At 32.1% G+C, this 57,789-nt stretch overlaps 2 protein-coding genes across 3 annotated transcripts; one reads left to right on the top strand and one right to left on the bottom strand.

Moving 5' to 3' along the window:
- Positions 1 to 16,947: 16,947 nt before the first annotated feature.
- On the top strand, positions 16,948 to 28,734 carry LOC139523605 (uncharacterized). The gene is made up of 6 exons (XM_071317747.1): positions 16,948 to 17,177; positions 20,125 to 20,644; positions 21,722 to 21,787; positions 24,336 to 24,422; positions 25,962 to 26,090; positions 26,849 to 28,734. The coding sequence occupies exons 2-6, from the start codon at positions 20,132 to 20,134 to the stop codon at positions 27,065 to 27,067; spliced, it is 1,014 nt and encodes a 337-aa protein (XP_071173848.1). The 5' UTR covers positions 16,948 to 17,177; positions 20,125 to 20,131; the 3' UTR covers positions 27,068 to 28,734.
- Positions 28,735 to 32,941: 4,207 nt separating this feature from the next.
- LOC139523604 (uncharacterized) lies at positions 32,942 to 42,108 on the bottom strand. 2 transcript variants are annotated; one of them, XM_071317745.1, is made up of 6 exons: positions 42,027 to 42,108; positions 40,437 to 40,730; positions 39,426 to 39,491; positions 38,619 to 38,705; positions 34,350 to 34,478; positions 32,942 to 33,385 (listed from the first exon to the last, which is right to left on the bottom strand). In XM_071317745.1, the coding sequence occupies exons 2-6, from the start codon at positions 40,728 to 40,730 to the stop codon at positions 33,050 to 33,052; spliced, it is 912 nt and encodes a 303-aa protein (XP_071173846.1). In that variant the 5' UTR covers positions 42,027 to 42,108; the 3' UTR covers positions 32,942 to 33,049. The 2 variants fall into 2 exon arrangements, with proteins under 2 accessions (XP_071173846.1, XP_071173847.1); XM_071317746.1 differs by lacking the exon at positions 38,619 to 38,705.
- Positions 42,109 to 57,789: the final 15,681 nt, after the last annotated feature.

The following is a 57,789-nucleotide window of genomic DNA, read 5'->3' as shown; positions in this document are numbered from 1 at the left end:
AAAATATTACATATTTAACACTCTACGTTTAAGGTAGATCATCGGTATATATGTTCGCAGATAGAGTTTTTTTATACCTTGCCAAATGAAGAGTTTACTATGTTTTTTTCAATAACATAATGAAAAGTTTGATTCATGGTGCTATTTTCCAAATTACGAGTCGTTCAAATTGCCAACATTTGCTTAGATTGATCATGAAAAAACATATCTTGTGCATTAAAAGAAATCTATGATATTCTTTTGAAATAAAATATGAGATGATAGGTTATTAGTATGTTTTAAGAAAATAAAAATAAAGAATGGTTTCACCGAACTTGTTTGCATGCTTCAAGTTGGCGGCATTAATTAAGGGCACTACAATTTCCTCCACATCACTCTCAAAATCAGACATAACCACAGTGTATTAACGTTTGGGCGAAGCGTTGTACAGGAGGAACACATAGCCCTTTGATAATTGATAATGGAATTTGAAACGTATACATTATCTCGTCCTCACACCGCAAGGTCAACATGTGCATTAAATGCAGCTAGACCATTCCCACAAACGGAACCCCTCTACATGAACTGATCGTTTCTGAGCTTTTTGTGTTTGTGCAATGGCCGTGTTTATGTTTCCAATTTTCTACATATAGGCGAGTGACTTATTTCAAAAAGACGCTTAGTTAACGACTTTAATGCACCCACCTAACACACGGCTGTATTATATATCATTCGAAAGCTGTTAATCTGTACTTTCTGTTTTGCCCGGTCGTAAAAAAATCGTACGGTGCAACTTTTGTTAAATCAAGGTCAAAGGTCATGAAAAAACATTCCAATTTTTGCGATTACTAAATAAAACGCCATTTTTTAATTCTTGTACCATAAAATTTTCCAAAAGATCATATGAACTTTATGGAACATGATACATAATTTCAAAATCAAACAGAAAATAAGAGATTCGATGCTAAAAATTTCCCGAAAAATTGAAATTTATCACAAATCCTAAAAAAATGAAAAATTATTCAAAAAGCAAAATATATCTTTGGGAATCGATATTTGTATGCTAAAAAAATAGATAATTGTATATGTTTTAGGTCAAGGAATATTGTGTTGTAATTTTAAGATGCAATTATTAATTATTTTTCATGGAACAGCCTTCTATTGAAGTATTTGCAGTTGCCCAAAAATCTGCCATCTGCAAATAGCGATCATTTTGTTAATCTATGTTAAAATAGCACATCGCTAATTGTGAATATCAGGGAGGAAAATGATTTTCCATAATAAAAGAAGGGGTATTTTAAGTAAGAAAAGAATATATGCGAGGTAATTGAGGTTAAAATATGTTTTTTACGAAGTCAAACTTTTTTACTTTTTGTAATCATGTTTAAATGCAAACAATACTTTGCGACTAAATCGTAGGCAACATTGAAATAAGTAACCTTGTTCAGAAACACTTGGTTGTTTAAAGCGGGATGTAAACGAACTAAATAAAATGCGGCTGCTTCTTGTTTAGTTTAAAATCGTGTTATAGTAAGTCAAATTAAATGTGTTTAGAAGTTTAATCGCTTTCATTATTTGAATAAAAGATGCTTTGAGTATTTTCTACATAAGCTTTAAAAATACAAAATCATGTCATTGTGTATGTAAAACACTATAAGCAGTTGTGAAATTACAAAATGAAAAAGTTAAATACCCATCCTGACCTCATAAGATCATTCGCTGTTGTAGGAGTGTTCGTTTTCATGGTATGCTGTCTTTTTTGGACTGTTGTTCGTCTCTTGGACTTTAATTTTATTTTGTTCATGGTTTTAATTAACTTTATTTGATTCATGGTTTGAGATGTTGATTGTCCCTTTGGTATTATTTTACTTTAAAAACATTAACTTGCAGTAATGAAAATCGGCCAAAAAATCCCCTCAAAGTAAAGTGAAGAAGATTACCGCAATGAGACAAATATCCGCGAAAATGACTTAATTTGCTCACGGTCATATATATATAGAACCAAATCGTTATCATGATACATTTAGCTACACTGATCTGTAATTTTTGAACCTTTTACTACTTGAATAGTGACGAAATATATCAAAGGGACATCAAACTCATAATTAAAAACGAACTGACAAAGCCGAGCAAAAAACGAACAAGACAAGCAAAAGTATACAAAACATAACATATAAAACTACAGATTGAGTAACACAACCCCCCCCCGCCCCCCCCCCCCCAAAAAAAAATATTGAGTGAACTCAGGGGCTCCCAAAGGGTAGGCAGATCATGTTCCACATGTGACACCCGTCTTAGTTTAAATATATTTATTTATAGTGGATTGGGAAACAAGTTTTGCAATTTAAATTAATCGCTTTCCACTTTGCGGGTGCGAGTGCTGCCTTGTAGCGGCATTAGCTTGCTCTTTTTCGAAATCTACAAAGGTGTGCTTAACGTGCAAGAGATATGGCTCTCTCTTAACACGGGTCAGACCATACTCACAAATGGTGTCAAGGAAGAGCCGAAAATTCAGTCCCTGAAATTTTCATCACGGAACGGGAATCGAACCAGGAACCTTTGTGTTAGTAGTCCGATGCACTAACCACCACACCACGGCTCTCATTAACCCGTCTCGTGGCTCATGTATTTCCTAACTCGGTGCCAAGCCTTATTCGGTTGGTGACATTCACGGCAGAAATGACGGCAATTTGGTTACGTCGATGGAACTTATTAGTCGTCATCTGGCGAAACAGACAGCTCATAATTGTCAACCAACTCGTAGTGGCGTCCATGAAATTTTCAAAGGGATGATTTCAACTTTGCATTTGAACTCTGGTTTCAAACATGTTTAAACCACCTTTTTTCTTCAAATGTCTTGTACCAAGTCAGGCATATGGCAATTGGTATCGAATAATCTGTTTCTTTGGATTTTGGCGTTTGTTTTTGAAGCAGTTCTGTTTTTCTGTTATATCGTTGTGTTCCTCTTATAGTTGATGCGTTTTCCTAGTTTTTGCTTTGTGACCTGGATTTATTTCAGTTACTAGTAAATCGATTGATGACTATTGAATAGCGGTATACTATAGTTGCCTTTATTTCAGAGGAGTTGAGGCTCAATGAAATCGGTCTCCTTCTTTAATAGTATAGATATGCAGGCGTTGCTATAATGTTGTTACATAGAAATGAAAAGTTTATAATTTGATAGTAAGGGGTGTTTTTATGGGTTGTGTTATGCTCATCTCTTTTGTCGTAAAACTTGTTCTCAACCAACCCTCATCATCGATTTCAAGATACGTGATAGAGTAAACTATATCTGTTGAGTCTTTTATTTCAATTTCAATGGAAAATACGAGTCCAACATTGTCACAAATTTTGCACTATTCAGTGAGATGAAATCATCTGTATAATGGAAAGTGAAGTTTCAAGATAATGATAGCTTCTTTTCAGTCGTCATCAGAAACTCTTGCATGAAGTCATCCTCGTATGAAAAATGAACTAGTCATTCAAGCTATTCAGGAAGTCTAGTTGTAACTAGAATCGTTGCGTATTAATAGATATTTTTTCTTCAAAATTATTCTTATTTGATGAATTAATGCATGTTAACAACGAACAACGCAATTTAAGCAATGAAGTAGTCAAGTTTTTCAATGTGTCTACTAGTTTTTGAAATTCTTTGAAATTTCAATTTTCATCAATTTATTTTCTATTTATTTTGGTCTAAATTTTCAATTCACATTAAATAAATAAAAGGTCTTTTCACTACATCAATATTTATAATGAAGCTACAAATCAAACAATTAGAAAATTCGAAATATGTTTATTTCAGTCTGGTAGTTACACAATGCAGATTGCAATCTCTTATTTTCACCCCCTTTATTTCAAGCAATAAGATGATTCGCGCACATATTTTTTCACTCTCAATTTTTCAGATTCTTAAGAATTTGTTTATTAAATCTTATATTGACCACATACAATGTTTAAATAGGAAGAAATGCTTAAAAGCTGTTTTTTCGCAGATGGCGGTATTTTGGGCAACTGTATGTGTTGTTATGATTTGCTGTTTGATTAGAAGTAAGCATAATTTTAGGAAATTTTATGATTTCAAAAACTTCTTTGATAGTCATTACAGGGTTTTACTTAGTTTTAATTGATTAGCATTTGCACGAGAATGAAAAATTTGGGTTTTCACACATTTTGTTCACTTTTACTCGAATTTCAGGAAACATGTGCTCTCTGTCAAAAAAACACTTTAAATATTAAAAACTGCATTTGAATAATGACTGTTAATCTCTCTGCTAGAAATTTAAATGGTTTGCATATGTGAATTTAGTATATAAAAGTCATATTATGCAATCAGGCTGAAATCTTAGAAAATATGTAATTATTCGTCCTTGGCCTTTGATCTTGATTTGACGGAAATTGCACCGTACGATTTTTTTACGACCGGGCAAAACAGATAGTACTGTTGTGTAGCTTTCAAATGATATATAATGTAGCCGTGTGTTAGGTAGGTGCATTAAAAATTTAATTTTATGGTTAAAGTCACTCGCCTAATAATGAGTATAAAGCTAGCTGTAGTTAATGATTTAATAATGTCCATCACTGTATACAAACAATGACCCCTTCGTACTTGCTTGTGAAAGTGGCGTATTCGGTGGGCTTGAATTGATTACAAACTATCCCATTTTACCAAATATACAACGCAAGTCATGTAATGTTATTGTCTTCTTTAAATGAAAGGCTTAATGCAATTACTTTTGAATCAAAAGGATCTACAGAGAAACTAAATAGGAAAAAAAAACAATAACTTCATCCACTTTTTTTAGTTATCCCAACTACAATCTGACGTGAACATATGTCTTTGTCAACTTATTTCTTAAAGACTCTTTAAATACTGTTCTCCATACAGTATTGTAATTCCAACTCACAGGTATATATTGGAATACATTTTATTAGATTTGGGAATTTTATTTAACATTAAAACTAAGGGTGTGCTCTGTACACAAAAACTGTTACGACCGAATAAAAAGTGTATTCGTTTCACGGTCATCATTAGTAATAAGATTTAGTAATACGACGGGTCCTTGTCTCAACACCCAAGCGATATGTTGTTTACTTTTTTCTTCATTCCGGTTATGTACCAAAAAAAAGTATCAACCCTTCGTCAAAAACATGTAGCATTTCATTTTTGTTGGTATCAAGCATTTAAAGAATGCACACAAGAGGCAGTACGTCACCAAAAAAATCAATCATTACATATACAATCCTGCGTGTCATGTAGGATAATCTGTTAATCTATGTGGTCTATTATCTAGGATCTATCGCATTTTCTAAAAATCAGAACAATATTTGCATTCTTCTATTTTCTAACAAATAATCAATTTACGGTGCCTTTTATTTTCCTTGTAAGGCAGGCGAATATTTATGTGGAGGGGTTCAAGTAGTTTATTTAAGATATCCACCCCGATAAAATCAGCATTAGTTTTAAAAGAAGAACGAAATGAACAATAATACAAAAACCATAATGAAAAATAACCGCTGACGATGAAGAATCGAAGCACGCTCTAATCGATTATACTCAAACTGACAAAGGTGTAAGCTTTGTGTACGATTTCAATAAAATAAAAACTTGATGCAAAATTAGGATTTTTGATAAATCCTAAAATTGATGAATTAGGCTGATTTTTTTATGTTAAAGTTGTTAACATTTTTTGGTTATAAAATCACGTTCTTCAAAACCAGAGTAGTCACTGCAAAACTGTGCATATTAAACCTCATGCCACATGTACACTTTCTTAGATTAACAAAGTTGAACGTGACATCACAATCAATAATTGAAAATTTGACAATAAGAATGGAAATGATTCAAAAGTACTTAAATACAGCAAGTTACATACATTGAAAATGACTAACTATTACGACGAATCAGATTGACATCTAAGTCGGTATTGAAAGGTGAGCAGTTACTACTCCATATGTGATTCCCGTCGGCATACTTCATGTAAAATTTTATAACATGACGCTAATTCGATGATATGTTCCAAACAATAACAAAGCACAAACAATGAAAAAAAAAAACATGGTATAATTTTTATGCGTCCAAAGCGATTTTCTGGATTATCCTTAAACAGGAACACTCAAACACGAATGTTTGAAAGCCCAGGATGTCCAAGAACTTAAACAGATGAAGAGCTATATAACCAAAAAGGACCTTACATATAGACAAAGCAAACAAGCAAAAATGAAAGACAAGAATACAAAATGCATCTGTCGATACCTGTATCTGGGCATTGCATAAGGTCATGTGTTTCTCTATATAAAAAGAAGATGTGATTTGATTGCCAATGAGACAACTCTTCACAAGGGACTGTAAGGTTTATGACGTCTTTACACTAAATTCATTTGATGTTGGATGTGTACTGATTTATATTTTAGTCTTAGATTCATGATTGTTTTATAAGTTGTTATTGACTTTGAAATAGCTGTCAGTAACTTCGAGCACTCTCAGATCTGTACTTAGTGTCTTTTTGTTTTGGGGATGTATAAGTACCCGTCCACATCCACAGTTTTACTCGTTTGAATTGTTTTACCTTTGTCATTTCGTGGCCTTTTTATATATGACTATGCGGTATGAGGTCTGCTTATTGTTGAAGGCAGTCTGGTGACATATAATTATTAACTTCTTAGTCTTTTGTGGATAGTTGTCTCATTTTCAATCATACTACATGTACTAGATCTTCTTATTTTCATTGCTCAAAAACATACCGAGCAACGCCAAAAAGAATTGGACAAAACAGTAAAGGTTGAAAATATACAAAGACAAATAAAAAGAGCACTATTCCAAGTTACCCCTTTCGGTACCTCGAATGTATAAGATAGCGCGGCCACCACTCTTGGTCTCATCATCACTCAATTGGAGGTCATACTATTGTGCAGTCGTATAATGGATCTCCTTAAGATAATTAAAATATACAGATCAGACATTTATCCAAAGCTTCAGCAGTTTGATGGGAAATGCTTAAGTACTTTTAGCAAGGAAGATTTGTTACAAGTAGCCACCAAAACAAAGATACAATTAAATGACATTTTAGTGCTCCTAGACGTGGATGACACGAGAGAAAACTTGTGCAAAGTTGTTAGTTTTGCATTAGAGCAAGAATACGCATTGAAAGAGGATAAGGTTGAAGAACCTCCAAAGAAGAAAAATAAAACTACAGAAAACAAGTCGTCAGGGGTAAGTTTCTAAGTTTATTTGACAAATAGAGTATGAATAATATAACAAAGGGTTATGAGGAAAGTTTGAGAAAACGATGAGTGTAATAGATAATTATACAGAAATGAACATGTCATAAAGGTCATCGTATACCAGTATATATATATATATATGTGTATGAATAATGTTTAAATAATAAGTTCAAAATGCAAATTAGTACGCACGTGTTAATGAAACTTTATTGTTATATATTTATTTAGATATTTTGTTTCATATTGAACGAGCACAGATATTTTAAAGTTAAGAATATTTGTTTAGAAAAGTGACAACGGAAGAATGCAAGTAAACAAAATATGTTTTGTCGGGTGTTCTATTTAAACGTGAGACAAAGAATGTCTAATGATATTATCATGTGTATATAAATGTTGAAACTCAATTATTTGAATATTGTTCGGGCAAGATGCTCGAAAGTGAATAGAGGTACATAGAAAAATAATAATAATGATGCGGCGAGTATTACGCTCGGTCGTGGAAAAAAGTAAATAAAAAAAAAAAATTGTTCAAGTTTTTGAACGTGTAAAAATTTTGTTGGTTAAAATATAATAGAAAAAAAAAGAATAGTTTTGGATATTTTAATTTTGACATATCAAATTATTATTGTTCGGGTTTTATGCTCGAACGTGAATAGAGAGAGAAAATATAAATAAATAAAACAAATCGTATTTCATTTAAATTTGTTTGGGCATGATGCTCGGATGTGAATCAAATAAAGTAAAGAAGAGAAGGATGAAGATGATGTTAGCAATTTGTTCAAGATTGTTTCTTGAACGTGTACGCATTAAGTGGCTAGGATTAACGTGATGGGGAATGTGATAAAAGGGAAAAGAGAAAATTGCTTAGGAGACAAAACGCTTTTATGGGGGTTGCGGTTTTGTGTTTGATCGTGATAAGGAAGAATTTACTTGGTGGTATTATTATGTATATTAAAGTATGTCTCAAAAGAAATTACAAAACATATTTGTTTTAGCATCATGCTCGAACGTGAACAAAGAATATGATTTTTACTATTTATGAGGTCATTCAGAAAGGGAAATATAGATACGATTATCAATATTAGTGGCTAAATGGAGTTTGCACACTCATAGGCAAACAGCAGAAGTTTATAATTTAAAAAAAATAACTTACTGTATATAAACATAAAAGAGGGATACTTAAAGAAAACTTGAACGTGTGTTGAAAGGTGGTATTTCAAAAGATGTATTCTTGAGCTCGTAGCAAATAGGTTAAATACAATTTTGAGCTAGAATGTCAAATAACCAGAAGAGTTGTTTTACGTGTTATAGGGTGGTATTTAAGAGAAAGTGAGAAGGAAAGAACACCTTATGAAATACGAGTGAAAAGGGAAACCGTAGAAGCACATTTTTTCTGGTTTTTAAAATCAAACTCTGCAAATTAGAATCGGTGTCAAATTGATTAATTGGCTGTTTAATATAAAGCATGCATATAAATGACACATTATAATTGTTCTTTTACTTACATTAAATATGACCTTGTACACGGTTTTGTAATAAGCTTAAAGGGGACCGTTACTATTTGGGTATAGCGATATATCAAGTTTAAAAAGTTCGAACGGCGTTACAAAAAAAAAAATAAAAAAAATAATAATTTAAGAGTGCATAAATTTAAGAAATGTAAATTTATAACAGTCGATAGAAAAGTATATTCAGTTTATTTAAATATATTTTACATTTAACTTAATATTTGATCTTAAAAGAAAGAAAGAAAAAATGTAACATTATTCGCGTATAGATACAAAGCATGTTATTTATTAATACACAAGATTTGCTAATTGACCATGTTGTTTGTTAAAGCGAGAACATAATTTATTGTGTACAAAGTAAACTTTTATGGGTTAGACACTAATTGGATCTTGTTTGATGATTAGTTTTGAATTAACAATCTGAACAGAATAGAAGTCCACATCAGCGGGGTGTATTTTTATAACAGGCGGTCAAACATAGACACTTGACAGCTACGCGTCTTCAAAGATATCAATATTTATTTAAGAGCAGATTTCAGCAACATGAGTGTGATAAAACTAATAAGATGAAGCCCTTGGCATGGGTTACATCAGAGGTTAATTTGCTTGGGAAGGTGGCATCTATGAATTTGTTCCACGTGAAGTTTTACATGAATAGTACTTACGTTTAATTATTAAAAACGATAGAAAAATTAAAATAAAATAAATAAAACAAATATGTATAAAATATAAACAGATATCTTACATATTTATAATAATAATAATAATTTACATGATAGTACATACACTAATGTATGTATACATGTTTCATTAACTTAATTCATTGCCTTAATACTAATTAACAGGCATGTACAATTTTAAAGTTTTATTAGATAAATTGATGTCATTAAACGATTAATGTAAAAGATTTTATTCAAATGTGGTATTTGTCTTTTTTCAAAGACAAGGGATAATGAATGGGCGTGAAAGTATTGTATTTATATTATCTCTGTACTACGGATTTTGGTTTATGAGAAAAAGAGATGTATGAAAATAACGGATCTAATTAAGATACTTGCTAACTATTTTGCATATATGTGAATTATACGTGTAAATTAGTGTATACATAGAGCATGTGTAGAAGAAGTGGTAGGGAGGAATTCGTAAGGTGTTGTAGCCAGAATGTATGAAATATTCAATACAATATTTAAGGACAATATTTGCAATGACTTACATGTGATTTGGAGTGTATTTTATAAGACAATAATCTGGATTAATGCTTGAAATTAAGACATAGTACTTTGCTTCATTTGTATAGATGAAGACATTAGAAGAGAAAATAGCAGAGCTTGAGAAAAAGTTAGAGAAAAAACAAGTTGAGGACGAGTTATCGGAATTTGAGAGGGCCAAGAGAGACGTTAAAGATGAGGCTGCAAAAGGAAAGGTGGATATTGATGTTTTACATGAAAGATTGATATTACTAGACAATTTGGCGAGAAAGCAAAATCATGACTTAAAGGACAAAATAAACTTAATACTAAGTAGATTTCATATACACAAAAGTAGACTAAATTTTGCTGCAGCTTTAGTGTTGAAACTTGTTTGCAACAAAGAGGAGGAAGCGATACTTGACAAAGAACAGAAGTTACTTAAGACATTTGGTTTCACTGATGATGACAATTATAATATGCAATCTCATAATTTGTACATGCATGGGCCAGGTTTTATGGGAAATTCTTTTGGTCAGGCACAAGGTCAATCTTACGGAATGCCTCCTCGCTTTCCAGTTCCACCCCGTCGCGGTAGGGGGCGTGGTAATAGTCATAATCTATGTTTTAAATGTAACAAGCCGGGTCATTTTGTTAGGGATTGTCCAGCTAACCAAAATTCTGCAAGTTCAAATTAAATTATTTACATAATTTTAAAACAAGTAAAATACATCTTCCATTCCGTTAGTTAAATTCATACTTATTTCGTTTCAGGATGCATTTCGGTTAAAACCATGGGAATTAAAAATTAATTTGGGAACAGATCCTACTTCAGTAACAGTTAGACGCCCGACGTTTGTTAAATTTGAAAACAAAATTATTGATAATAGTAGGGAGGTTGTTTCAGCAGAGGAGGTTTATTCAAAAGCAATGGATGATGTATCTCCAGATATACAAAATGTGAATTTTTTGAATCCGAAGAATTTTGTTGCTGGACAAATTCAAACAAGGTTAAAGCAATGGGAGAAAATATTAGCTTGTTCGTATTCTTCAGATGAAATTTTAGATTGACTAGTTCTTGGTGTAAATATTAATAATTACATGGTACATTTTAAAGGAGATTTCTGGGGACACCATTATGATGATAAGTTCCCACCTAGCAGAACATTCAATAATTCAAATAAATGCAAAAAGTTTTCTACGTTTATAACAGAAACCGTTGTGGATAGACTTAGAAATGGTTCAATTGAATGCTTAGGAAAAGTAGTTTTAGCTAAACCACCCCACATTGTAGCACCTTTAACCGTCGAGCCAACAAAACCTAGATTATGCATTTATCTAATGTATTTGAACAATTGGATCAAAGATATACCGTTTAGTTTAGACACTCTCAAAAATGTACCTCGAGCCGTTAGAGAAAATGCATATTGTACCTCAATAGATGATAAATCAGGTTTTGATAATGTTATGTTATCCGAGGATTCCCGTGGACTAGTGGGTTTTCAGTGGGGTGGATTTTATTTCATTTTCAAAACATTACCGTTTGGTTTTAAACTTTCGAGCTACATTTATCACACATTAAATCTGCAAGCAACATCGTATATTAGGAGAAAGTTTTTGATTCTTGTACATTTGTATATAGATGATCGTCTTGTCGAGGAAGTAAGAAAACCTGGTTTAAAAGCAGGTGTCAGTTCCGCTTTATTGGCAAATTACATTGTTTGTGAAGTTATAACTAGATTAGGGTATTGCATTAATTTAGACAAGACCGTGTTTATCCCGTCCCAATCAGTAGTATTTTTGGGATTTGTTGTTGATTCCGTAGCTAGATGTTTCAGAATAACTGAGTCCAAAAAACAAAAAATTATTAATTTACGCGAGGATTGTTTAACGAAAAGTGCTATTACGATGCTAGATTTACAAAAATTAGTGGGTCGTTGTATTTCTTTTATGTTAGCTGTTCCGGCAGCAAAACTTTACACTCGGGAGATGAATAATGCAATTTCATTAGGAATCCGCAATCAAACAAGCATTCCAATGACAAAAGATTTAAAGGACGAACTTAATAATTGGCGGTTTTTGGATTCATGGACAGGAAAGTTAGAATGGAAAAAAGAAAGACATTTAGTTGTAAACATTTATACAGATGCTTCTATGTTCAAATGGGGTGGATATTTTAAAATAAATGATACAGAGCACAAAGTGGGCGATTCGTGGGCACATGAAATGTTATCGCTTCCTATTATGGTACTAGAGGCTAAAAGCTTTGTTATATGTTTTAAGATATATACGGGAAGACATAAAGGGTAGTCGGGTGGACGCAAACGTAGACAATCAGGCCTTGATAGGTGCTTGGAATAACGAAGGTTCCAAATCTATGATGCTCAATTCCACTCTTAAAGAAATGTTTCAATTAACTTTGGATTTAGACGTAATGTTAAATTTACATTTTGTACCATCTAAATTGAATTTAGCAGATGAGCCATCGAGAAAACTTAGTAAATCGGATGCGAAAATAAATAGCGATATATGGAGTACCTTACAAGAGTATTTTGGTGACAATACAGGACGCACGATCGACTTGATGGCTTTAGATTCTAATAGCATGATAGACAGAAAGGTAGAATTCTAAAACATTTCACTCCAACTGTTTCTCCGTTGTCGTCAGGTGTAAATTTATTTGCCCAAGCCGTGGATAAAAGTGGAAACTGTTACGTATTTCCTCCTTTTGCATTATTATTACCGGTGTTGTCTTTCATCAGGGAGAATATGTTAAATTATACCGTGATATTACGTGCAGAAGGAGTAATAGCCACATGGGTTCCAACATTTTATGAATTGATACACGATGCTTTTATTGTTGGTAACAAGGGACAAAAGGGTGTTTTGAAATATCCTACAAAGAAAGGTTATGATCCAGATGGTATAGGGTTATCTGGAAATCTGTGGGCAGTTCACATAAGTTCAAAGCAATCTCTGTGTTTTAATTATGGAAAATTATTATTTCTTAATAAAACACTTATTTCTACTAAATTTCACTTGTTATGTATTGGTGATTCAATAATAAGATTTTTACAGTGGCGAAAAGATTTTAAAAACCCAATGGTAAATGACTGTGTTTTCACAAGGAGGTGCTCTTGTGAGTGAAATAACACCCCAAATTGAGAGACTAACTAGAATGCATCCGCCTAGACTTTTGTTTATTCATGTAGGTGCCAATAATGTAAGCAAATCCTTTCTGTTTGAAAGCGAGTTCAGCCAGTTATCAATTACAACTCAACAATTAGAACATTTAGCACATATACTTCAGTGCACGCGTACGAGTGATAGGCACGTATCTATTGTATTATCATCAATAATTAGGTGTAAAGATGAAGCTATAAACGCAAGATCGGCTATCATTAATGAAAAGATAGAAAGTTTATGCAAGCGTAATTGTTGGATGTTCATGGACAATTCAAACATTAATTGTAGACATTTGAGAGATTGTGTGCACTTGAACGAAGAAGGTCAATTAATTTTTCTTAACAATTTGTATGGTGTATTAAAAAATATTTGGTGATTTTTCTTGTGTAAATATATATATATATGTATGTGATATAAAAATTTGAGTCAACACTTAACAATGTATTTTGGTTTTTATTATCAGGTTTTATATATTTTGTTTTAGGAGTATCTCATGAAAAAAATTTGGTGCCCCTACATAACGTGTTCAAGATGTGCAGTAACAAATGACATTGACTTTAAGTACTGCAAAGCGTGTGGTTTTGCTAGGGAAAATAAAGCTACTAATTACCAGGACGAGATAAAAAAGGAGGAAGTTTTAGATAAAATAAACAATAGAATTAGTCAGCTAGATGCTCTGCTAGACCCGGCTAGCTATTCTAAACAGAAATGTAGTTTGAAAAAAGAGATTGAAAATTTTTTCATCTTTTTAGATTCGCGGAAAAATCTTACTAATGCAAGTCCAGAAGACATTAGGAAATTTCTCATTTTCAAGGAAAAGGGTGGGAAAACACAGATACACGATATTAGCTGCCCTTTACGCACGAAACACGGCCTTCAAACTTGCCAATGCCCAAGGACTTTGGCATCAAAGTCTGTTGATTCTTTACTGGGAAAAATCAGAGCATTATTTAGAGATGAGGGCAGATCAGGAGAGTGGAATCCTATGCTTCTTACGGGTAACCCTGCTGCCTCACATTTGTTAAAAAAACATCTACAGGTCATTAATCAGGAGCAGGCTAACGCTAACATTTCTGTAAAACAAGCTCCTCCATTAATGTTTAGTAAGTTGGGAAAGCTATGCAGACATTTATCATATAGAGCTTCAGTTGAGAAAGATCCTATTTCGAACTTTCTCTATGCAAGAGACCTGGCTTATTTTTCAATTTTATGTCATTTTGGTAGCAGAGGGGGCGACCTTGGTTTATTGACGGCAGACAGATGTTTTCAAATACCCGACTCGGAGGGCATTTTTGTGTCTCAAACGGCCGGAAAAGTCGCTAATTTGTATAATCCGAGATATTTCATAGTTCTTCCTTCAAAGGATTCTCATATTTGTCCGCGGTTAAAAACTTAACAAAATACATCACCAACACAAAGGAGTTAGGCATTACTCTTGCTGAAGGGTATGTTTTCCGTATACGAGATAAAGTGTCACGAAAAATCATTAACGAACCAGTTACGTCATCTTGCATGACAGAGAGACTCAAATTACATTTAAATGTGTTGAAATTATACGAAGGGGAAACTTCCCATAGCAGTAGGAGAGGATGTGCAATTACATTGCGTATGCTAGGTGTTAATGATGAAGGAATAAAACAACACGTAGGGTGGGGCACAAAAAACATGGTTGATCATTATGCCATGTAGGGAAATTGATAAGTCCTAAAGGACCGGCCTCAATTTTGTCGCAGGCTGTGGAAAATTTAGGGAAAGGAAGTTCTTCTTTTGATAAAGTTTCAAATCAATATACTGGTTTGAGCAAATTGAAAAGTTTCAGTTTCAATTAGTTATGATTGTGTTGAACAAAAGAATAATAAAGTCTTCTTCTAACATCGGAAAGCTTCTTTTTTTATAAGTATTGGATATGTTTTATGGTAATAGTTGTTGAATAAAGAGGTTGGAACATTGCATAAGGTTTTGTATTTAGGCAGTCAGTCATGTCAAATCATTTCAATGAGCACCGTTTATACATCGTTGGTTTGTTGAATCCAATATCTTATATATGAGAGGAACCGTTGTGAACTTGTAATATTCCACTATTCCAAGTTACCCCTTTCAGTACCTCGAATGTATAAGATAGCGCGGCCACTCTTGGTCACATCGTCACTCAATTGGAGGTCATAGTTAGGGCATGATCGCTATGTGGATCGAATGCATAAGCGTTGCTGATTGAGAGGTCATTGTGTTTAAAAAAAAAAAAAAAAACAAAAAACAAAAAACAAAAAAAAACGCATAATACGTAATACAAAAAGCTAAAACAGAAAAACAGGGAAAAAAGAGAGAGAAAAAAAAAGCTCGGCCTGTCACAATGTTTTTATTATAAAATTTTGTTCCTGTTCGTTTTTAGAGATGTTCGGATATTATGGGTTGTGAATATGATATATTCGGTAGGTACAAAAATAGACATTATTTCGTTTTCTCATTTGGTGTGGTAGGAACCGAAGTAGTAACGATTATTGGAGATTGTAAAATAGATGGTGAAATGTCCACAAACCAAAAAAAAACAACAAAAAAACCAAAAAAAACAGATTACGCAACTTTGGGACTTGTACTTATTTGAACCTTTAGATAGGCTGTGCTTGGTATATAGTATAAAGCTTTTGGTATTTTATTTTCGGAACTGAAATGCGCATGAAATATCTTAACAGCTTCAAACTGAACATGAGATTTAGCGATCGTTTCACAAATACGAGTCTATTACAATGTTATATGTAGTCAACTAGTTATTTGAAGAAGCCAGATGGTCAATATCTGAGAACCAGGTAATAGTTTGTAATTAGTTCACTTGATTCCTTTCACCCCTTTTCAAACCCCTTATGGTTTGTTGAATCCAATATCTTATATATGAGAGGAACCGTTGTGAACTTGTAATATTCCACTATTATACGTATTCAAGATGACAAACAACGTCAGTAACTAGAATCCATACTTCAAGACCAGTATGGTATATAGATGACCACTTATGTTAAATTTGAGGAAAGAGTCTGAAAATGAGACAGATTAAGTCGTGTCTATTGTTTCTTTAATATCTAGTTCTAAAATGATATATTAGTGGCACCCAAGTTTGGATTGTTAATGGAAAGAACATCATCAATATATCCGAATGGGAATTAGCATGATCTGGCTTCTCTGATCTTTTGTTTTTGACAAGTGTGTGCAGGAACTCTGACTTGTTTGGTAAATAATCAAATCTTTGTATCTCTGAAGAGTTAAGCAAAGGTTTTATGTATTTTTGTTACGAAATTCCATTGATACATGGAATATATACGACCATTACCATTTATGATGTCACTACAAACATTTTCATAGCGACGAGTTGGAATATGTGTGACTTGCCAAGCAATTTCCAGGCTTATGTGAATACCTAGTCTAAAAGTACATATTTATCAAGTACGTACTGAAAGAACATTTTAAAAACACTGTGTCAATGTATAAGGATATATTTGTTTAATAACATTCAGTGTTATGATTATTTTGTAAAGCGGAATAAGGAGCATTTGATGGCTTCCAAACGCATTATTTATATAATACAAAATCATAACATTGACGCATCATCTCTGACATAATATTTTAAAACAAATCGAGGACTATTTTTACTGCAGTACAAACAGTTCGAATCTTTCTTTAAAAAAAAAATAGTCATTTAAATTTACTGTTATGAAGTAAGTACAAAATAAGTCACATTGAAAGCAAAAGTAGGTTTTCCCTATAATTTATCTTTAACGATTAACTTAGATTAATACACTCCACTTCACAAAGCATGCGAAGTGTGACAGTTTTGACGTACTTTACATTTGACGATTGATACGGGGTATTGGTTCAAAGTGTGAAAATCTATAGAGCAAAGCATTAAATATATTTCATATATAGTTAGTTGATTATCAAGTTATGTAGTAAATTTAATTGTCATGAAACGTCTTCCGCATGTATGTTCTTGTCAACCAAATAATGAAAGCAGAGTATTGTGAAATGATTTCTTTACAAATAACCGAAGCAACAAATATACATCATTCAATATTAAAGGACTATAGGAAAATAGTTGAATAAATATGTAAGTGTTTGATTTTTTTTGGTATTTGACAGTTTATAATTTCCACTCTGCTCAACTTGTGAAGTACAATGTACAGTGAAAAAAATATTTCAAATGAAACATACACATACTTTATGCAAGATTCGGTCTTCGGTTAAGAATGTCTTAGCTTCTGTTTATCGATAAAGGGTTATTTAGAGAACTTACTAATAATACATCACATATATCGTTTCATTTTTAATTGATTAATTTGATAAATTAACAAATTGATCTTCTTAAACACACTCACATTATAATGGAAACTAACATATGTAACTGTTTCTGACAAATATTTGTGGTTAAGCGCTGAACATCAGATATGATAACAGAGTGTTCGATGTTGAATCGTTTAAACAGCAAATATTACACATATTTGTCATTAAATATCTATAAATTATCATTAAACAAATGTTATACACATATTGAAAAAAGACAGTTCAAGACAGTTAGATAAAACGAAATTGTTTAAACCGGATTTTTCTCTTAATTAAAAAACTTAATAACCCATAAAAATCGTAGGATTCGATAATGTATACCTTTATCCTTTGTATTGGCTGTTTCCGTGTTACACATACATTGTATGAAGAATACACTGAGCGTTCAGCATACATTTGCTAAGTTTTTATTGACTTTTACTGAATCATAAATATTGTAATGAAATGAACAAAAAAAAAAAAAAAAAAAACAGTGACTAATGCAATGACGTAAAATTGAAAAGGTGGACGTAAATGAAATGTTCCTCAACTTATATGAATTATATATTGTTACAAATAAATAATCCAATTCTTCCTTATTTCATATCTACCCTGATAAAACATAATTTTTAGAAGCCGCTTTGAAATAAATACAGTAATGTTTTCGCGCATTACAGCATACAATATGACATTTAAATTGATTTTCAAAATGACACAATCACATACCGGAGCTTGAAAAGATAATCAAAAGTAAACAAAACAATATTTTATATAGGATTTAACCACTTGCCCACCCATTTTTTATGATTACAGATGACCTCCCTAAACTTAGTACTTGAACGTTGTTTTGTTCGAGCCTGACTGATGAGTCTTTTGTTATCTTAACTCGCGTCTGGCATGCAAAAATTGAAGGCTTGTATCTTTGATGCGTTTTTATAGGTTTTACAGATAAGAGTTAATCCAGCAGAAAACACAATAATTTTTGTAAGTTTGAAAGCCATTTCACATCTCAATGTTGGACGCACGAAATGATTAAAAAGTAAAATCACAAAAATACTGAACTTAGAGGAAAATCAATTCGGAAAGTCCATAATCACATGGCAAAATCAAATAACAAAACGTATCAAAAACGAATGGATAAGAACTGTCATATTCCTGACTTGGTACAGGCATTTTCAAATGTAGAAAATGGTGGATTAAACCTGGTTTTAAATAAAGTGTTGGTTTTTTTTAATCTTTTTTACAGTGTTTGGTCGAAACTGCTGCAGTTGGAAAAGTCATAGATCTCAGTAGTCAATATTTTAGTACTGACATGATTTATAACAAATCTTTCTTAAATTGTCATATATAAAAATTATTAAGAACAACAGTTTCAACTTCCACAGATATATGTCATCTGAGTAAAATTGGCTTATATTTTGCGTATTTTTGTTGATATAGTTCTTCAACTATTTCAGTTCTGATAAATCATAGGATTTTATATAATTGGCTTTGGGTGTACCTGCTGAAGATTAATAGAAAATAGCGCTTCGGACTCATGAGAGTTTTTAAGTTTTGTTTTAATTTTCTCCTATGTGTATACAACTGCAAAACTATAACTGCGACATCCTTTGTGAACGTTTTAAAAAAATATATAGTTTTCTCTAGTAATCTATAATTAAAAAAAAAAATATTAATTTAAATATGTTTTGAACAAATCTTTGAAATGTTAAAGAAAACATGGTATTTTTATTTTTGAAAACTTCATTCAAGTAGAAAATGTATAGATACATATGTTATCTACCACTGTCATTTAATTTGTATCATAAATCTAAACTAAAAGTATAATTATTATTTCAATTATATCTGATATACACAGTTGAAAACATCGAGACAATCTACAACATTAAAAATTATTTGTTTATTATACAATTTTTGTTTTACCAAAAAACAAAGGACCGCTTCTTTCTTTGACTGAGGAATATAAAAAAATCAAAAAAATATTTAAAGCTATTTTGTTTCATAGACGACTTAATAGAGAGTTAGGGACGGGAATATGGGACAATTGTAAAGGAGATGGGTGTAATCTTGTGGCATGACCTTCTTTAAACATTTGTTTTCAATGTACTACTTTTACAAAGGACATTAACTTTTAATACATCTTTATTTAGTTATGCTTGGCCAAGAACATAGAGGAGAATGGGAAATTTCCTTTAAATTATCAAAGGAAATGTCTTTTGAACAATTTCATTCGTCTGTCACAAATACAGTAAGCAAACGTATTCATTACTTTGAACCAAATCCCTCGGCATACACACAATTACAATCAAAAATAGAAAACACGTTTTAAGTAAAATGAAATATTCACAACCTATCTCATGAGACATCAAAATCACGGGACATATTGGAACCAAAAAAATTTGGAATTATCGCTTTGGTTCGGAGCAAATTATCTTTTCACTTGGCAGATTTTGAGTGATAACCACTGGCGTGGTTTGTTTAAATTTAAATATTATAGCCGAAATGATAAACATTTAAAAACATTATCTGTGTTCGAAATTTTATCAATGTCTCTGATCGTTAACTTTTGCAATTAAACAATCGAAATCAAGCCCGAAAACCAAAATGAACATGACTTCAAACTTATGTGGGTAGAAAACCTGACCAAATTAACAGCAAAAAAAAAAAGAATTTCTATATAAACCTACAGAAACGAACTAAAACATGTTAATGTCTGCACGATTCTTCTTATATAGTGTCAAAATGAAAAGGAATAGAATAGGTCCTATGCAAACACAACCAATACAACCAGAGGTACAGATATCAGACCCAATGCAACCAGGTGTTAGCAGTTCAGATAATTACACATCATACTTAGTGCCATCTGCTGTAGGCACATCAGATCCAGCACAACCTGATATAGGCACATCACACTCAGTTCATTCAAATGAAAGCACATCCAACCCAGTGCAACCAGATATAGACACAACACTCACAGCGCAACCAAATGTTGGCACATCACGGACGAAAATACTACGATTATTTGGCGTACTACAGATTATTCTAGGGGTTATATGTGGTACCCTTGGTATCATCGGAGCTATTCTGAGTAAGGTTAAAATGGACAGTCTTTGTACTCCCTATATCAACTACTACCTTGACTACAGCGGCGGCTACTATTATAGTACATATAGTAATAGTTATACATACTATCGTTGTGGAGATGGAAACACTATATTTATAATGGATCTAATTAGCCTGGCTTTTTCAGGTTGGGTAGGTCTAATTTATCAAAAAATACTGCTATATATAAGTCATATACATTAATATCTTTCATTTTATATTTCAATAGAGGGATACGCAAACTTACAAATCGAAAATTAATTTGTAACGTCATGGCAAAAACGACCAAACGACAAACATCAGTAAACAAAACACAACATAGAAATCTTAAGTCTGAGCAACACGAAATCCACCAAAACCGGGATGATATCAGGTGCTAGGGGAGGGTGAGCAGATCTTCCTTCACATATGGCACCCGTCGTTTAGCTCGTCTAACTACAAACCCACTGATAAGCCTTCTCGGAAAAAGGAGTACTGAATTCTGGTTTCGACGATTGAAAAATAGTCGTCCTAATCTGTGAAACAGATATGTCATAACGGTCAACCAGCTTGCGATGGCGTCCGTACAGTTTTCGATAGTAATGATTTGAGTTTCACCAGTTGTTACTCTTTGTTAAAAAGCTTTCTTGTCATCTTCCACACTCTATCAAAGAAATCGCGATATGAATCGCAAGCACTGGAAAATATCGTATCAAATAGGAGATATATTATACTCCATATTCAGGCGCTGCTGGAATGTTGTTACATAAAAATTGAAAAACTAAACAATGTGAATATGGACAAAACATGTATGCATTGACTGCAAGGGAATTATCTTTACTGTGGATGCCGAAGTCGATAGGTCTGAAAATTAACCAAATGACTGAAAATGACTGAACAGTTTTTTGAACAGCGGTACACTACTGTTGCTTTTATTTGTTCAATAGTTTATACAATGACCGTTTCAGAACGGAATTGGTTGACTAGTGGTTTCAAAAACCAAGTGCTGAATCAAAATTGTATTTGATTAGTGTACAATAATCGTATGCGTAGTTGTATAATTAGAAATTAAAAAACCCCAAAAAACGTTGTAATATACTTTTTATACGATATTTCAATAGGTTACGTTTGTTTTATCAATTTTGGTAATGTTGTCATCATTTTGCATTGATAAACAAAAGACAGAAAATAATGAATGCTCTTATTTGTTTAAATGCACGTTTGTATGTATAGATGTTTCTTTACTTTCAGTTTATACTAATAGGTTGTCTACCGTTTTGCATGACAGAAAAACATGAATCAAGCTGGAGATGTTTAGTTAGTATAAATCTTACATTGCCAATTTTTAAATTATACATGTTATAGTAACACAACAGATTTATATATAAAAAAAATCATTAAATCGTAAAGAGTACAAACACATTTTCTATACTTTAAAAAAAACTAAAAAATGTATACCAACTAGGAAATCACACTAAACACAGTAATTCATCAAGTATGTTAGCACCTGAGATCGCCCCTAGTTTTTGGTGGGGTTCGTGTTGTTTATTCTTTAGTTTTCTATGTTGTGTCGTGTGTACTATTGTTTTTCTGTTTGTCTTTTTCATTTTTAGCCATGGCATTGTCAGTTTGTTTTAGATTTATGAGTTTGATTGTCCCTTTGGTATCTTTCGTCCCTCTTTTAGAAAATAGTATGGTTATAATACAGATTATTCTGATTGGCCTAATGTTAAGATCGACCTCTGATTAAACCAACTAGTGTGTCAATAAAGTTAATTTGAATCGTCCATCAACGTCTTAAAAATGATATTAAGGTGACATGGGAGTATAAATGTTGTTCATACTTTGCCAAATGTAGTATATATTGTGATATGTTCAAAAATATAATAAAAATGATATGACACCGAGCATTTTCACAAGCTACATGAACGTTTTTTCCGGCAAAAATATAAAATGTACAATTTCAGAGGTACTTCCCTTAAAATGCTAATTTAAAAACATTAAAAATCAAGCAAATATAATCTAAGCTAGAAAAAATATTAAAATTTAAAAGTTAGAATCTTATAAATTTGTTCTTTTAATTGAAAATTCACATTAGTCATCTCGTTCCTGCATCAAATTTTGCTAACTTGATTGAAAATCTGCACCTTAGGTTCTCTGTTATTTACAATCTACGATTGCGAAAGACAACCACACTACCTTTTACAGGTTTCTTATGCTTTTTTAAATAGTAGTGCCTCTCACAAAGATGCCGCAGTTGTTGGTATTTTATGAAAAATGATTTAATGCTTTACAAGACATCATCGATATGAATGTGAAATTATAGGATTTAGCTAATGTTTTAAACAAATCGCATTGCATTAAAAATGTGTGTTATATTTATGTTGCTTCATATAAACAAAAGAACAGACAAGCAAGCAATGCTGCACTTTAAGTTTCTAATGCCTGTTTGATTATCAATCTACAAATCCAACAAATTTTTTACGCATATTGATAGCTACTTCTATGGTGAATTTGTTAATAGAAAAAGCAAAGGTTTTAAGTAGTTAGTTTTCGCGACCTCGGAATCAACCTGGTTTGTGCATATTTCATTATAAAAACTGTTATATATTAGCAGGAGCTCTGTTTAATGACAAAACAAACAGTTTTCCCGTTTGAATGGTTTTACACTAGTAATTTTTGGGGCCCTTTATAGCTTGTTGTTCAGTGTGAGTCAAGGCTCCGTGTTACATACCGTACTTTAACCTATAATTGTTTACTTTTACAAATTGTGACTTAGATGGAGAGTTGTCTCATTGGCTAGCACATCACATATTCTTATATCTTTGAGAAGTCAATTACGTCAAGATCGACTCTGGAATATAAATCTTGGATAACAAATTGCATGAAATCAGGTTAGATTTATTTAATTAACTCATCAAAGATAACAGGCTTATACTTTTGTACACCAGATGCGCCTTTCTCTACACATTCCCTAATACCATTTGGTGGGTTCACATATGGCTTTGTTTTCGAAGTGAGTCCAAAGCCATGTCCATCGGTTCTGTGTTTCACCTTGATAAAAATATTACGATTTTTCAATCTAAATATGACATTTATCATGCTACTTATCGATTAGTTTGAACGTCTACATATTATAAAACTCGTTGTTTTCATGTCAGGTACGTTTAACTGACAAGTCCTTAATTAATCAGTTGTTGATATTTCTTACTGTTTTTTTTTAATTTAAAAAATCAAAACTTATGTACATTTTGGTTATGTTAAAGTCGACTTATTGAAACTATGTTGGTCTCATGTGAAATCCTATTGTGTTCCTTGGTTGTTGTCTTATTGTCCTACACCTGCGTTTATTCATAGGTTTTGCACATTTCATATCATCAAAATCTTATTTAGCGCTACAATTTCCGAAATGATATCTCTTTCACTCTTAGCTCTGATTTCTTGAAATTAAACCCGTCCTCTATAGCTCGATTTTAACATTCCGAATCCTATCAGCGAACCTGTACTTACTATGAGCAATATGACAGCTGTCCGTAGATATATGGATCTGCTAACTCATATCTCAACTAAGATTACTTTTAGTTTGAAGTGGTACGTAGTACGCATTTTTTAGTTTGTATATGGTGTAATGTGGACTTGTTTGTATTTTCCTAGTCTTTTCTCTTGCCATGGTTTTGTCAGTTTTACTGTGACGTTAGCATTTTGTGTCCTCGAAGCATTCTTAAGAATGCATTTCCACATCTCTTTTTGTTTGAATAAGTATCGGCGACTGAATGGCCTAAAATTTAGTCCGTTATTTATGTGGCTATTTGAACAATGACTGAGTAAGCCTAAGTAGTTTTGGAATATTATTTTAAATTTGTAGAAAATTGCATTTTTGGTTTGCAACATAATATCAGCAGCTGTGTTTTCATCCACTGTGATAGGCTTAGGAATTGCCGGTGCACTAATTGTGAGTATTTTGAGTTTCATAAAATGAATGAGCTACTTGTTACTTCAGTTATAAATTGATTTTTTCTGTTTTTAATGTTTTTTGATCGAAGATCTCTGCTGTTCGTTGTGTCATCAATATCTGTTAACGAATTACGAGAAGGGAAATCAAATTTATTTCAGCAAAAATAACCATATGACACAAACAATATCAAATTCCATTTAACATGCAAACTATATAAAAAGTAACGACACAAATTGGTACATGTATTGTTTTTAAATAATTAAACCACTAAAGCAAACAAAAAAATATAATGCCCTAGTTAGAAAAATGCACCTTAAAAAAAGAAACAATGAACAGTCAATGTATTGAGTGTCTTCGAACTCCATTGATAAAAAAGTATAATGCCCTCGTTAGAAAAATGCACCTTAAAAAAAAGAAACTATGAACAGTCAATATATTCAGTGTCTTCGAACTCCATTGGGAAAAATGAGTTGAGTCTTATTTGATGTCAGTTTTAATTGTGAATAAATAAAACTACATTAAAATTAAAGATTAACTGTTTCATGAAGGTCAACAACATATTAATTTTGTTTCGTTTGCAACGAATGTTATAAATGGAAATTATCGGAAATTGAGGTGCCATCCTTTGGTATCCGTCAGCAATAACAGTATTGGTATTTTTATAAAAGAGTTGTTGTGACAGATATTCATTGCATTTAATAGTATGACGCTCTTATTCAAATATAGTAAAAGAAGATGTAGTATGATTGCCAATTAGACAAATCTCCACCAGAGACCAAATGACACAGAAATTAACAAGTATAGGTTCAAAAATGAACATAACCCAAAACGCATAGTCAGTTTTTAAAAGCCCCGAAATCACAAATATAAAACAATTCACAGGAAAAAACTAAAATTTTACGACTTAATTAATGTAAAAAACAAAACATTGAACGAAAAACAAATATGTAACACAGTAACAAACGACAACCATTGAATTATAGGCTCCTGACTTTGGACAGGCACATACATACAAAATGTCTGTCCCGAATTAGTTTGTGTTTCGAAGTTGTTAATCATGTAAAGGTATAACAAATATGGTTGCCAATATGTCTATTTATCGTCCATTTAGTAGCTTTTTAGTATCAAACTTATAATATGAACTGTTAGTTCAGTTTGGATATAATGTTATAACTTCAAACGAAATAATGTTTACGTTAATATATGCACTTGGCTGCTTCTAATGTCTCGTCAGTGATGCATTTGACAACACTATTTGAAAATCGAAAACTTAAAAACGGTACAGATCTGATTTTAAATATAACCACAAAAAAAATTAAGCAAGACCAGAATATAGAATCAGTCATTTTAATTTGTGAGATGCATTCTTTAATTTAAATCATTTTCCTAGTTTTATAACAATTGTACATTTTTATAAAAATAAAAAATACGGTTATTTTTATATCAGTACCGAAGTACAAAGTTACTGGAGTGGTAAAATTTAACAAGGATGTTTTGGCACATTTTACACTAACTATTAAGAGATTAATTTTTAAGGTTGGTTTGACTACTAGTGGTGTTTTTGAGGTGTCTTCCCTTCTAGCGATATTTTCCTTCATCGAATTCATCATATCGATTATTGCTGCATCATATTGTTGTTGCTGTTCAAAGGTTTCCGTTGAAAATGTAAGTATATGCATTATCATCTCTAAGTCATGGCCTATAATATTTAGTGTAAATATAAAAAAATGAACGTTGTATATAAATAATTTATAACGAATAAAGCGAATTATTTTTACTCTTTATGTATGAAATGCATAAATATGCAATAGGTTACACGTTAACACTACCAAGTTACTCAGTATAGAATCATTCAAAGATTAGTCCATTACATCAGATTGAAAACAAATTGCTATTTATAACAAACAGTAACAAAATGCAATAAGTGACTTGGACTAGCGTTCCCATGGACAAACTAAGATGATTATGAATACAATGCAGTTAACAAAACTATATGAATAAATAAAAAAGACTTGACTATAAATCTGGCATGCTGCATAAATTATGATGATTGCCAATGTGTATATATGCCCTTTACTCGGGTAAATGGTACATACAATCGTTTTTGTACGAATTTAAGATACAAGCTAGTATTGACTTACACATCTTTTTTATATCGAGAAACTACCTCTAAATAAACTCATCATAGATACCGGGATTGAAATTTTATATTAACGCCAGACGCGCGTTTCGTCTACAAAAGACTCATCAGTGACGCTCGAATCAAAAAATGTTAAAAACGCCAAATAAAGTACGAAGTTGAAGAGCACTGAGGACCAAAAATTCCTAATGCAGTGATAGTTAAACAAAGTTTCCTTCATTTTCGCTTTTCATTAGTTTAGTGTAAAACATTCATTATATAAGTACACATTCAATGTTTACAGAACCAAGGTGTCATACATACAGCACAATCTGGATTGATGTATAGAATCCCAACAGGGAACAATCAAGGATACATCAAAATGTGGATTCCAGTTCAAGAAAGCAATGGACAGCGACTACAATCACGGACATTGGCTAATCAGCAACTGGTAACCCCAAGTGCACCTGATGAAGATATAAATCAACCATTTTCTATTGCCGAAAATACTACAGGAAACTAATTATAATTATTCTTCAAATTTAAAGTAACAAAATGATATTGATAGATCTCTTGTCCTTGGAGACGAAATTGCATGCCAATTTAGGAAATAGTTGAACTCAGTGTAATCATAAATGTTTTTTTAAATTATCAGAAGCTTTTGCCCAAGGTAAATTGAAATTCAGTTTTTATAATACATGTGCTGGGGTTTGAAGTTTTTTGTGGCGCTCAAGTATTCGAATACTCGGAAAATTTAAAAATTACCACTTTAAGTATAATGCATCGTCTTTTCATTTACATGTAACAATCAAAAGCTCGTAAACATAGCATACAGTTATTCAAATATAATACAATACATCAACTTACTTGGTATTCCCATGTACACATTAACAAGCCATACTAAGCTGTTAACAAATAGTAGTGAATATATAACAATTGACTTGCCTGCATACTTTACATGAGCTTAAGACGTGCATGATAACTTATTTCCAAATATGCAGCGAACTCACAGATTTTTCTACTTATGATTAAAGTAATAAAATAGTATTGCCTTGCAAAACTTTAATATTGAATGACTACTTACTTATGGTTGATATCCTCGTTTTTCTGTATTCAATTTCTATTTATTTATATATATGTAGAACATATACATAAAAAAGAAAATGTTGTATAAGTGTTATGATACACTTTTCCGCAAGAGACCAAATGACATAGAAATTAAACACTTTTTCACTGTACAGCCGTCAGCAATGACCAAACCCATACCGATATATAGTATGCATTTCCCGTTGTCGATAATATAATCTGGAAGTACTGAGTCAGATATAAAGTATATATTTCCTTTCGTTGACAGTATAAACTCAAATCAGTAGGTATATTCAATTTTAACTCCTGTAGAGATGTAGCATGCATTACTCGCTGTCGACAATATAATCTCGAAGTACTGGGTATATTCAACTGCTCCTCCTGCAAATATATAGTATATATTTACTGTCGTTGACAATATCAACTCACAGCAGTGGGTATATTAAATTTCAACTCCTGCAGATATGTTGTATGCATTTACCGTTGTCGACAATATAATCTCGAAGCACTGGGTAATATTAAACTACATCTCCTGCAGTTATAGAGTATGCATTTCCTGTTGTCGAGAAAATAACTGCAGCTCTTGTAGATATCAATCAATCATTTCCTGTTGTCGACATTCTATAACGAACGAAGATTTTGTATTTATCAAGTAGGACCTCAGGTGTACCTGTGCACCTGACAATGTATTTCCATTTGGTCTTTAAGAAATAGTTATAATAAATTGGTCAGTGCAAATGAAAAATTTAAAGTAATTGCGAAGTTAGGATTTATCAATTTCGTTCTTATAGACATACAAAGTAAAATAACAAAAACACCGAACACCAAGGAAAATGAAAAAAACAATGACAAACACAACTGATTCAAACACATTGAAAATTCATGAAATTGTAACTTATTCTTATATTGTTTAACCTTTTAATTTTAAAAGAAAACAAGGACCTGAATTCAATATGACAAGTAGCATTGGAACAGTTAGATTAGGAAAATTTAAAATATTTGTAGTCTAATAGATAGCTTAGAACTGTTAACATTTTAACATGCAGTTTGTATTGTGCTTTTGTAAGTATCAAATATGAATACGATTGTGGTAATTTATATATTTTTTTTAAGATATATAGATTCTTACATTGATACCAGTGGATTATCGGATGTATCCAATTGAGAAAGTTAAATGATCAGTTTTAAAGTCGTCTTTGAAATTAATAATTTAACTATCGAGGTTAGATTTCTCCGATAATCTCGAGTAACTTTGGAAGAATCTGTTTTTCGAATGATTAATAAATAAATTTTCATTTTTTTATAACACGTTGATTAAATTTTTTTATACCAGGTAATCAAACATGGGTTTGGTTTGATTACAAAAGAAATAGAGGTAAACATGTATATATGTAAGTTACCCGGTGTTAATGAGTGTTTTATCTATAAATGAATAAATGCATTAAAGGTTTTTATTATCTATGACAAGTTTCATGTTATGGTTTTACGTCATCAGTGAATTGATTTCTTGTAAGTTTACAGAAAGAAATCACTGTCGTCAATTATGTACATCTATATGGTATGACATTGTTTCTACACATATCATCATTGTTAAGTTTTAATACAGATTGTTTGACATTTATATGAGGGATTTCAGCTTTTATGTACAGAGTACCTCACATTTCAATGTCTTTAAACATGCGGTTATACAATGACAATGACAACACATGAACCACATTGTTTTGTAATAATCTACTTATCTCTTGATTCCAAAATCATATTATGATCAAGAAACCTATCACAAATTTATAATTAAACTTATATTAAATCTATAAACAAAAATATTAAAACATAAAAACCTTATCAGATAGAAGGTAAGTATATATGCCCCTCAGGCATAAAGACGGAAATGGCTTGAAAATGGTCATTGCTGAATTTCTATAAAAAAATTCCTATTGTTCTCTGATTGACAAATTGATACCATTAAATCAAAATCCACATTTACAGAAATAATCTTTCAGACAAGCGGAACGACAAACAGCAGTACACAAAACACAACATGAAAAAATTAAGACCGAGAAACACGAATCTTACCAAAAACAGAATAGGGGATCCCAAGTACTCTGGAATGTACAACAGATCCTGCTCCACATATGACATATGTCGTGTTGCTCATATAAGCACAAACATACGTATATTCTAGGAAAAGAGGAGATAGGTATGGTTAAAAAAAAATAGAAAATATCCGTCATATGTAAAAAAAAAAAAAGATATTCTATAATGGTCAACCAGTCCTGATGGCGTCGTGAAAGTTTTTAAAGCAACGATTAAAACTTCACTGCTTCTCGGTCCAATAGCTTCCTTGATTATGATTTAAAATGCAAGTTCTCAAATATCGTATCAACTAAGAGATACATACGCCATATGCAGGTTTTGTAGATTTATTGACATGAAAGGTTTACAATGAAGAACTGAAATCATCACTTTTGTTGTAATTTTTTTATCTTAACTGATTTTCTTTGTCAATTTACAGGTGTAACTTAAAATAAATGTATAAGTCGGATTCAACTGTATCTCGTCCATCTTGTATCTAAGATGAGTTTAATTAGTTTAATTTAGATGGAATAGATGCGTTAAACATAGTCACCAAACTTTGAATTATCAAGAGAGAGGATATCATCTATATAGCGGATTCTGAAGTATCAGGATATTTCCAACTTCTTTTAACTCTTCATAAGAAGCTGCTGGATAAGGTCGACTATCATTTTTTCGACAATAAAAGCAATTAAAAAACAACCTGATGTCTCTCAATAAGAGTTCAGCAGTCTAATATACCACTTCTGGGACATTAAATATAAAATTTATCAAAAATCTATTAACCTAAACTTAAAATATGGACTATTTCATATTATATATGTTCAGAAGGTCAGTAACTCACTTCTTCATCTAACATGTCTAAATATGTTAACATGTATTCATACTTCCTTACATTCTACATAATGCATTAATACTTTTTCTTACTTTTTCCTTCTTAAAAGGATTTAAGGTTTAGATAAAAAAAAAAAAAAAAAACAATTTGAAAAAGTAAAAAAAAATATTTTAGCAAGCTATACATTGTTCATATTAATTTGGGACCATATATGTAAACAACAGAAGTAATAGCACGTTTCTGTATCACCGAACTTAACAACGAAAATTATTTCTGAACAAAAAATTATTAAATACCATACTACTTTATGTTCATGATGTTCTGGCATTTGTAATTTTCATCTAATAACAAACACATCTAGTATACGACTTGCATTCTAATACATTGATCGGAGTCAATAGTAAATTTTCAAAACTTCTAAGTTTTTTTTCATTCTCGCGGTTATTTTTACGCGTCGTCACTGAAAACAATTGTCGAAAGTATTGATCCTGTTTTAACAATTAATTTTAGACAGTTCAATCTTCCTGATTTAACCAAAATAAAGAGTAATTTAAAATAATTATATTACCCACACCTTAAAAAATGCGTCACTAATATACATTCTACTTATTAGAAGACTAACCTTTTCAAATGATATTAGCAGAGCATTACAAAGCACAAGTTATATTCAGAAACACATAGTCACTGAGAAATGTTGCCCGAAGAAAAATATAACCCTAAAAACGTAATACCTTTAAAATCGGAAAAATGATCTGATCACTATTCTAGAACACCTGAGATCACCCCAGTTTGATGTGGGATACGTGTCTCACAGGTATTAGTTTTCTATGTTGTATTTTGTGTACTTTTGCTTGTCTAATGTTATGTATCTTTTTTAGCCATGGTGTTGTCTGTTTATTTTCGTCATATAAGTGTGAATATCCCTCTAGTATCATGTTGTCTGTTTATTTTCGTCATGTAAGTGTGGATATCCCTCAAGTATCATGACCCTTTTTAGAATGCACTTGAATACATTGAGTTTTAAACTTGTTTGGATTGATTAATTCTTACACCCAAAAGTGTTCGGGCCACAAGCATTCGTTGACAGAATTTATTCCTAAGACCTTTATCTCACATCTAACGTCCTACCTAACGGACTGTTGATCTTGCTGATGTTTTGAAGTTCTCACTTATAAAGGTGCTGCGTACCTTAATAGTTATCAAAGGTACCAGGTATAATTTAATACGCCAGACGCGCGTTTCGACTACATAAGACTCATCAGTGACGCTCAGATCAAAATAGTTATAAAACATTTGTTTAAATTTTGGTTTATGCTTTTGCATAAAATGTTTTTATTTGTAACCTAGAAAGCTGCATTATGAAGGACAATAACAGAATTATAATATTTAAGACACTTTGATATGCAGATACTGAGGCGTGTACTTGTTTGTAATGTTATGCATCCTCTGGTGTGATACACAGCATCTGATTATATTCGTCTACTACATTTATACCTGTTAAAGCGATGTCGGTCACTACCTAGTTTCGGTCACTACTGTCTTTTGAAAATAGCTGTACCAAGCAAAGAATATGTCAGTTGTTTTTCAATTGTTCAGTTTTGAGTTCGGTATTATCAAAAAAATATCTTAACTAAAAGCCAGCACATAGTATAGCTGATCGAATAACATATTATACCCCTGCACTAAACGCAGTTACTAGTTCGATAAAAACTCCACTTTATCAATATTTCTTGGTGTATCTCGCGATCGTCAAATATTTTCCCTTAATCATTTATGATAAGCTATCACAGCTACCAACGTTGATAGCACTAACAATCTTTGATGTAAAACTATATAAAAAACGAATCAATTTCTTCCTACTTTGTCAATCGCCACACGTAACAGATAAGCGAGTATCGTTTCTATAGACTGCATGAGCTGTTCTTTTGCTTGAGGCGGAACGATTCGCTTGCCGCGTGTACTAGTGTAAAACAGAAACCGCTGATCATATTCATTTTCTAAATCCATATCTTTGAAACCGTTTTTTGATAATTCATTTTCGACCTCGTTTGCAGATTCATAATTGTAAAGTTTTTTTTTTTATTTCGAGAAATTGTGTTAAATAGATCAACAAAGGGACTTGTTGCAAATTTTCTACTCTTCAATATTTGTTGGTGAATTCTGCAATCGTCTACAATTTTCCCTTAATTGTTTATGATAAGCAACCATAGCTGTCAACCTTGATAGGACAAACAATTGGTGATTCAAAACTATATTGAAAACGAATCAAATGACTTCCTACTTTGTCAATCTTTACACGTAACAGATAAGCGAATATCGATAGACAAAGTTTTGTCTTCAGAATAAGTAAAAAATCACTTACTACATGTACTACGAGAGAATGAAAACTAGTAATGAGATAGATAAAAAAAGGGTGGTGATATTTTCACTCTGTTTCATAACAGTCATGCAATTTCCTCTTCCAAAAAAGTAGCACTTGTTACTTGGAATATTTGAGCTATTTAAGAGTTGCTAAATATTATTATTAACTACTTGAATTGTCGTATACGCAGCAGTCTCTGGTGAGTATACTAATTGCTGAGTGTTTATGTTTTGTTTCTGGTTAGCCATTGTAAATGATTGAGGTTGTTCTCCATGATAGTCTCGTATCAGCAACTGATTTCCTAGTAAATGACCTGGTTGTTGTTGGTTATTTGTTATATAAGCTGGCTGTTGACCATTATATCCCGCCATTTCGGGCTTCCATAATTGATCGTACTCGTGTTGGTTCCTTGTAGGTATTTGCGTGTTTGGCATGTTATGCATCAGTCCAGGTTGTACTGTGTGGATATATATGACACTTTGTTGCTGGAAAATAATAAATGCATACATTGTATTGCATGTAACAGATGTATCTAGTGAAAAGACAATTTATTGTATTATATAACGGTTTGTATGGTTTAGTGATTGAATAATTGCGAAATGTCATTTGAAATTATTCTACATGATTTGATACTTTGTAACATGATTATTTGTATGTGTGAACATTTTATTTTTAAATAAACATACTAATTCATAAACTTTTTATGTTAATTTTTTTATTAACATAGTTATCAAAGGTACCAGGATTATAATTTAGTACGCCAGACGCGCGTTGTCAAGCCATGCTCTCTGATCGTACTTAAGCATTATAAATATCAGTATGTTTATAACGAGCGTTTGAAAAATATTGTGAAATATACATGTATTGCCTACCAATGTTAAAATGAACATAGCACATGGTGTGATAAAACTTTTTTGATTCTAATAGCAAACAATCTATAACGTTTGTACAACGAGACAGACATAAAATTCACATTCAAAAGGATCTCATTTTGATATTATTAAACCAAAACGTTATAAATAATTAACCGTATCACGATAAAGACAATAACAATCAAAACCAAGGAGTTAACAAAGTGAAATTAAAGTGAAATCAGGTGCTCCGGATTTTGATAGTATTAAACCAAAGCGTTATAAATAATTAACCGTATCACGATAAAGACAAACAAATGAGCAGATACAGGTAACGTTACAGTTAGAATAGTTGTATTCAAATTTCTAGGACGCAGCACCAACACTACTGTACATTTGTGTTCCGGCGTTGTTCAAAATACAACTTACGTTTCAATTGCAACTGTGACATGAATAAAGCTCAGCTTATTATGTTCCGGAAGAATTAGAACACGGCTTTGTTTCAAAAGCAAACGAAAAATAATTACATATTTAATCACTCATCTTTCAGGGATATACCATCGTGAACTTAGAAAATTACAAAAACAAATATACTAACATTTCCCGTATTAAGCTGTGAGCAACAACAGCAGTGTGATGCAGCAACAATTGATATGATGAATTCTAAGAAGGAAAATATGGCAAGGAGGACACACACTGTTAAAAACCCTTCGGTATCAAAATCAGGCTATAAATAAATAGCTTAATAATAAGTCAAAAAGAACATAAAAAATAAAACATGGGGTTATAAACATTTCAGCTGCTGCAGTTTAATTGTAATGTTTTATGCTATAACCAATACAAAGTCGGTGTCTCTGTTGGTTTACTTAGATTCCTTGAGATTTTAACCTGTCGAGTCATTTGCTTATTACTTTAGTACTGATATGTTGGTATTTTTCTGAATAACATTCACAAATGACAAAAAGCTTTGAATACAAGAATTTATACCGCATCTTAATCTTATTTACCGGATTTGTAATCACATAAGCAACACGACGGGTGCCACATGTGGAGCAGGATCTGCTTACCCTTCCAGAGCACCTGAGATCACCCCTAGTTTTTGGTGGGGTTCGTGTTGTTTATTCTTTAGTTTTCTATGTTGTATCATGTGTACTATTGTTTTTCTGTTTGTCTTTTTCATTTTTAGCCATGGCGTTGTCAGTTTGTTTTAGATTTAGGAGTTTGACTGTCCCTCTTCTTTTAATCATGTTGACGATTTGTCATTTTACTTTTATGTGTCGGTATTTTTAAACATCCAACATTCTTTGATGTATTTATATACGTTGTGGTTTCGATTAGATAATGTGTTATGTTTTATCGTTTGTGTTTAGCATTCTGTACTTTCTGTTCATTCCCGTCTGTTATTTTTTTCAGTATAGTCGAGTTAATATCCAATTTCTACGGATAAAGTATTGTGTATTGTATGACTTCGTCACTTTATTTATTTAAGATTGCCTTACAATAACGCCATTATCACGATAATTACTTGGAATAGTATTGTAAAAATAAAATGTATGACTTTCAAGATTTTACGTGTATATTCGTTACGAATATGTGTCACTGTTTGTGATGTTCTATAATATCTGTCGTTGATGGAAGATGTTCCTTGTAATTCAGCGATGAACATGTTAAATATGTTTAACAACTATTATATAATTCAATTTTTTCGTTCCTCTGTGATGAGTGTTCTTATGTTTGTTTGTGCTGTGTTTTTGTGACGTAGTGTTTTAACATTGCCATACGAGCAGGAAGTTTGGTTAGCCATAACGCAAAGGTTCAACCTACCATATTGTCTTGTTATGTCCTGTTCCAAGTCAGGAATATGACATTTGTTATAAAATAGTACGATTATTTTATTGTTGGAGTTTATTTTTGTTGCACTTCAGTGTTTCTGATGTGGCTTACTTTCATCTTATAGTTGATGTGTTTCCACGGTTTTAATTTGTATCTTGGATTATTTTCTCTCATTAAACTGATGACTTTTGAGTAGTGGTATACGACTGTAGTCTTTATTATCTACAGTTTTGGTACTTTTCATTATTTCATCTCTTCAACGTTTTTATGAGATGTTCAAAATTTTATACGTATCGCGGATCATTCGGGACACAGTGTATATAAACACGTAAAATCAATATATTTGATTGTATAACAATGATTCGTGAACTGTATTTAAAGTCAATATGATCTATTTTATTTCAAAACATAAATTATTCTTTAAAAAGTAGTCGACGATTTCTTATTTCCACAATCCAAAAATTTTAATCATCCTATCACAAACGCAACAAAAAAACCCGCATCTATTGCCAATTTTTCGAAAGATTAGAGTTGTCGCAAGCAAGTCGAACGAAGATTCAAACTTCACGGAGTAGAATTATTTAATATACATTTTATGAAATGGAAACAAAATTGTGTACAATGCAGATTAGTATTAGTTAAAAGTTTTAATAAAATAATTCTTGTTGAATAAACAGTATACATCAGTTAGAACTTGCAATATTCACTGCTTATTGATTAATTCTTTACAATACAGTTAGAATTATCTCTCCGTACAAGATTTAATCACATCATAAAACGCTTAAACCGTAAAGTATCATTTCTAAAATATATTCCTTGTGTATTTTGATTGACAATTGACATTTCTCTCGTCTGGGAATACATGTACTTGCGTGTTTTTGTTTTTATTTGTTGTTTTTGCTTGTTAAATGTTTTATTTAATAAAAAGAATAAGATATTTTGACAATATTACAATATCATCCCACTCTTATTCCACACCGATTTATGAATATAACACTGCATATTTTTCTTTTGTTTTTAGGAAGAGCAATGTTATATTCAATCTCCGGCGCAGAGCTCACATCCGTTCCGTACTTATCAATACAGGTGGAACGGTAGTATTTGCATTCCAAAATTTAGGTTGCTCTTTTGTGTACCCTACCTACGTCAATGTATCTGAACAGTGTGATTGGACAAAAAATACAGTATCAACTGAACATACTTTCCCAAACTGAGGGATGAATCAGGTGTAGAAAAATATGAAATAATTTTACATACAGATGGAAATGAATTTCTGGAATTTTTTTTTAAATTTTGTATTTACTGCACGATAAAAGACCTAAAAGCAATAGTGGCCTTAGGTTTTTAAAAATAGCAAAAAAAGTAAACGGTCATGATACACATTCAAATTCATTTCTGAATAGTAAAATGAAAGTACTTCAGTTAACTGTGAATGTAGAATTTTTCGCAGTGTTAGAAATGGGTGAAAAATCTTAAAAAAGGCTATCATTATCCCCTATGGGCCAGGAAATACTACCGTGCTACCTAAAGGGGGATGTATATGTTTAAAATAAGGGTTAAAAGGGGTTTGTTTTCCTATGGAATTTTTTTGTTTATCAATAAAAAGTTGATTAAAGGCAACTATAATAAAAATAGCCCTTAAACTCCACTCCTTGGAGTGAAAATTGCTGACTCAGCACATTTTTCCTGATCTGTGGTTTATATTGTGAAAAATTTACCTAGAAAGTAGAACTTCATTATTTTTAAGTAACTTACAATGCTTTTTTAATTATAAATGTTCGCTTTAATTTTTCGCACTGTCTGACACATGTGCAACCGCTGAAATTTGAGAACCGACATATTTCAGTTGCCTTTACGTCTGAATATTTTCACCGAAATAGATGAATTGTATTATTTTTTTAAATTTTTTTCCACACAACTACAGCTATACTACTTTTCTTTATGTTTAATTTGTAGTTCTGTGGTAACAGGACACAAGTATGAGCTTGTTTGTATAATTTAACTTAATGCATACATGGGAATTACACTAACAGTCAACTTAGAGATATATTCTAGTACATGTACTGTTAAAAAGATGTTAGAATAATAGTTAACTGCCATCAAAAGAGTTTTGTTGTGTTGCCTTCATAATCTGGAAATAGCTTAAGTAACGCAAGGCATGCTGTAAAATATGGAATGGACTTTAATATTATTTTTCATGATTTGGTGCTTAAACTGTGTGTGTCAGTCAGATTAACTATAAATAGAGTTGGTAATCAAATAATTTTTTCTGAATCACCATGTTTGACATCTGTGTTGATTTATAACATCATATATTTGGGTTTTGTTCACTCCTTTAGTAAAAATGGTAAGATGAAAAAAAGTAAAAATTTGCCAGCTGGGGTAGGGTGTAATCTTTCACTTTTTTTTGGTAACAAATAAGTGTAGACTAGTATTCTTTATTGTAATAAGTTTCATAATAAGAATTCTATGAGTGATAGGTGTCATGACTGATTTGAAGTTTATAACGTCTTGGTTAAGGTGGCACGGTAGTATTTGCATTCCAAAATGTAGGTTGCTCTTTTGTGTACCCTACCTAAATCAATATATCTAAACAGTGTGATTGGACAAAAAAAAAGTATCAACTGAACATACTTTCCCAAACTGAGGGATGAATCAGGTGTAGAAAAAAATGAAATAATTTTACATAAAGACTGAAAAGCAATAGTGGCCTTAGGTTTTTAAAAATAGTAAAAAAAGTAAACGGTCATGATACACATTCAAATTCATTTCTGAATAGTAAAATGAAAGTACTTCAGTTAACTGTGAATGTAGAATTTTTCGCAGTGTTAGAAATTGGTGAAAAATCTAAAAAAGCTTTCATTATTCCCTTTGGGCCAGGAAATACTACAGTGCCACCTACACTTAATACGATTGTATTGTAGTGTACTACGTATACGGAAAGGAAACGAGCGCTGTACGGAGATTGTATTATTTTGTGATCTGTTTTTACTGTGATAACATGGACTACTTCATAGTGTTTCATAATACTCACGTGAACGGCTCCGGCAATTGCCAAGGTAAGCACAGTGGGTGAAAATACAACCGCTGATATTATGTTACAAACCAGAAACGCTACGGTCTACAAATTTGATATAATATAACTTTATAGATTGATTTGATAGGATCGAAAAATATACAAACAAATAAATAAATAACAAACTATTTGTAGTTGCTAATAACAAAGACATTGAGTAGATGCATTGTTTCACCATACGTCATATTAGGGTATCCCTTAGCTGACCATGTATACAATATGGGAGAGCTTCCACCTGTATCTGAAGGTCGTGCATCGATGTATAAATGTTTAAACTCAATTCATTTATACTCTGTCGGATTTTTGTCTCATTTGCCTTAATGTTAAATCAATATCTATTTATATCTGTGGTATTCGCTGATTGAAGAAACAGATTATAAATCTTAAGCAAAATTCCCTAACATTATAGCTTATGCACTGATGACCTTTATTTTAGATGTCCTGTATTTTAATGAAGATTGATTTAGAAATGTAGCCGTTCATTCTCTTCTGTAGAAATATCAGGAGATTTTTCAACCTCCTAAAGAAAAATAGATTTTCATCAATACTACATGTACTTGTCAAGCAACAAAGCTACAATTTCTTTTTTAAGAGCAATGATTAATACGAGCTGTGTTTGAGAAAATTTTTTGTTAAATGAGGCTGTTTTGATAATGATCTTCAAGCAGTAAAATACATTATCTGTGATCTCGCTAAAAATCTTTAAAAAATCAATACATGTAGTTCCTCAAAACAATTGACAATACACTTATATAAAGTACATACTAAGCATCTCCAACTTGATCGACGTTGTGCAGACATACAACACGGAAAACAACCAGTTAGTAAAAACTGAAAACAGATAAAAGTACACAGAAAGATAAAGCAATTGATTTAAGAACATTAAAACTTTTCTGTTTGTAGTTAAACGTTTGATGATGATCTGATTATTAATTTGAATGAAAAAGTATCTTTAAAATGTCGAATTAAACTGTAAGCATCACATTGTCCAGAATTGATATTTTTAACATAACATGGACATCACAGAGGCATTACAGACATGTTTATTCAATCGGTAATCTCCGAGTGCATTTAAATGAATTGCATCTACTAAAATCTTGTTCAACTGTCATTTTATTATCAACGAAATAAGTTTGAATTTATGACGTACAATATATTTTTAAGTACAATACATTCACCATAAAATGTTAACTGGTGTTTGTATTTAATGTTGAACTTCAAGTAACCGAATACATTACAGGAAGGCGCTGTCGTTTACCCTTCATAACTTGTAAAGTGTGTTTAAAAGATATAATTCAGTTTTGTCTAACAGTTTTTTTTCTTTCTTTAACATGTCTTATACAGTTTTCAGTACTTCAAAAACCGAATAAGAAACATGTCTCACATAGAAATCCTTCGTCCTAGACTTTTTTCTTTATTTATGGAAACTACAACGTACAAATATTTAACGAGTGGATCAATAGAGAATACAGATGAGATTTCTCCAAATGGAACTTGATTTAGCCTTGTGTTAAGCGGTTTCATCAAAATGAAATTTTAATGACAATGTCACTCCGATTTAAATATATTCCTTTTTTACACAAGACTAAAGAAACACCGATAGTAAAATAACGAAGTAAATGACCTTCCAGTATTGATTTGTTTTGTTTAAAAGTTTAACTAAATTATTTGAATCAGACTGTTCCATTATACAGTTACCATAACATTTTGCAAATGCATTGCAACATACTTTAAGATCAAATGGAAGAATCAATTGGATTTCATAGTGTGACTTACCCAACCTGAACAAACCATGGTAATCAAATACAGTAGTACAATATCACCGGTTGAAGTCCTACAACGATAGTACGAACTATCAGTTACATAATCGCTGTAGTAGTAGTTATAACAATTACTGTACTTTTCTGTGTTACTAAGAATAACTCCAACAATACTGATGATAACACATATAACACCTAGACCAATCTGTGCTCCCCCAAGGATCTGGAGTGCTCTTATTCGTGACATTCGGACATCCGTTTGTACTGGTTGTGCTTGATTTGCAACAATTGGAGCATTAGTGATCATCATCTATTTGGAGAAATCATGTAGAAATTAAAACAAAAATACCAATGAATTTGTTTTCGTTTCTGTCACCTACACAAAGAAACTATGAGCTCAAACGGTACATAATGTAGTTAATTGAGTTCGAATCGTGTGTCCAGTTGCAAAGAGTAACAACTTTGATAACTCCACCAGGAGGAATTTGACTTGAAAAACATCTAGCAAAAGTAATTAGGTTCGTCTGGATTACCACTATAACGCGTAAAAGAACACCGACGGCTTTTTAGAAAAACGAATCGTAAAATAATTATAATACGAAATACATTTATTGATTTCCGTTTCAAAATACACATTAATTTTATTAATATGAAGCTTAATAATCTGTAAAAAATAATTGCTTATAGAGACAATTATTATCATTTTCGACACCAAAAGGAAGTGGATGTAATCAGATATAGGATACGTTACGGCCTTCAATTTTTTTCAAATACTATACTTGGAGCTGTAAAACACATCGAATGACTACATATAGACTAACTCAAATAAGCATTCTATGCTAGAATTAATAACGAAAAACAGGAATGCAAGACAGCCAAAAAGCATCCAACTGATGTATCGGCATGTGACTTATGATAGACACTTAAGATTATTGTTGGTTAAAATGTTTAAGAGTTTTCATTTTTGCTACTGCTCCCGAGGAGTGAAAATACACCACACAATAAAAGCAAACCATTGAACTTGGAATTGCCTTGACTCATCAGTCAGCTGTTAAGAACTCTTCAGTTACTACTATTTATATACCCATATTAGGCTGCACGTTAAAAAATTGGCTGTAAGATGGTTAGTATACATTTTACACAAGTATCAACTTTCATGAAATTATGTAGAAATTTTGATCTACGTAATATTTGGTTGTTTGTGAAGAACGCATTTTACAAAAGTGTAAATTGATTCAATTCATCTTTTGGTGAGACATGTTTGCAATTTAAACGTGTTCTGATATTGCATATACTGATTCACTGAACAATCGAGACCGTATTTTGTATTTTGCCCTTGATCGTTTTTTCTTTAAATTTGTCCAGTCACGTCGGGGTATCGCTTTTAGTACTGTCCTGCATATGATTATTAATTTGATCTGCATTGTAATTTTATTTTGAGATAGTAAAAAATTAAAACGCTATGCTTATGATACTGGCTTTTTAGGAATGAGAGTCAATTTTTCGAAAGACATTAATTTTAATTAGTCTATCAAATATGGTTCAGCAATACAGCTTAATCGTATGTCGATTGTAAGTCATTTATAAACAAAATAATATCACTTACCTTTTCTTTCGTGATATTCCTCAGTTAGTGAAAAAAGTAAAGAAAAATTCTTATCAACTTTTTATGATTGTATTCGTTATATTATGCAAATATTGTATAATTTATAAGCTGTCATATATATCTGATAAGATTGAACAAAGACAATAACCTATAGGTAGGCATTATTTTTTTTCTGTATTAGTTCATAAATTATATGAAAGTGATATCTAACATGTAGCTATGACTAAGGAAAACATGAGTTACAAACGTGTATGGCAAGGAAAAAAATATTTACAATCACAAAAAATGATGTGTTGAAAGGGAAATACTCATCACGATAACCCTAATCATAATAATTGAGCCAACAGCATAAATAAGTTAATATAGAAAATTTATGCAGCATAATGCGAAATATGCATATTTTGGATAAAAAAAATGATACGTTGTACAACTTGCGTGGGGAACAAAACCATTTAATTTTACAGAAAAGGATCGTTGATATAAAAAAAAAAAGAGAAAGATACAAAAACGGACAATGTCATGACTGAAAGGAAAAAAGAAAAACAAAAGTTCACAAAAACATGAAAAACTTTTTTTGGCTCATAAAAGTTCAAATACGGTGATAAATTTAATTCTGCAGATTATACTCAGGGCAAAGTGATGGAGTTGTAGTTGCATTATTTGGAACATGTTTGTCGTAATCTGTAACACAACTATTCCAGGGCTGTTGATTATATTTCATCTCTTGGTAATTTTGTTGAATAGCTTACTATCGAGCAGTAACCCTCTATCAAAGAAATCTTGTTTTTTAAAAGCCCTGGAATATCGTATTAACTGGGAGATATGTACTTACAGCCCGTAACAGAGTAGTGATCGAATTCGCGTTTCTTTACCGTCAGAATAAGTTACGTTATCGACAAACTTATTTCAGAAGTGACATAATTTAATTTTCTTCATCGACAAAATATTATATGTCCAACGTGTTAGTTTTCAATGTTTAAGTCGAAGTTTTTTTAACACAGTAAACATTTTTGATAATCAATCATTGACATTTTCATTTTTACGGTAAAGGATCAAATACGGGATCTCCGAAATTTCTATCATTTGTTACGAGGAAATCCTTATTCAATCGAACATATGTCTTTCTTCATGACACATATTATGAAATACAAAGGAGTTGAAATGATCAAATACTTTCGAACTGACGGAAACAAAAATACATAATCTAGAATGTGTGTTCTGTCATAAACAATGGCTTCGTCATGCGAATCGACGAAATCATGTTTTATCAGCTCGCCCCGACAGCACAGAAAGCTTCGATTGATAAGGAAAGGGATAGATAGAAAAAAGGGGGGACAATATATATTACAAGCCTTAATTCTTAGAGACTGACAATCTGTTTTATATATACTCTCTTTAATATAACCATCTTTGGCTTAATCACTTTTCCATCTCCTATGTTTCTCAAAAAACCGATCATCTATTCCAGCCTCTGCCGCGGCAGTAGCTCCTCCAGACCTCAAACTGTGTATTAAAGCCAAACTGTTTTTTTTTATCAAGACCTAAACTGTCAAGTGCAGAAAAAAATAACTCACAGGCTCTGGTGTAAGAAATATGACTACTCTTTCTAAGTTTTTTTCATGTTCAAAGATTTACAATAACAAGTTTATCTAACGATGAACTCATTCGATTCTTCCGGAATGTTAGCTAACTTTAGATAACGCTGAAGTACTTCTACCGGACATGTTGTATCCCTGTTTTTTAAAAGCCCTGGAATATCGTATTAACTGGGAGATATGTACTTACAGCCCGTAACAGAGTAGTGATCGAATTCGCGTTTCTTTACCGTCAGAATAAGTTACGTTATCGACAAACTTATTTCAGAAGTGACATAATTTAATTTTCTTCATCGACAAAATATTTCATGTCCAACGTGTTAGTTTTCATTGTTTAAGTCGAAGATTTTTTAACACAGTAAACATTTTTTATAATCAATCATTGGCATTTTCATTTTAACGGTAAAGGATCAAATACGGGATCTCCGAAATTTCTATCATTTGTTACGAGGAAATCATTATTCAATCGAACATATGTCTTTCTTCATGACACATATTATGAAATACAAAGGAGTTGAAATGATCAAAATACTTTCGAACTGACGGAAACAAAAATACATAATCTAGAATGTGTGTTCTGTCATAAACAATGGCTTCGTCGTGCAAATCGACGAGATCATGTTTTATGTAACTGATCTTAGCTGTAGAAACAGTTGGTGCGACCTCAAAATGACAGCAAGCGCAGTTTTCCGGACGATTTTCATTTGTACACTGCTAAAATCTGTCAGGTCCTGGCCATGGTATATTTTGGAGAAATTTTTTTTTTACTGATTTTTACTAAAAAAAATATTCTCTGTGTGTGCCATTGCAAGAAATAGTTTTGTCTTCTTCTTCTTCTTCCGAATACGGGAGTAGACTCCTAGGTAGGAGTTTAAAACATTCCGGAACTTGTGTGCTATGTACATATGGACTTAGTTTAAAAATAATATGACAAAGAAAAATAGTTAACAATAACATATATACATTATGTACAGTGGCTTTGTAGTTTAATGAGTTGCTGTGGATCCTTTAAATGTTAGAGTGGATATGCCACTTTTGAAGGATTCCATGGTGTCAGACATACCTATTGCTTCAGGTAGTGTGTTCCAGTCCGAAATAGTGCGAGGATAGAATAAAAATTGATAGATATCTGTATTTGTTGATATTTGCCTAAATTTATGTCCCCCCTCCCTAGTACATGTACGTCTATCAGATATTGTTAAATTGTCCTTAGGCACTTCAACTAACCCCCAATTTATTTTATACAGCATAGTTAATCTAGTTTTTTTCCTTCTTATCTCTAAATTTTCCCATTCTAATGATTTAATTAAATTTGAAACTGCTCCAGGTGATCTGTCTTTATAATCATTGAAGACAAACCTGGCTGCCTTACCCTGTACCTGATCAACCTGAGTGATGTGTTGTTTTTGTACGGATCCCAGACTGGGGAAGAATATTCGACGACTGGACGGACAAGTGATGTGTACGTAAGGTTTTTAACCTTACGTGTGCAGTTTTTCAAGTTCATACGAAGAAAACTTCCAGGTAATATTGTTTATATGTGTTCCCCAATCAAGGTCATGGCTTATAGTTACGCCTAAATATTTACTGTCTTTTACTGCTTCTAAAACATGCTCGTTACTTTGTCATATTTAAAAAAATTCTCAACAAAATTTTCCCGTTTAAACTGTACTAGAAAAAAGTTTGGCAGGTGAAACGGACGAAGACATATTCTAACAGAAGTACAAATACCAGTCCTTCCTTTTGTGTATACATATGAGAAAACATTTCAAAGTTAAAGATTGAATTCAAATCCATCACACATACAGTACACAATGTTGTCCGAAAAAATAAAGGACTTCATTCCTATCAAACACCTTTTTAATTGTTTACCAGAATATTTCTTTTAGTTTTGGGTAAAATTGTAAAGGAAATAATACTATCAAGACGTCCCTCCATAAATCTTTTTTTTCTGTTCTGACTTTGAAGAAATGACTACTTTTCGCCCAATCGAAATGGTGCATGGACATATTTTGTTTCATATTATTTGAATTATTTTCAATATTATCGGTATTAAACTTGATTATCGACACATGAAAGTTTGTCAGCATTGTCAATCTTATTAACGTTAAAGTACCAATAGTTCGGTCACTACTCAATTAAGTTTGTCGATAACGTAGCTAATTTTGACGGTAAAGAAACATCAATTCGATCACTTCTCTGTTACGGGCTGTATGTTCTCATTCAATACTTCAAACGAACATAAAGCATTTATAAAGTAAAACTCAACACCGTTATTTGGTTATCAGCTCGCCTCGACAGCACAGAAAGCTTATTAATAAACAAATGTCCAATTTGCTGTCATCGACCGCTGCCATCACATATAAACACAATCTACAATAGAATGTTTTTCTATAAGGATGAAGTTATCAAGATTGATATAACCTAAACCGGTAATAACTTACTGATTGTCCAATCAAATTAAACATGTTTTGATTTGAACACACGTGCTTAAAATAAACAAATACACGTGTTCCCGAATAACCTTTATAAATACAGGTATGTTCTTATTCAATACTTCAAACGAACATAAAGCATTTATAAAGTAAAACTCAACACCGTTATTTGGTTATAAGCTCGCCCCGACAGCACAGAAAGCTTTGATTGATAAGGAAAGGGATAGATAGAAAAAAGGGGGGACAATATATTTTATAAGCCTTAATTCTTAGAGACTGACAATCTGTTTTATATATACTCTCTATAATATAAACAACTTTGGCTTAATCACTTTTCCATCTCCTATGTTTCTCAAACAACCGATCATCTATTCCAGCTTCTGCCGCGGCAGTAGCTCCTCCAGACCTCAAACTGTGTATTAAAGCCAAACTGTTTTTTTAATCAAGACCTAAACTGTCAAGTGCAGATAAAAATAACTCACAGGCTCTGGTGTAAAAAATATGACTACTCTTTCTCAGTTTTTTTCATGTTCAAAATTTACAATAACAAGTTTATCTAACGATGAACTCATTCGATTCTTCTGGAATGTTAGCTAACTTTAGATAACGCTGAAGTACTTCTACCGGACATGTTGTATCCCTGTTTTTTAAAATGGCAACATCTCTCTCTTCCCTATACACACCAGTTTTACTCTTGACTAAGTATAGTGTAAGGTAAGTAGGGGGAAAGTTAGCTAACTCGAAGAATCTTAAAAAAGCCAGCATAGGATAATAAACACATACATGCTATTCTTACATCTTTAAGATTATAAGTATTATTAGCAATTCTATATACAATATTTTTCAAAATATGCGGTATGATAGGTTATTTTTTGACAACCGAATGAACTATTTTTCTATGAGCCCCTTCAAGAACAGATGCAACTGGATTTTTTTCACTGGGATTAGCAACGCCAGCTTAATTATATGCCCATTTTATGGCGTAAAAGGCATCATTTAATTTTGTAACAGATTTTAAAGTTTCAGACAAATGAATTAAATATATAGAAATATGCAAATCGGATGCCGGCAATGGTGAAAAAGAATATTGACTAGTCCACTTACACCATGAATTGAAGGCATATCTACTCTCAGCATTGGATGAAAGAAGGCATTCTGGTAACTGGTTAAACAAACTGCTTAGATCATTATTAGAGGCAACTTGTGAATTAAACTCTGACCGCTGCCCTTCTGAAAAAGTTTCTGAAAATCGTAAAATTGCAATAACATTTTATATACATATAGTACGGTAGCTTTGTGAAAAATTGTGCACATCCTGCTACAAGTATGAAATTTGGCATAGACCTTCCTCAACTATTTCTCTTTCATTTCAGATAAGGAGGCATTTAAAAAAATGCCTCACTTCCGGTAAAATCCAAAATGGCGGACATCATACTTAAATTAGCCCAATATCGAAGGCTGGTATGTGAAAAGGTGTTATTAACATGCTAATTTCATAATATTTGGTATAAACCTTTGTTTTGTACTACTTTTGGATATGTGATATAGATAAGAAGTCTTCACAAGCCCTACTTCCGGTAAAATCAAACATGGCGGATTTATATAGATTAGACCGTTGGTTTTCCCGTTTGAATGGTTTTACACTAGTAATTTTGGGGCCCTTTATAGCTTGTTGTTCGGTGTGAGCTAAGGCTCCGTGTTGAAGGCCGTACTTTAACCTATAATGGTTTACTTTTTAAATTGTTATTTGTATGGAGAGTTGTCTCATTGGCACTCACACCACATCTTCCTATATCTATGGCGGACATAGTACTACAATAAGCTTATTTTTAGGGAGGATAATTGAAATGTGTTTTAAAGTATTACTACTATCATTGGTGCTTCTCAAGGATACAATGTATAAGACATCTGTCTTTAAAACCCTTACTTCCGGTAATATCCAATATGGCGGACATAGAAATATTGATAATTTTTCCTTTTTATATTAAATTTTTTTCAATCTGTAAATAAAATGATTTCTTTGGGGTTGTAATTAAACTTTTGGCTTTAAGTCATCGTCAAAACCACTAATTCTATTCAGCTGCATATGTTTCAATACAAAATTAACACTTCCAGTAAAAAATCAATATGGTGAAAATTTCAAAGATGAGTCCTCAATCCATATATTCGATGTAGAGTTTTGGATAGATTGATTAAAACAAAATAAAATCACTAAAGTTGTTAAACATCTTTAGAATGACTTATTTATGGCCGCATATAAATGTTTACTCACAATCGTACAGCTTATTTTCCAAATTTACAAATTGTTTCCTACATCTATAATGTACTAGCTCCTGATAAGATTAAGAGGCCTCACAAAAGAGTTGTTGAAAAGGGTGCCATGGATAATATTTTCCCCTTCGCTATTCATAAGGGATGGACTAGTTAGAAAAGGAACCAATACCAAGCTTGTTACTCATTCACATCCGCCATGGTATATTACACGTTTTACTTGCTGAAATAGACTAGACCGAGTCGTGGGAATAGCCTCAATAAGTATTTCCTCTTCCAAAAACACATTTTTTCTTGCTTCGTTAACCCCATCTGATAAGTTTGTTCGATCGTACAACAAAACAACGTATCGTTCTATCAATGACATTGTCAAATCCATATCTGGTGATATTGGCTGATCAATCATCATTCTAAATGATAGAGTCACATCTTTAAACACCATCCATGTCACCAACGCAGTTCCTTTTCCAGAAAACGTGTGATATCTCAATGCCTAGCGTATTTGAAAGGTCATGGATAGATATATATCTGAAGCTTTTCCCACTTCCAAATGCAAGCCAAAGATTGTCTGCCCCTAGGTCACTGAAAAGCGAAACCGCAATGACAGCAACATCAGTATCGAATATCGAGTCATCATTCAGTTAAGTCTGTGTTGCACAGCATCAGACACATGCATCTTGATTCAAGTGTCAGCCTCTTTACGTGAACATGATGCTAAGCTTGAAATATCACCATGTGATGGCTAGCACATAACATCCTGAGTAATTGTTGCTACAAGTACCTTCCCCTCAAAATCTATTGAGCAAGCTGTTGTGAATGAAAACTTAAAAGTTCTTTCTTATTGTCGTAATCTTGTTTTGACTCTTGATTCGTCAGTGTATTCCCTTTCCCCTAAATGTAGCTCTTGCTTCTTATAACAAATGCTCAGGATATTCTATCTTATCTACCTCGAGATGTATTTCAAGTTAATCACCATGTTCACATTAAGAGGCTGACAATATAATCATGGTGCATGTGTTTGATGCAATGAATCACGAACTTGCACGAGTCATGATTCGAATAGTCCTTATTGTTTCGCTATTCCGTGACAGGGGTAGACGAACTATGGATTGTGTTTGGGAGGGCAAAAAGCTTTGGATAAATATATTTACAAATGCACCTGGCAATAAGTGATTACACACACTTATTGTGCTCCATGTCTTTATCAGTTGTGATACAGTTCTCTGATTGCTTGAAAAGGAAAATAAGACTGCGTGGGAGACATTGATGGCATTTGAAGATGTGACTTTGACATAAAGAATGATGATTGATCAGCCTAAATCACCGAGGCTTAACTAAGATCACACAAACTTATCAGATGGGGTTAACATGGTTAACGAATCAAGAAAATAACTATTTGCGCAAAAGGGAAGACTAATTGAGGGTAAAACGTGCAATATACTAAGGCAGCAGTTTAGGGGGACGAGCTTGGAATTGACTCTTATGATACCTACCTTTTGAATGGCGAAGGGACAGATAGGATAACTTTTAAATAACTCTTTCTAAGGCCTCATCATTTTGTCAGAAGCTTGTACATTGTGGATGTACTTGGGAATGCGGTTCAATGCCAAAACATGCTACATCCTAAGCATCAGAAACAAAAACCATAAAATCTACAGTTTAAATGGACACATACTACAACAAGTCAAGCATAACCCGTAGCCTACAAATTCGGAAGACCTCAAATGGACCACCCACATATTAAACGTGGCAAAGAAAGTAAATTCAACACTAGGCTTTCAAAGAAGAAACTTGAAATACTGCCCACAAGATTGCAAAAAACAGCTTACATCTCGCTCGTTGATCAACGATGGAATGTGGAGCCATAGTATGGGACCCCAACATGGTAACAAACATAAATAAGCTAGAAAGGATACAATGTCAAGCGGCAAGATTTATCACCATAGGTTTCAAGTCAAGAGTGTGTCTCCAATATGCTTGCCAAACTGGAACTACAAGACCTCCAGACAATTGCAAGACGAACAAGCTAGAAGTTGATATTTAGGTACAAATAGGTTAGGGGCTGATTCCCGCTATTGAAACAGACGAATTTCTCCAAAAAGCACATAGTAGTAGTTTGTAGTGTGCACATCAAGCGCATAGAGCGTCAAATCTGCTCTTAATCCTCGTCAATAAATCGACGGCGCTCTCTCAAACCGTAATATTAAAGCCTGAATTGGTATTGACAACGCATTCATACAGATACAGATACAGAGGATGTCGCGGTCGTTGTTAATGTTAAAAATCGGATCTCCCGTACACCGTTTTGTTTACATGTGGTGGTGAATAAACATGAATTTTCAGCCAAATAGTAATTATTTGAAAAATGTTTTAGTACTTCAGTAATTTTATTTTGTTTTAACCAATCTATCTACAACTCTAAATCAAAGATATGTATTGAGGACTCATTTTTGAAATTTCCACCATATTGGGTTTTTTTTAATACCGGAAGTTTTTACATTAGAAAAAAATTAGTGGTTTTGAGGATAACTAGAAGCAAATAGTTTAATGACAAGCAAAAAAAAAACCCAACAAAAAACATTTTCTTTACATTTTGAAAAAAAGTTGAATATTAAAATAGTAAATTGATATTTCTATGTCCGCCATTCTAAATTTTACTGGAAGTAAGGTTTTTAAAGAGATATGTCTTATACATTGTATCCATGATAGGCACAAAAGAAAGGTTCCTGCCCAGTGTAATGATAGTAGCAATACATTAAAACACATTTCAATTACCCTTCCTAAAAAAAGCTTATTCTAGTACTATATCCATATTGGATTTTACCGGAAGTAGGGTTTTTGAAGACATCTTATCTATATCATATAACCAAAAGTAATACGAAACAAAGGTTCATACCAAATATTATGTTAGTAGCATGATAATAACACCTTTTCACTTAATAGCCTTCGATATAGGGCTGATTTAAGTATGATGTCCGCCATTTTGGATTTTACCGGAAGTGAGACATTTTTTTCAAATGCCTCTCTATCTGAAATGAAAGAGTAATAGTTGAGGAAGGTCTATACCAAATTTCATGCTTGTGGCAGGATGTGCACAATTCGTCTGAAATATGCTTGTAGCCGCCGGACTAATATACAGAGGACGAATTATTCGCGTAATTTAAATATCTATACACAGAGTAGAATATAATATATATTCAAATATGTCTCCGCCAACTACAATATCTTTATAGATACTATGGTCATGTACTGTAAAACAACTGACCATGCTGTCTACAATATCATTATAGATACTAGGGCCATGTCAACATAAACAAGCATGCCTGCTACAATATACATATACTTAGGGTTATGTCACAAACAGACCATGACTACTAAAATATATTTACATATATATTAGGGCCATGTCTAAGATGCATCTAGCAAAACAGTCAAAACTTGCGAACCAATCGGTTTAACTCCAAATATCGTATTTTTGTTCAAACCTTGCTTATACATGTTATAAATACCAACAGTATTTTAAACAAAATATCATCTTGTAAGTAATCTTGATAAATCAAATATTTATCAAATATCAAAGGCCAGAATGCAGCCGAAGTCCACTTAGGCACAACTAACGTGCCTCGAGCTTTACAAGCTATAATATGATTAATAGGTCTAATCACAAAATTATTTGGTGGAACTAGCCAATTATTTTTATTGGTCCAACCTTGAGAAAATGCATCAACTGCTTCAGAATCAGGTTGCCAAAATAAGGAGTTAAATCTCAAACCTTTTTCTATTTTCGACACTTGCAAATCTGTCATTCGAATAAGGACCCCATATATCATTTAAAAAATGAAAAATATATGTGTGACTCCCCAGTCCTCGAAATCAACTATTTTAGTGATATAACCTGCCTTTTCATTTTCTTTTATGGGAACCGATTTAATAGCATTTGATTTTCCTTTCTGAATACAAAATTAAAAAACATTTTGCTATCATATGAAGATTTTTTTTTACATACTTCCCGAATAACTATTTTGACACAATTTTGATTGTCAGTAAACCACTTTATAGTTTTTCCTGTGAAACTATTCTTAAAAGAAAAAAGGACTTACTCTATAGCTTTCAGCTCTCTCCAGGTGGAGCTTTGCACCGTTTCACAACATGTCCACATCTTATGGAAAATCTTAATTTCTAATTCAACGGTGTATGCACCAGCGGCAGTATTACTTGTAACTGAGTATATGCCAGCAGACTGTAATGACTTTATTTACGATACTTAATCATAGTGACATTTTCTAACTAGAACTCTGATCAAACCTCGACGGGTTTGTACTTTGTAATGTGAATATCCCACCCGATTCTACTTTCAATTTCGAGATTTTTGACATGATTCTAGCCACATGTCCGATTACGGGAGTTATTGAAATAATTTTGCCTACCACCTGAGCTAAAGATCTAGCTGTAACATTGGGACATTTAACCAAAATGACATTCAATGAGGAAATCAAATCGTCAACTCGACGAAAAGATAACTTTTATTTTTTCGGGTTCCAAACTATTCCCAATCATTCTTACTCGGTAACAGGTTAGAAAACAGACTTAAAATCAAATTCCGGAAATATATAAACTAATCGTGAATATACAGAAAAAATATAGTTAAATTAGGGGATCCAAGGCAACGCAATTATCTCAAATCACCGGGTATATCCAATTGCACCTCCTATAGATATGGAGTGTGCATTTCCCGTTGTAGAAAATATAATCTCAAAGCACATGGTATATTCAACTGTAACTTCTGCAGATATGTAGCATGCACTACTCGTTGTCGATAATATAATATCGAAGTACTAGGTATATTCAACGGCACCACCTGCAGATAATATCGAAATACTGGGTATATTCAACTGCACCTCCTGCAGATATATATTTAGTAAAATATATTTCCTGTTGTTGACAGTATAAACTCACAGCAGTGGGTATATCCAATTGCAACTCACGTAGATATCAATCAATCATTTCCTGTTGTCGACATTCTTTAACAAACAAACGTTTTGTATTCATCATGTAAGCCATTCCATTTGGTCCTTAAGGAATAATATTAATTGATTGGTCAGTGCAAATAAAAAATTTAAGGATTTGCAAATTGAGGGTTTATCAGTTTCGTTCTTATAGACATACAAAGTGAAATAACAAAAATACCGAACACCAAGGAAAATAAAAAAAAAGAAAAAAAGTTCCTTATTAAATGGCAAAATCAAAAGCCCAAAAACATCAAACCAATAGAAAACAACTGTCATATTATTTACTTGGCACAGGCATTTCAGTGGCTTACCAATCCTCTCGCCTGAATGACAGTCTCATAACTCATATATTATGGCAAAAACAACTGTTTCAAACACATTGAAAATTTATGAAATTGTAACTTTTATCTATATTGTTTAACTTTTTAATTTTAAAAGAAAACTAGGTCTTGAATTTAATATGATAGATAGCATTGTAACAGTTAGATTAGATATATAGGTTCTTACATTGATGCCAGTGGATTATCGGATTTATCCAATTAAGAAAGGTAAATTATCAGTTTTAAAGTCGTCTTTGAGATTGATAATTTTATCGAGGTTAGATATCTCCGATAATACTCGAGTAATTTTGTAAGAATATGTTTTTCTAATGATTAATAAATAAATTTTAATTTTTTGATAACACGTAGATTAAAATATTTCATACAATGGGTTCAAACAGGGTTTAATTACAAAAGACGTATAGGTAAACATGTCTATATGTAAGTTACCCGGTGTGAATGAGTGTTTTATTTATAAATGAATAAATGATTTTAACATGTTTAAGGTTCTAATTGTCTATGACAAGTTTCATATTATTGTTTTATATCATCACTGAATTGATTTCTTGTAAGTTTGTAGAAAGGAGTCACTGTCACCAATTATGTACATCTATGTGGTATGATATTGTTTCTACACATACCATCATTGTTAAGTTTTTATACAGATTGTGTGAAATTTATATGTTGAATTTCAGCTTATATGTACACAATAACTCACATTTCATTGTCTTTAAGCAGTCTCTGTTAAACAATAGCAATACAGGAAACACATTGTTTTGTAATAATATACTTATCTCTAGATTCAAAAATCGTATAATGATCAATTAAACTTATCACGAATTTTAAATTAAACTTGAATTCAATCTATAAACAAAAATAGCAAAACACATAACACTTATCAGATAGAAGGTCAGTATATATGCCCCTCAGGCATAAAGACGAAAACGGCTTTAAAATGATCATCACTGAATTTCTATCAAATACAAAATTAACATATCTATATTTTAGGAAAAGAGGAGAGAATTATGGTTAAACAAATTAGAACATATCCGTCATCTGTGAAAATGATATTCTATAACGACCAACGAAGTCCTGATGGCCTCGTGAAAGTTTTCAAAGCAACGATTGAAACTTCACTGCTTCTCAGTCCAATATATTGCTTGTGAGCATCAATCTTTGTGATCATGATTTAAAATACAAGTTCTTAAATATCGTATCAACTGAGAGAGATATATATATACGCCATATGCACGTGCTGTAGATATATTGCTACATAGAAATGGAAGGTTTACAATGAAAAACTGAAATCATCACTTTTGTTGTAATTGTTTGTTCTCAACTGACCTTCATCGTCAATTTCCAGGTGTTACTAAAGATAACTTTCGAGTCAGTTTTTGTACTCGTACTCGAAAATCAACCAATCAAAATTCTGAATTTCATGATTCGAGCATGATTTTTGTGCTCCTAGCACTGAGTAAAGTTTTATTACTTTAACCCCTGGTATATTTACGACTTGCATTCTACACTGATTGGAGTCAATAGTCAATTTTCAAAACTTCCAAGTCCTTTTAATTATAGTAGTTATTTTGACGTATCGTCACTGAAAACAAATGTCGAAAGTTTTGATCCCGTTTAATCAATTGTCCCCTTTAATTTTAAAACAAAGCACACATTATATCCAGAAACAAATGTTAACAAAAGAAACAATAACCCTAAACATGTAAAACCTTTAAAATGTGAAGCAGGATCTGCACACAATTCTGGAACACCTGCAAATCATCCGAGTTTGATTTAAGGTACAAGTTTCTCAGTCATTAGTTTTCCATGTTATGTTCTGTGTACTATTGCTTGTCCAATGTTATTTTTCCTTTTTTCTGTTTAAATTTTAACGTATCAGTGTAAATTTTCCTCTGGTATCTTTTGACCCTTTTTAAGATTTTTAAATTTGATTCAATTGATTAATTCTAACAACTGACAGTGTTCGCGCCACAAGCATCGACGGAATTTATTCCTTAGAACTATACCTCGTATTAGTTGATCTTTCTGACATTTTGAAGTTCCTACTTATAAAACAGCTGCGTACCTTTACATTTTATTTAAAATTTTCAATCAGTTTTTGCGTTGTTACCCAAAAAAGCTGCAGTATGAAGGGCAATATCAGGATTATAATCTTAAAGACACTTGGATATATATGAGCTGTTCGGTTATGCTTGAGGCGAAACGATTCGCTTATCGCGTGTTCTTGTTTCTAATGCTATGCATGCTCTAGTGTTATACAGAAACCTCTGATCATATGCATTTACTACATCCATATCTTTTAAAACGATTTCTGTCTTTTCATTTTCGACATCGTTTGCAACTTCACAATGGTAAAGTTTTTTTTTTATGCTGAGAAATTGTGTTAAACGGCAAATCAATAAGGGGAGTTGTTGCTTTCATTTACAACGTATTTACATCTGAAGTGATTGTTTATTGTTTATTGTTTATGAAATATAAACTGCTGGCATAGAAATCGGGTGCTACACTGGTTTAAAAAAACTCTCATCGGAAAATATCTGTACCAAGCAAAGAATATGTCAGTTGTTTTTCACTTGTTCAGTTTTGTGTTCAGATTTTCAAATAAAACATCTTAAATAAAATCCAGCACATAGTAGTGCATATCGAATAATATACTCCCCTGCACCAAAAGCTGTTACTCGCTCGGAACAAATTTCCTCCTTATCAGTATTTGTTGGTGTATTCTGCGATCGTTCTAAATTTTCCCTTTATCGTTTGTAATAAACTACCAGAGCAGTCAACGTTGCACAAACAATCGGTAATTTAAAACTATAAATCGAATCTATGACTTACATGTACTACTTTGTCAATCTTCACATTTAAGAGTTTTGTTTCAATAAATCAAATTGTGTTTTCTGTATAAGTAAAAATTAATTTGACAGATTATAAAACACGTTTTATTTTATTCTTACGGTGTGTGCATCTCACAGGGTAAAATTGCGAGAAAAATAAACATCTTCATATATCAATTTTTTATAGTATTGGAATACAAGCAATTGTTTTAATTTCTTACTCGAGTTCAACCACAAAATTGTCATTCATAGCTGAAAAAAATCACTTTCTATATGTTCTACGAGAATGAAAACTAGTAATGAGATAGTTAAAAAAAGGTTGTGATATTTTTACTCTGCTTCAGGTGTAATACCACCAAATCATGGTACGTCACATCCGGTTATATACGAAAGTAGGTCGTCTAAAAAAATATTTCCTTGGATTTGACAGTTGTAGAAAATTAACCCTGCATTTCAATGCACTTAAATTTTTCTTAGTCATAAACATTTATGCTGGGTATCTGAAAGCATCATTCCTTTTTTATTTGATGGTCTTATAAAATATTTTGGAAAGTTAAGGTTACATAGGTACCTAAGCAGGTAACCAGTAAATAACAGTGTAAAAATTGGGTTGTCTACTTCCGGTGATGGTTACTTTCTTATATGCAATGAAATGTAGTGTGAAATTTTCACTGTAGCACTGCAAAGGATTAAACTTTATATATGCAAAGTATTTCTTTGGTTGAAATAAAGGTAAATACTGTACAATTTTTTTTTAAAAGTGCCAATTTAACAAAGATTAATAGGGGAAAATCAATGGTGGTATTACACCTATTTAGGGAAACTACATGTGCACTCGTGACCTTATTGTACTTTCATTTTTAAAAATTATTACTAAACCAGTTCATACATTATAAACATGGACTATTCGGAATAGATTGAGACACAGAAAGCACGTTTGAGGTAAAATTGCATTGAAATGGGGGTTTACGGGTGTTTGCTAAGTCAAAAGGGTGGACAGACAAAGCTGTATTCAGTTTACTGTGTCAAATTTTAAATCACCATTACAGTTTTATTTATACAACATGTGAATTTTCATTTCAATATTAACCATGTTCTGAAGAGCAGTCTGATGAAAATTTTTATATGTGAATTGGTCTGCAGATGACACTTCAGCATTAAAGTATGTATCAACTAATGTCATGTTTTTTTGTGTTTTGGTCGCAAAAGTTTACAATTTGCCATTGTGCCGTCTGCATTTTGCAGTGACAAAACATCATCTAAACACTTATTTGCCCTGGATTT

This window comes from Mytilus edulis, chromosome 5 (assembly GCF_963676685.1).
Source record: "Mytilus edulis chromosome 5, xbMytEdul2.2, whole genome shotgun sequence".
In the NCBI taxonomy this organism is placed as follows: Eukaryota; Metazoa; Mollusca; class Bivalvia; order Mytilida; family Mytilidae; genus Mytilus; species Mytilus edulis.
The sequence above is the reverse complement of the archived record's forward strand: the minus strand, read 5'-3'. Positions and strand labels throughout refer to the sequence as shown.

Bases quoted from the DNA above. Each gene is read 5' to 3' on its own strand.
- LOC139523604 (XM_071317745.1), bottom strand. From the start codon at position 40,730: ATGATGATCACTAATGCTCCAATTGTTGCAAATCAAGCACAACCAGTA. The intron at 34,479-38,618 runs GTGAGTATTATG...ATTTATTTATAG, and splicing joins CAATTGCCGGAGCCGTTCAC to CCTGATTTTGATACCGAAGG. The intron at 33,386-34,349 runs GTTAGTATATTT...ATTATTTTCCAG, and splicing joins CACAGCTTAATACGGGAAAT to CAACAAAGTGTCATATATAT.
- LOC139523605 (XM_071317747.1), top strand. From the start codon at position 20,132: ATGAAAAGGAATAGAATAGGTCCTATGCAAACACAACCAATACAACCA. The intron at 20,645-21,721 runs GTAGGTCTAATT...CTTTACTTTCAG, and splicing joins GCCTGGCTTTTTCAGGTTGG to TTTATACTAATAGGTTGTCT. The intron at 21,788-24,335 runs GTTAGTATAAAT...TTAAATTTGTAG, and splicing joins AATCAAGCTGGAGATGTTTA to AAAATTGCATTTTTGGTTTG.